Here is a 72,089-nt window from a genome sequence, read left to right as displayed (position 1 = left end):
TAAATTTCATGTTATCTAATCAATTAAATATTCAATAAAATAGAAAATGGTAAATACATAGCATTTTCTGATTTTATAATTTAATTTAAGTAAAAAATAACAAAATTTAAAAGTTTACAAAAATATCTTATTTTCCCTTTTAAAATACCATGATTATAGTAATCTTATTCTAAATAAGGTCAAAGTTACTAAAAAAATATTTTTTATAAAAAAAATTAATTTTTGACCTTATATTAAAAAATAAGATAAAATAATCAAAATTTAAAAGAAATAAGAAAAGAGGTAAAAAATTCTTGATTTTAACCTATTTCCAAATTCAAATTTCACTAATATCTAAAATTAATTTTAAAATAAAATTAATTTATTTCTGATAATTAGATTTGAAAACTGAAAAACAAAAATCAAAATACAAAACTACACAAAAAATCGGAAGTTAATTCCATGAAATAGCATGAAAAATAAAAAAAAACGAAGAAAAATTGCACACTGGACGGATGGTATGCATCGCATACTACCCGCGCGTGCCAAGGAGGTGATCTGCCGAGTTTCCTCGGCGCTGGGAGGCTGCTAGCAGCCCTTCCGCGCGCGTGGGTAGGGTGATCACCAGCCCGATTTTTCCCGATTTTTAAAAATTCATAACTAATTCAAATAAAATTGAAATTGAGTTCTGTAAAAAAAGTAAATTGCTTAGAATTTTCCAAACTATCTAATAAAGATAATTTTAGATACAGATAATTAATTATTTTTCCCAGAATTCACAAACATCAATCAAACATCAATATGACACACCATGAAACCATCCAAATCACAAACAAATCGTTTTAAGTCTAAATTTCTTTCAAGCAAATCAATTACCATGCCTCTGATACCAGTTGCTGGAATTAATTTTACCAGGATCTTAGATCTACTCACAAGTATGTTGATTTAACAACCTAAATATGAACTTCTAAAACGATAAACAAAACACATAAAACTTAAGAATAACTTACAGTGATGGCAGCGGAATAAAGTGTCTCCTTCCACTCAGATCTCTAACCCTTGATTCCTATCTGTAGTAGAGTATAATCAAGATCTGAGCTCGAATGTCCTTCAGTTGTATGTGATCCTTCACAGTCTTCCAAACTATGATTGAGGTACTGAGTGATGTGTGTGGGCACTTCCAAGCAGTTTCCTCTTTTACTGTGTAATTTATTAACTGCCTTATTTAGTGTGATCCACCACTTTCCTATTTTTGCTAGGCTTTGATTAGCAATTACATGGCAATTAAAATTGAAAATAATAATTGGGAAACAAGCAAAGATGTGGCCGGCCATGGTGTGTTATGGGCCTCACTTGGATTTTGCAGTTTCCTCAATTTTATTTCTATTTCTCCAAAAATGCCATTTTTCCAATTCTAACCATTTAAATGCCAAAACTAAATTATTTAATGGATTATTAAATAATATTGTCATTTAAAATAATTATTAATTAGACATGCAAAGTCTCTCAATTAATAATTAAACCTAGAAACCCTTTTATTTACAATTTCATCCTTAAACTATGAGAATACACAAATTAGACATAGTCTAACTTTTAGAATTATAATTGATTAATTATAAATCAATTATAGAGTCTTACAAACAGTATAGTCTCAACTAGAATGGGGACCATGGATCTATATGCTGAGCTTCCAATAAGTTGAACCGATTTACCAAGTAAATCCCTAACTTATTAATTCCTTGTTGAATCCACTCTTATAACTTGGAATTGCACTCTCAGACTTATATAGAGCATATTATATGTTTCACGATATCCATATGCTATATCATTTAACCATTGTTATAATCTTAATGTGATTAAAAGATCATCTATATAGATGATTTACATCGAGATGGGACCAATTTACTGTTGGGTTCTATGCCCTAAATAAAACTCATTTCAATATAATCAGATTTACTTATTAATATAGATCAAAAATAACATTTAATGTTGCATGGTTCACATGATTTATTTCATGATTATATGTACATAATGTATAAATTCATCTGAAACCCTTTTCACATACTTGATCCTGTTTATTGTGCCGTTAACACATTGGAAAGTAAACATGACTATGTGAATAAAGTTTCCTATATTTATCAGACATAGGGTTTTACTGATATGATAATCTACAACAGAGTTTACTTGCATTTGGAGAAGTGTTATGTTCTTTCCAGAGCATTGGTTAAAGTAAAGCTCAGGTTGGATGCATGGAGTATGCATCGGAAGGGACCGATATTGAACTTTGACTTAGATTTATTAAACTTACCGTAATATCTATTCAAGTCAATATCACCTAGTTGATCCTAGATCAAATGATCTTAATCCTGATATGATTAGGCTCAATCTTGAAAGGCTATTCGTGTTCTTTGATTTGTTAGTTAAGCCTACTTTTAGGTCAGGGTGATACGTACATTTTGGGAACACGGTAGTGCAATTGAGTGGGAGCGCTATCATAAACATGGAATATATAGCTTCTATCTGGCGAATAGTAAGCAAAGGATGATCTCCTTCGAGCTTGACCAAACGAACATAAATGGTGGAGTACTCATTTCACATAAGCTGAAATATCATTTATACGGGGTCAAGTGTTTTAAGGAATAAATACATTGTAGGGTGTAACGGTAATCTAATCCCTTTACAGTGTAGATCATTCATATAGAGGATCATTGATCACATTAGGATTATAACAATGGATAACTAATGATGTGTCTATATGGTGGAACATATAGAGCATTCTATATACTGAGAGTGCAATTCTAAGTTCTATGCGTGGATTCAACGAAGAATTAATAAGTTAGTGAATTTTAGTGCTAAATTCTTGATCTACTTATTGGAACCTCGGTTATATAGACCCATGGTCCCCCCACTAGTTGAGATAATATTTCTTGTAAGACTCTTATAATTGGTTTTGATTAATCAATTATAATTCTCAAATTAGACTATGTCTATTTGTGAATTTTTCACTAAGTAAGGGCGAAATTGTAAAGAAAGAGTTTATAGGGGCATATTTGTTAATTATAATACTTTGTATGGTTCAATAAATACGATAAATGACAATATTATTTTATAATTATTTATAGTTATTAAATAGTTAGAATTGGCATTTAAATGGTTGAATTTGAAAATTGGCGTTTTTGAGAAAATCAGATGCAGAAAAGATAAAACTGCAAAATTGCAAAAAGTGAGGCCCAAATCCACTAGTATAGGGCCCGCAACTTTTATAGGAATTTACCTCTGATATTTTCATTATTTTAATGCCAAATAATTCAAACCTAACCCTAGTGGAATGCTATAAATAGATAGTGAAGGCTTCAGGAAAATTACACTTAAATTTTCTATTTTTCCTTCAGAGAAGAATCTGAGCCTTCACTTTCTAAACCCTACCCGCCACCTATACTCTCTTCTTCTTCCTTGAAATTACGAAACCTCTTAGTGATAGAGTAGTGCCCACACACAGCAAGTGATACCTCAACCATAGTGAGGAAGATCGTGAAGAAAGACTTTCAGCAAGAAGGAGGTTTCAGCATCAAAGATTCAGAGAAAGAGATCCAGGTTCAGATATTGATAATGCTCTGCAACAGAAAGGAATCAAAGGCTAGATATCTAAACGGAAGGAGTCATTATATTCCGCTGCACCCAATGTAAGGTTTCTTAAACTTTATATGTGTTTAATTTATCGTTTTAGAAAGTTCATATTTAGGGTGTTAATAAACATACTTGTGAGTAGATCTAAGATCCTGGTAAAATAATTTCCAACAACTGGCCTCAGAGCCATGGTAATTGATTTACTTGCCAGAAATTTGGACTTTAAAACGATTGTTTGTTTGTTTTTGGATGGTATCATATTGTATTGAGTGTTATTTGATGATTGATTGATGTTTGTGAATTTTCGTTAAAAATAATTGAATATCTGTTTCTGGAATTATTTTTATTGGATAGTATGGAAAAAATTAAGCAAGTTTTTTTTTTTTACAGAACTCAATTTCGATTTAATTTGAATTAGTTATGATTTTTTGAAGAGTCGAAAAAATCGGAGCTGTGCTGAAATTTTCCTGCGATCGCGAAAACTGTCCGTACAGCTCACAATTTTTTCGTTTTTCTTCGATTTTTCATGCTTTCTCATGGAATTAACTTCCGATTTTTTGTGCAGTTCTATATTTATACTATTACTATTCCTAATTCAATTCTAATTATCATTATGAATTAATTTAATATTTTTAAATTTAATTCAAGATATTAGTGTAATTTGAATTTAAAAATAGTTAGTATCTATCTTTTTTGCTTAATAATCTATCTTATTTTTAAATTTGATTATATCTTATCTTATTTTTAAATTTAAGGTCAGATATTTATATTTTTTAAATTAATTTTTTTTTAAATAATTTGACCTTATTTAAATTTAAAATAAGATAACTATAATCATGTAATTTTAAATAGATGTAAGATATTTTGCTAACTTTTCAATTTTATTATTTTATTTATTTAAATTACATTTAAAATCTGAAAAAGATATTTATTTATCTTTTTTAATTTTTTATTTAATTTTTATTTATAAAATAACATTAAATATATAAAAGTAGTTAGCAAATTTTGAAATGATATTTAGGTTGGTTGAAACCTAATTTTTTAAAATTGTAGGTTTAATTTTAAATTTATTTTTTTTTAAATTTCAAATTATTCAAATTTCTTTTTTAAAATTTTCGAAAATTATTTTTTTTATTATTTAATATTTCGAAATTAATAATTTAATTTAAAATTAAATAAATCCTACATCCAACTATCCAGCTAACCTTGTTGCAGGAGTATGTGTTTTAGCTTGTGTGTAAGTTTTCAAAACCTATTATTACTTGATTGCAAATAGCCATGGTTATCTTTTGCCAGATCTATTGATCTGATGGCTCCCTTGGTCAAGATAATAATTTGTAACAGGTATATTTACAATCTTCTTTCATCTGTGTATGACCTAGCAACATGATAGGACCCATCCAAAGTGTGCCTGTGTGAGCCTATGTGTTTAATTTTAATATAGATGCATATAGGTTGTTGTTGCTAAAATAAATTATCATAGTTCTTGATAGAATTTATTTAGGCCCATTTAGTTTTTGGGCCTATTCAATTAATAACAGTTGTTCTTATTAAGGTTAAATTCCTCTCTTTTGGGCCTTGTGTGAGAGTTGGGAGCCATAGTAGTGGGTACGACATACTGAACCCAGCACCCCCTCACATGAACAACCCCAATTGTGAAGGCCCATTTGCCTGATTTGAACAACTGTATAAGGTTAATTAAACTAGTTTAACCTAATAAAATTGATTAGCAACATAATTAATTTCATTTATTTTGAAATTAATTTAAGAAAATTATAGTTTAAAGAATTTTTTATTCTAAGCTAAACTATATGTATTTTCTTGTATTTAATTAAATATAGAATTATAACCATCTAGATTCTTTCTGAAGCTTAATTTAAATTTTTCATTAAATATTCCTATTTAAGTTGATATTTAGTTATCTATAACTAATCAACTTAAATCTGAATATCTTTTGAATTTCAAATTTTAAAATTAAGTTGAGGAATTTTAGGTATTGGTTATTAAGATTCTTTAGATATTTTTTGAGTTAATATCTTTTCGAATATTAACTTAAAATGGAATATTTTTAAATTAAGTGGTTACAACTTAATTTCTGATATTTAATTAAATTTAAATTTGAAAATATTTAAGTTCTAGATTTTTTCTAATACAACTTAAATTAGATATTTTTTTTTTCAAATTTTGTGGAAAAGATACTTAGTCAAATAAGATATTTTCTAGATAGTTATTTCTAGACTACTTATTATTTCTAATATTAAATAGGAAAATATTATAAATTGTGAAATTAATTATTTAAATAATTAATTTTGGTACAATTTATTTTAAGTATATTTTTTTCCTAGTATTAAACTAGAGATTAATAATTAAGCCTTCTCTACACTTAATTATTTATTTCTTGAATTTAATACATTTAATTAATTTGAAAAGTAAATATCTAAGTTGATTTTCATCATGATACTTAAATATTTCTTTTTCATGACACTTAATTAAATAGAAAATTATTTTGGTTGAAATTTATTTTTTCAACTAAATTTAAATAATTTTCAAAATATATTTTTCTTTATTTTATTAAACAAATTTCGAAATTGCATTTCTTAAATGCTAGAATTTCGAATTTTATCTTGAAAAATAGATTAAGTTGTAAATTAATTATTTATTTTAATTAATTCTTGGATCAACTTAAATCAATGATTTTTTCATTTATTGATTAATTTAAAATAAATTGAATTAAAATATATTATTAGAAATTGAATTAATTAGTCAAAGGAAAATCTAGATAGGTGATATTTTTGCTTGAAGTATTTTTCTAGTGTATTTAATTAAATAGAGAATTAATATTTAAGTTGATTTTTATCATCATACTTAAATATTTGAAAATTTTCTTATATATATTTAATTAAATAGGAAAATTATATTTTTTGTTGTAAATTAATTTTGGGCCAACATTAAATTAGAATAATTTTTTCAGGATTTATTTTTTATTTTAATATGCATTTTTTCGAAAATTGTTTTCTTAAATACTTTAATTTTTCGAAATGCAATATATATTTATAGAAAATAAAATTTGAGTTGTAAACTAATTTAAATTAATTTTGTAACAACTTAAATTGAATATTTTTCTAAATATTTATTGGAAATTATTACTAAGATGGAAATAATTCATGGTATTTTCATATCCATCTAAGTAAAATTTATATTTAGAATTTTTCATTCTAAATTGGAAATTTTAATTAAATAAATATATATTTAAAATAAATAGAATAAATAAAGAGAATCAAAGAAAATGCAACTCTTTTTAAATAATGAGCTTTATTATTAAGATATTCGATCTCCATTGTTGGTCTTACAAAACTTAAATCTTTTCAATATAACCTCGAGACGCTAGAATTCGTCCCCCTATGGATGGTTATTCGTTGAACGCATTTAACACCGTAAGATTTCATTTGATAAGTGTTTTGTGAGTTTTCGTCTCTATTTAGACTCTCCCCTACGGTGACTACTTAGAGATAAACTCATAAAACATGAAACAATGGTGGAAGCTCATAAAATGAGAATAACCTTGACTCTCGCCTACCGGGACAACATTGGATTCTTATTTTGATCGAATAAAAGGTTGCTAGAATGGTTTCTATTTTAGATGAGCTGACAACTCTATTCAATAAATGATACTTTGACTCTCGCCTACCGGGACACTGTATCAGTTTGTTGAAAACCTTGGAAACTATTTAGGATTGTATGTTTTAGTATTTTCACTAGTCATTCCTACTTGCTGTATGTTCATAATTTCTGAATTGTGTATGAATTTATATTGAACCATGTTATTTTCTGTTATTAAGTTGTAGTTTAATTTCGAATCTTCATTGTTGGTCTAACATGTTTGTTTTTCTAATGAGATGAATCAGTAATGGATTTTCACCATTAGACATACATAATAGTGTAAGATCTCGAAAGATAAATATTGTATATGCAACGTCTAGCTGTTCATCAATTGATGACACCTTAGACTAGTATTTTTACAATATGAAACAAGAAGATTACATAAATAAGATTACTTTGTCTTTCGCTAATCGAAGCATTGTTGGATTCTTATTTATAAACGAAATTATCCTAATTCCTCTTAGCTTATTCATTTCGAATTAGCTCAATAATATATCATTGGATGAATGGTCTATAAATCATTTCATGTCATTATATTTTCTCTTAAGAAATTAAATGACGCATATGATTATAATCTCGAAATTCTATTCCCAATTGACATAAATCCTCAATCTTAGAAATCTCCTACTTGTATGGGCAAATCAGACTTAGAGTTAAATTAGTAGTGGTGGTCCAAGATAGAATTACTCATTATATTTGGTATAAATTTAAAGTCTTTGACTTTAATTTTAGATTCTAAACAAAAATTTTCTTATATTTCTAATTCCAAAATACAATACAGTTACACTTTCTCAAGTGTTTAATATCCATCTTCTATTAATGGATTCAAACTGTATGGAATATGAGTTAGGTATTCTGTGACCAGGATCCACTTACAGTATTCTATGAACTCGTTGATGTAACTATACCTATGTCATCAAAAGACACTACCACTTTTTTTTAATCTATGGCATTTGTATCTTGTTCATAGTGGATTTGACAAGATCAATCTCTGCAAAGAGTTAATATGCCTATATCCACTGAAAGTAGTTCATCTCATTCGCAGATGGATGTAGATTCAGGGGTGGATATGAGTTTTTCGTTGTATTCTTAAAACGATAACTCTAGATTATACCTTTTAGCAAGAAATTTGAAATGTTTGAAAAATTTCATTAATTTCTAGCAATGGTTAAAACCATTAAGGTAAGTGGTTAAAGATCTTGCAAACTGATAGGGGTGGAGAAATAGATAGTAGATATGCAGTTCAAAGATCATTAAATTGATTTTTGAATTATATCCAAACTTACCTCCCCAGAAATTTCGAGTTGCATGTTGATGATTAGTTACTAGTCGTTGCCTAATTCCTTCTATGGTAATACAATTTCAGAATGATGTAATGGTTGTATACTTAATGTAAATCATTACTAGATTCATGGATGACCTAATCAAAATCTTAAGAAAAGCTAGAACTGTTAACCATGGTTTGTTAGCTGTTCTAAGTGATTAGGGGTGGATCATCCCATTGTCAATAGATAAGAAAGTGTTTGTTCAAACAAATACTACTTTTCTAAGATAATGACTAAGTCTGAAAACAAGTAGCAAATAAAGGAGCTATTTAATTATTGATTTCAAAAGTGTTCTATCATCTTATTTGATATATGATGATCCCACTACCTCTGTTGTCTTGTCACAACCGAAGAGATCAATACCATTTAGTTTTCTTAGACATAATTCACGGTACCTCGTCGTAGTGGGAGAGTTTCTAGGAACTCACCTTCTTATGACTTGAGAGACACTAGTGATTAAAATCCATTGTGAGTTTAAACGAGTAATGGATTGTCAAGATAAGAAACTAAGAAGAAAAGCCAATAGAACTATGGTTTAATCCATTCACATGGAATAACCTAAAGTTTTCTATTACAAGGACATAAAAGGAAATTTTCGTTTATAAGTCTATTCTATGGACTTAACAAAACTTCCTGTTCCTAGTATTATAGGTTTGAGTTTATCTAAACCTATGGCTTGTGGTATACCTGGTAATTACTTACTCTAATGCAAGCAACTTACTTTAGTAAGATGCTGAAGCATTTTCTTTCTAACGGCAATCTATAGAAGCTTCACAACTTCTTAAACATAGATTTTATTTATCTAAGGAAAAGTCTTAACTATTCGAGAAAAGATAAAGCCATGAAAGAATTTCTTAAATCAACAGTGAGAGGTCTTAGATATGCTTTAGTATGCCTTAGACCAGAAACCTGATGTTGAGTGGGAGTAATGAGTAGGTATCAGATTAATCCAGGAGAAGAACATTGGAAGACAATCAAGTAAATCTTAAGATTAAGAAGAGGAACTATATGTTAGTCTATAAGGGTGTGTTTAAAACTCTTAGACTACACCATATCAAATTTCGAAATTTGCCTTTGTGCTAGTAAATCTTTCTGATAAGATGGTGGTTACTCTGGGGGTGGAATAGTGATTTTGGAGAAGTGTAAAAACCTATCTGAAGTCTCTAGGTCTACCAGGAAGGGACTGAATGTTAAAGCTGCAGGAAAGGTACTTATTCAGTCTAAGGAAAGTTCTATACATCTTTGGCACCATTCCAAATTGCCTTAAACTACTAGTGTTAATTTCCTGATTAACCAAAAGTAGTTGCCAAAGGTATAGAATCCAGTATCCCAAGAGAGTAGACATATAGAGAGGAATTTCACATTATCAATGATTTTGTGATTAAAGGAAGAGTAATGGTGTTGAAAAGGTTGTGGTTAATACAACCTTTCAGATCCTATTACGAGGAGTTTACTACTACTACACTTGATTTGTATATCAAGGTGTTGAGATTATTTGAAACGCACTTTTTTGTTTTATATTAGTGCAAGTGGTACTTTGTTGGGTTTTATGCCCTAAATAAAACTCATTTCAATATAATCAGATTTACTTATTAATATAGATCAGAAATAACATTTAATGTTGCATGGTTCACATGATTTATTTCATGATTATATGTACATAATGAATAAATTCATCTGAAACCCTTTTCACATACTTGATCCTGTTTATTGTGCCGTCAACACATTGGAAAGTAAACATGACTATGTGAATAAAGTTTCCTAGATTTATCAGACATAGGGTTTTACTGATATGATAATCTACAACAGAGTTTACTTGCATTTGGAGAAGTGCTATGTTCTTTCCAGAGCATTGGTTAAAGTAAAGCTCAGGTTGGATGCATGGAGTATGCATCGGAAGGGACCGATATTAAACTTTGACTTAGATTTATTAAACTTACCGTAATATCTATTCAAGTCAATATCACCTAGTTGATCCTAGATCAAATGATCTTAATCCTGATATGATTAGGCTCAATCTTGAAAGGCTATTCGTGTTCTTTGATTTGTTAGTTAAGCCTACTTTTAGGTCAGGGTGATACGTACATTTTGGGAACACGGTAGTGCAATTGAGTGGGAGCGCTATCATAAACATGGAATATATAGCTTCTATCTGGCGAATAGTAAGCAAAGGATGATCTCCTTCGAGCTTGACCAAACAAACATAAATGGTGGAGTACTCATTTCACATAAGCTGAAATATCATTTATACGGGGTCAAGTGTTTTAAGGAATAAATACATTGTAGGGTGTAACGGTAATCTAATCCCTTTACAGTGTAGATCATTCATATAGAGGATCATTGATCACATTAGGATTATAACAATGGATAACTAATGATGTGTCTATATGGTGGAACATATAGAGCATTCTATATACTGAGAGTGCAATTCTAAGTTCTATGCGTGGATTCAACGAAGAATTAATAAGTTAGTGAATTTTAGTGCTAAATTCTTGATCTACTTATTGGAACCTCGGTTATATAGACCCATGGTCCCCCCACTAGTTGAGATAATATTGCTTGTGAGACTCTTATAATTGGTTTTGATTAATCAATTATAATTCTCAAATTAGACTATGTCTATTTGTGAATTTTTCACTAAGTAAGGGGGAAATTGTAAAGAAAGAGTTTATAGGGGCATATTTGTTAATTATGATACTTTGTATGGTTCAATAAATATGATAAATGACAATATTATTTTATAATTATTTATAGTTATTAAATAGTTAGAATTGGCATTTAAATGGTTGAATTTGAAAATTGGCGTTTTTGAGAAAATCAGATGCAGAAAAGATAAAACTGCAAAATTGCAAAAAGTGAGGCCCAAATCCACTAGTATAGGGCCCGCAACTTTTATAGGAATTTACCTCTGATATTTTCATTATTTTAATGCCAAATAATTCAAACCTAACCCTAGTGGAATGCTATAAATAGATAGTGAAGGCTTCAGGAAAATTACACTTAAATTTTCTATTTTTCCTTCAGAGAAAAACCTGAGCCTTCTCTCTCCCTATCTTTGGCTGAACCCACTCTCTCTCTCTCTCTTCCTCAGTGAGATTTCGAAATACTTAGTGTATGAGTAGTGCCCAGACACAGCAAGTGATACCTCAATCATAGTGAGGAAGATCGTGAAGAAAGACTTTCAGCAAGAAGGAGGTTTCAGCATCAAAGATTCAGAGAAAGAGATCCAGGTTCAGATATTGATAATGCTCTGCAACAGAAAGGAATCAAGGGCTAGATATCTGAACGAAAGGAGTCATTATATTCCGCTGCACCCAATGTAAGGTTTCTTAAACTTTATATGTGTTTAATTTATCGTTTTAGAAAGTTCATATTTAGGGTGTTAATAAACATACTTGTGAGTAGATCTAAGATCCTGGTAAAATAATTTCCAACATTTACCGGTTACACCCCTCAATTTATTTTGCTCCTTAAAACACTTAGTTACCTGTGAATGATGTTTTAGTGATCTAATAGGTAGTCACTGAAATTAGAGCTCATCCATTTACTTCTATTTAACTAAGCTCAAAGGGAATCATTACTTTACTTCTATACACCGGTAGAAGCTATAGATTCAATATTTATGTTCAGCCCTCCCACTCAGTTATGCTATCATGTTCCCAAAATATACGTATCACCCTGACCCAAAAGTAGGCTTAACTAATTGTTGCCCCTGAATTCGCCCAAAATACGTGGACCAGTCGAAATGGGACACGTGGATCAGATAACTTGTAAATATTTGATAAGTCTTTGTACGCCACAAGGAAGCGCCATGGGCTTGGGTCCCGGAGGAGGCACCCGGAATATAAGGTACTCCCGGAAGCTCGCATAGCATGAAGCCTCTCCGGGATGTGTCAGGCCTCTCCTGAGCAATCAAGTCGCATTTAATGCCGCATGGGAGGAAGCGTGTTGGGACTGTAACACGCAATAAAGTCTGACGGCACAACCCCCAAACAGCAGCGCTACAGTAATGATCATTTAAGTCTAGCGACGGCTACTCTGCGAAGAGTCACGTCAATCACAAGGCAAAAAGGACATTCCTCATAAAAACCCTACAGCACCTAGGGATTTGACCATGCATCACCCATGGTATATTCATTGGAAATACCCAACTTTATGGATACTTACAGATACATGTGTAAGAACAATTCTAGGGATTACCCCACCAAAACACTATAAATACCCCCTCAAAGCTCATTTAATGGGGTCGAGAATCTTGGGTTGCATAAGAGCAAGAAGAGAAAATACTCACCAAGAACATTCTCTGTATTTATGAGAAAAACATTCTCTCAAGTGTGGAATCTGTATTAAATACATCCATTAATAACAAAGACTCGTGGACTAAGGCTCATTAACGCCCCAACCACGTAAAAATCTTCATCTCACTTTCTTACAACTCTTTAATATAATCATATTCTAATAGTTGCCGAAAATCTCGGTCAACATTTTGGTGCTTTCATTGAGAGCTGAGGAAAGCTGCTACATAACAAGCATTTGACTTCACAAGAATGGTGGAGACAAGAAGTACACGTCATCCTCGCCCTCTGGAAGACGCTCAAGATCCAAATGAGGAAGATGTGGCCTCAAGAGCGGCAGAGGAATCCGAGGAAGAAGAAGAAGAAATAGTTCCCAACGAGAACTACGAGGAAAACCTCGACGAGTATGCCTACGACGGAGGAAGTTACTCTGAGTTGGTGCTCCTCAGACAAAAAGCTATCGATCATGAAGCTGAGATCGAAGCTCAGAAAGCGCAAAATCAAAAAATGCAGGAAGTGATGCTAGCCATGCAGAAAGCCATGGAGGCAGCTGGCATTCACGTGCACCCCAAGGCAATGGCCGCTGGGCTCGACGGAGAGCCAGCGACGTCTTCGCCTAATTCCCAGCAGCAAAAACCTAGGGAGCCTAGCCCTATAAAGCACCCTGCTGAGGAAAATCAAACAAAAAACGCTACTTCTACCCCTGGGCGAAAGAAAAAGGTACAGGATCCGCGAAAGGTCCGCTCAGATTTCCCTAAAGGGAAAGGTCCGCAGAGGGGCAAACCCCAAAGAGTGAGTCTTGGCCCTCAGGATCGAGGGGACCGGAAAAGCGTTTCCGTGCACCAGGAACCGGGGGGTAGAGGAAGAAGAGGACAGAGATGTCCTCCCATTGATCTGAGAAATCAAATCAATGGGAATCAAGGTGACCTCCGGGATCACCTTGACCAGAAAAGATACAGGCCCGTGGTTTCCTCGGGTACGTTAAACGAAGGAATTATGGCGGAACTTGCCATACTTCGAAAAGACATTGCTCGAGTCTCCCGGAGGCAGAAGGGAGACGACTCCGACTCGAACAGCGAGGATCGGGAGCCATGTGCCAAGCATATCCTGGAGGCGGAGCTCCCTAAAAATTTTAAGATGCCCGAAATGGCGGCATATACCGGGAACTCCGACCCCAGTGACCACCTGTCACGGTTCAACCGTGTCATGACAGTCATGCGGGTCAGCAATGACGCCAAATGCCTGTGCTTCCCCCTCACTGCGAGCGGATCAGCGGAGGAATGGTTCAAAAAGCTGGAACCAGGATCCGTGGGTTTTTGGAACAAACTCCAAACCAACTTCTGGAGACAGTTTGTCGCCGCCAGAAAGGTTAACTTGGAGGTTAGTGCCTTGACCAACATCAAGCAACTGCCTACCGAGACCTTGAAGAATTACATCAAGAGGTTCCGGGAAGAGGCCTCGAAGACCAAGAAGGTTGATGACGGACAACAGCTTGCACTTCTCCAAGCAGGAATCCGTACTGGAACTCCCTTCTGGAACGAGTTGCAGAAAGAAGGTGCTGCTAGCCTCCAGGACTTCCAGAAGAGGGTCCAAAAATATATTAACCTTGAAGAAGCCCAGATCGTGGCTTACGGAGGCTACTATCCCACCGGGATAGCAGGGTACATGCCAGGAGTGTCGCCCTCGGGCACTGCCCCGACCGCGACTCCACAAGTGAGTGGCATACAATTCTCTGCTACTCCCGGATACAGCCAGGGCCAAGCTTTGGCACCAGCATCTTCCCATTACGGCAACCCGTCCGGGGTGAATGGACGAGCTCCTTCACAGGCGGCCCCGACTGTTAGCTTAACCGGCCCTACCCAAGGGTCGAGGAGCAAAAGGTCCTCCAAGGGCAGCACCCGAATGGGAGAGAAGCGCCAAAAGAAGGGGTACACACCCCAATATACTCAGTACACAGAGCTCACGGACTCCCAGGAACGTGTGTACTTTGCCACTAGGCAAAATACGCACTATCGGAGACCACAGCCATTGTACAAAGACAGCTCCCGGAGAGATCCGAGTAAAAGATGCGAGTACCACAACGACATTGGTCATAGCACTAATGAGTGTAAGAATCTCAAAGACGAGATTGAAAATCTAATCTGCTTGGGCCACCTCTATGAGTGGATCAAAAATAGGTTGCCCCACCTTAATCCGGGGCAGGTGGCCGGGAGTATGCCTCCGGGAACACCAGGGGGTACAGCAGGAGTATTGCCTCCAGCTGCTCCCGCAGGTGACACCCAGCATATTCCCGGGCTACCGCCCCGGCCTAATGGACGGGTAGCCATGATCTCCGGAGGTCCCCATATCGGAGGAAACACTCGCAAGGAGCGAAAACGATATGCCGAGGCCGCGAAACACAGTGAGGTGTGGGAGGTTACTCAACTCCCAGCTCAAAGGCCTCGGCTAATGGACCAACCCATAACGTTCACGGAAGAAGACGCCAAGACGGTGCGTTTTCCTCATCACGACCCGCTGGTCATAGAGACCCCCATCGCAAATAAAATGGTGGCTAGGGTCTTGATTGACAATGGGAGTTCCGTGAACTTGCTCTTCAAAGAAGCCTTCACTGCGATAGGGTTGACCGACCGGGACCTCTCGCCTAGTGGGTCACAGCTCACGGGGTTTAACGGGACGACGCTAATCCCGATGGGAAAAGTAAGGCTCCCGGTTACCCTATGCCCAGATACCCCCCAGAGCACATTTAAGTATTGCACCTTCGTGGTGGTAGACTGTCCAACAGCCTACAACGCGATCCTAGGCCGACCGGCCCTAGTGGACTTTGGTGCGATTACTTCAATTCGACACCTGTGCCTAAAATTCCCTACCCAGGAAGCCGGAGTCGGAACTGTGAGGGGAAATCAAGGAGAAGCTAGGCAGTGTTACAATGTTGCCACCCACTTACTAGTACTCATGGTCCGAGGGTCCCTTGAGATAGAGAAGGCTGAAGAGGACGAGTTGGATCCTCGCATAGGATCCGAAAGGGTCGTGGAACCAATTGAGGACGTCGAAGAAATACCAGTGTGCGACGACGACTCCACCAAAGTACTCCGAATAGGGAAGAGCCTGGATCCGGAGGAAAAGGATAAAATAATAAAAACACTGAAGGGCGCCATCGACATCTTTGCATGGCGCCAAGAAGACATGACCGGCATAAGCCCTCATGTCATCACCCATGTACTCAATGTCAACCCGGACATGCCCCCTGTACAGCAAAAGAGACGCCCGCTCGACTCGGTGAAAGCCGAGGCCTTAGAGAAAGAGGTAGACAAACTTTTGTCCAGTGCCATGATCCGCGACGTGTACTATCCGGAATGGCTGGCCAATCCGGTCCTGGTGCCCAAGCCGAACGGGACTTGGCGAGTTTGTATAGATTTCACAGATCTAAACAAAGCCTGCCCAAAGGACTGCTTCCCGCTACCCAGGATCGACCAAATGGTAGACGCCACGTCTGGATTTAAACTGTTGTCCTTCATGGATGCCTATGCTGGGTACAACCAAATAAAAATGCATACGGCAGACCAGGAGTGCACTAGCTTCAGGACCGATAAGGGGGTATACTGCTACCTAGTCATGCCTTTCGGACTGAAAAATGCCGGAGCAACCTACCAAAGAATGGTTAACCGGATGTTTAAAAGCCTCCTGGGACAGAACATGGAGGTATATGTGGACGACATGCTTGTCAAATCCAAAGCATGCAACAGCCATGCAAGCGACTTAGAAGAATGTTTCGAAGTCGTCCGGAGATACGGTATGAAGCTCAACCCGAAAAAGTGCACCTTCGGGGTCAAGTCGGGAAAATTCCTGGGCTTCATAGTCAGCCAAAGGGGGATCGAAGCAAACCCGGAGAAAATCCAAGCTCTCCTGGACATGCCATCCCCCAAGAAACATAAAGACGTGCAGAGCTTGACCGGAAAGGTAGCCGCACTGAGCCGCTTTATCTCACGATCCACGGACAAGTGCATACCCTTCTTCAACGTATTGAAGAAATGCCAAAAGTTCGAATGGTCGGATGAATGCGAGGAGGCATTCAAGAGGTTAAAAGACCACATGACCAAACCTCCTATCCTATCGAAACCCGTCCTTGGAGAAGACTTGTTCCTTTACTTGGCCGTCTCCGAGCACGCGGCCGCCGCCGCCCGGTCCGGAGGAAGAAAAAATTCAGCACCCCGTGTACTATGTCAGTAAGCGCATGATAGGGGCCGAGACAAGGTACCCGGTCATTGAAAAATTAGTATTCTGCCTCCTGATGGCATCAAGGAAGCTGAGGCCATACTTCCAAGCCCATCCGATCAAAATCTTGACCAATCATCCGCTCCGGCAAGTTCTCCAGAAGCCTGAAGCATCCAGAAGACTCCTCAAGTGGGCGATGGAGCTGAGTCAATTCGACTTACATTACGTACCCCGGATTTCCATAAATGGCCAAGCCTTGGCAGACTTCATCACCGAATGTAATGAAGCCGAGGCAACAGCTAATGCGCCGGTACCACCAATCCCCACTTGGAAGGTGTTTGTAGACGGAGCTTCTAATGAGAACGGTTCGGGAGCCGGAGTGGCTATGATATCACCTACTGGATTGCGGCTCCAGGCAGCACTCCGATTCAACTTCACAGCTTCAAACAATGAAGCCGAATATGAAGCCTTGATAGCAGGGCTGAAATTGGCCAAAGCTGTAGGAGCCAAAAGAGTGGAAGTCTACAGTGACTCTCAACTGGTCGTAAACCAGGTATCCGGAGAGTACCAAACTCGCGGCGAGCGGATGGCCGCGTACGTAACAATAGTCCGAGAACTGCTCCACGAGTTCACGGACTATAAAATAGAAAGAATTCCCCGAGAGAAGAACGCTCATGCGGACTGTCTGGCTAAGTTAGCCTCGGACAGTGAAATCGAAGAGCTGGGGGTAGTACCAGTGGAACGCTTGGCAGAGCCAAGCATCAAAATAAAAGAGACCACACTAACGGTTGGGCAAGAACCCAGCTGGATGGTCCCCATCATAAAATACATAACCACAGGTGACTTGCCCCAAGAGAGGGCACTGTGTCGAAAGATCTCGCATCGTCAGGCTCATCGTTATGTAATGATGGACCAAATTCTCTACCGGAGAGGACTCAGCATGCCTTATTTAAGGTGTGTATCGGACCCTGAAGCTAGACAAATCATGCTAGAGGTCCATGAAGGGTTCTGTGGAGATCATACGGGAGGACCCAGCCTCTCAAATAAAATATTGAGGCAAGGGTACTTCTGGCCAACAATGAAAAAAGATTGTATAGACTATGTCCAAAAGTGTGACTCGTGCCAAAGGTACGCAAACATACCGAGAGCTCCTCCAAACGAGATCACCCTGATGACCAGCCCCTGGCCCTTCGCGGTCTGGGGAATAGATCTCATCGGGTCTCTACCTACGGGAAAAGGAGGAGTAAAGTATGCAATAGTAGCAGTAGACTACTTCACCAAATGGACAGAGGCAGAGCCTATGAAGACAATAACTGCTAAGAAGGCATTGGACTTTGTTATCAAAAACATAGTGTGTCGATACGGCTTGCCTCATAAAATAGTCTCAGACAATGGAAAACAATTTGATTGCGAGGAATTTACCGACTTCTGCAACCAATACGGAGTAGTGAAAAGCTTCTCCGCGGTAGCCAGGCCTCAAACAAACGGCCAGGCGGAAGCGGTCAATAAAATCCTAAAGGTCACCTTGAAAAAGAAGCTGCTGGCCTGTAAAAATAACTGGCCTGAAGAATTGCCAAGGGTATTATGGGCCTACCGGACGACCCCCAGAACCACAACCGGCCACTCGCCATTCTCAATGGCGTACGGTTGTGAAGCAATGGTCCCGGTGGAAACATTATTCCCATCCCACAGGAGGACGACTTACGATCCTGCCACTAATCAGGCACTGCTCCAAGAAGCTTTGGATCAAGTCGAAGAACTCCGGGATGAGTCTCAAATACGGATGGCTGCTTATCAAAAGAAGGTGACCAAGTATTTTAACTCCAAGGTTAAAAACAGAAAATTCGCTATTGGGGATATGGTCCTAAGAAGGGTTTTTCCAGCCACCCAAGAACCCGGAGTGGGGGTGCTTGGACCAAATTGGGAAGGACCATATGAGATCGAGGACGAGATCTGTTCTGGCACTTACATACTAAAAAGAATGGACGGAACCACCGTCCCAAGAGCCTGGAATGCCGATCACCTCAGAAAATATTACCAGTAGCGAATTAAAACTTAGATTTTGTTCAAAGGGTTTGTACCGTCCAAATGTATACCTCCTCTATATTAAATAAAACTGAGTGCCTTAAAAACAAAGTTTCTATGCCACTCAGGGGGGTACTAGGGTATGCCGCACGGACAAACAGAAAAACAAACTAAGTAAAATATCCTGACCCAAAGGGCAGGTCAGAAAGTATGCACAGAAATAAAAAGCATAAGTATAAAAATCCTGATCCAAAGGACAGGTTAAAAAACATAAGTGTGACAAAAGAAAGATCGCATAAAAAATATCCTAGCCCAAAGGGCAGGTCATATACATATAAATGGCCCGGGGACAGGCCTTAAAAAAATAATTGTCTCCCCTTCGAATAAAAGCTGCTACCTATATGTATATTGTTCTAAGGCAGCAGCAAATATGTACAAACAAAAAAAAAGAGTTATAAAAGAAATGGGTGGAATCTGGGTCAATAGTACGGCAGCTCAGTCGGCCCGCGGAGGAAGGCGAGGTCCGGTCCGTGCCTCAAGCGCGACATCAAGCTTCTTCTTCTTTTCCCGAAATTTGGCAATCATCTCCTCGGGTTTGGGATAAAAAGTAAGCTTGATATTTTGATCGTTGTTGGACCAAGCCATGTAGACTCCATCGTCGAAGCGCTTCGGACACCGGGTGCAGGAAACGGGAGAGAGGAGCTCGGCCCTCTTGGCCTTCCTGATGGATTGTTCTTTGAAGTCCCTCAGCTCCTTCAGCTCCGCAGCTAGAGCGACCTTGGACTCTATGTCCGCCTGGTGAGTTTCCTCTAAAGATCTCACCTTGGCGACCATTTCATCCAAAGCCTCCCTGGCCTCCCGGAGGTCTCGCCTGGCCTTCTCAGCAGCCTCGGTTTGAGCCCTTAGTTCCTCCTGGTGATGGGCCTCCATCCTGTCTCTCCGCTGAGCCTCGTCCCGGATCATGGCCTCCGCCTGAGCCTCCCTCCGTTTGGCCTCCTCTTCCTTGGCCTTGGCCGCTGCCTCCTGGCGCTCGGCAGCCTCCTGGTAGATCTGCCTTTCCGCTGTGAGGTCCTGGAGGACCTTCCTGACATCGTTCATGTCCCCAAAGTCGGACAAAACGAAGCCATGGTTTATGATGTTCTTGGAGAGGCGGCCAGCCTCAGCAGCAAGCTGAACCGTAATGAAAGGATAAGAAGGAGGAATTTCTCAAAGGAAAAAATAAAATACAAACAATAAAAGAAAAGCAAAAATTGCAAAGTACTTACCACCGTGAGAGAATGGCTGAGGTCCTGGACCTGGAAGATGAAGTTCAAGGAAGCGCAAGTGGCAAACCGCTTAGGCGCGCAACGGGTGAGCTGAGAAGCGAACTCGCCGGTCATCTCCGCGGCAAAAGGAGCCAAGGTAGGCCCTAGGAAGCGACAGAACCAGTCCGATAAGGGGTCCAGATTAAGGTTCCACGGATCTTGGTATTCTGGGTGGTTGATGCTCGCCTCAACCTCAGCTCGCAGAATCCTCCTAAGGGCTTCCACTTCGGCATACCCCCGGGAGTACTCATCCATAGCATAGTTATGTTTGGCTATGCGAAGCTCCTGCCTCACCTCGTCCCCCGGAATTGGGGTAAGCACGATGTTGGGAGGAGCAGGATTTTCCTCCATCGGGGAGACCCCACCGTCCAGACCATGAGCAGGAGTGTCAGCTCTCCGAGGCCTCTTCGGCTCATCCTGGGCAATCATCTTGCCCTTGCGCTTACGAATCAGAGCCACCTCAGGCTCCTCCTCGCCCTCCTCTGCTTCCTCCGGAAGGGCTCGAGGCTCTCCCGCACCCTCAGCGGCTTCCTCCGAGAAGTCCCATCCCTTCCCTTGGCCTTCTCCCGGAAGCACCTCCTCGTCATCCACTAAGTCAATAGTGTCGGGGGGAGCGCTGGAAGAAACCTTCAATGAAGGGGCCGGGGGAGAGGAGGTGAAGGCCGGAGGAGCCACGGGAGTATGAACTCCGGCAAGCTGTTCCAGAATGGCATCCATGGAGATACCTGTTTCACAAAATAAGCAAGTGTTAGAAGTCCGTGAGGAACCACTTATACAAGATACAACAAATAAGCTACTCCTACCCGAACTTCCTAATTCGGCCCTAGCAAAGTCCTGAACTTTAATGCTGGCAGTGTCATCTCCGAGATAATTGTCCGAGGGTCGGAACCAGCTGGATGTTATGTAAGCTGAAGGACTTAAGGGAATAGGTTCCGGAGGGCCGGAGCCCATCCGGGACCGACCTAGGTAATGTCCTAAGTTCGAAAAATAAAATTCCTTTAAACGATCCCCCCACCGGGTCGATGGCATCCTAAATCTACGAAGACGCTCGTCGAACCCTACGGGCCTACGACTGGTGTATTCATCAACGGAAGGAACATAACGAATTATTAAGGGAGACTTACCGCCGGCACCGGAGGTGCTAGCAACGGGAGCCCCCGAGTTTGGTTCGGGGACCGAAGGCTGTGGCCGGGAAGTTTGCTTCTCGAAAGAATCTTCAATACGAAGGGGCCTCCTGGCAGGATGATCCCCAATCTCTTCTTGAAGAATCTTGTCAAAAAATTTAGCCTCGGACTTCCCGGTAATGGCTTGACTCCTCCGCACCACCGGACTCCCCACGCGGAGTCCTCTCCCAGAGGCAGCCTGGGCCTGAGAGTATGCTTTCTCCTGGGCCTTCCGGTAGAGATAATCTTGGTACTTCTTCTCTGCCGTGGCAATGAGCTCATCCCGGAAGGCCTTCTCCGCAACCGGCGCCCTCACGTTGGGGCAGATGACCCGTGAGAGGTTGGAGTCCTCCACGGATTGGTGAGGAATGATAAGTTTGGCCTTCCTACAATTCTCCGTGGTGACTAGGCCCCCAACATCAAGATCGGCGCGGTCGTAGGAGGCAAAGGCTTGGGCCCTTCGGAGGAAAGTCTGAGTAGGAGGCGTCCGCTGGTAAGGTGGGATCCGCACCCACTCCGTGAGAAGCTCCAGGTGGTCCACGGCCCTAAACCCGGAGGAGAAGAAAAAGCGGTGGCGGTACTCCTTAACGTGAGTCTGCCTATTATACGGAACCACCCCCTCGTTAGCAGGGTGGATCTGGAACCCATAAAAACCATCCTTAAGTTTGTCCCCTTTCTTGGGGACGGATACAAGTTCATAAAAATATAAAATTTCCGCCGGGCTGGGAGACCCCCAGCCGCGGGCGGTATAAAAAATAAATAAGCCTGAGAGCAGGCGGTAAGCTTGAGGAATGAGTTGGTATGGCGCAAGGCCGACAAATACAAGGAAATTAACGAAATAATCTTGAAGCGGGAGCATGGCACCGGCCATCAAATGAGTCTGACTCCAAGTCCCGAAGCCGTCATAATTGTGATTAGGCGTCTCCGAGTCGCGAGGAGGCCGGTGATAGGTCCCTGAAGTGGAAGGTTTGATCCCAGCAACCTCTATGATGTTCTCCAGCTGGTGAGGGCAAGTTAGGGTAGAACGAAGCTCAGCCGCTTCCCACCCGGTCGCTCGGGATTTGTACCCCTCCTGGGCAACAGGCCCCAGGGAAACCTCCTCCAACGTGGCCATGCTTTTCCCACTCTTCTTCGAAGATTTCGAGCCAGAAGCAGACATTTTGTGTTCTGTGAAAAACAAAAAGGGAAAAAGAAAATTCCAGCAGTTAGGTCCCATACCAAACCCTAAGTCAAGAAAAAGGGAGTGGGGGTCCCCTAACCGCTGGAAAGAGGCCCCCTCTGGACACGTGTCACATGGGAAACCCTAGAAAGATTCCCTGAACAAGTGTCGGGTGCAGTGAAATCGCAGAAAGTGGTTTTACAGAGTAAAAAAAAAAAAAACCCATTCTATGCCCTAAGCGGTTGTTGAACGAAGAACACATGGCTCTCTTCAACAAAGGTGCCCGATTATAACAGAGGCATGATAATGGCGATCCTACAACTAAAGCAGTAGACATAAAGCAGAACACTCGAAGAACTTAAACACTCACACACCCAGAAGTCTCAAAGTACGAACCCAGATAACGAACGAAGTAAATGAAAGCATGTTATTATCTAAGGATGCAAGAAACTTACAGTAAATCGTTGAACTGGGGGTACTGAATGTGGTCGAGTGAAAGTTGAGAAGAACTGTCGAAAGCAAACACTGGAAAACTGAAAGAAATGTCTAAGTGCTAAGTCAGTTCGTGCTACTTTGAAGAATTTTCTCTCTGGGAAATTCGAGCAAAAATGGCAAGGAATGGAAAGTAACCGAAATGAAGGAAAGGTGGTCGCTTTTATAGGCAAAAACGCATGAGGAACATGCGTCATCACCTACCAATCGCACGGTGGGGGAGATGAACGATTCGAATTCCCGAAAATCAACGGATCAGATCAATCTGCCATAAAGGCGGTGGAAGCGTTTGAGTATCCGTCTGACACCATTAATGCGCCGCATCAATCAAAGGGCGTGAAACGAAACGACCTCTGCAAAAGCGAATCGCTGCATTCAATGCCATCATTAGATGCACCTTCACGCGCCCCAAGCTCGTGTCAAGAGACCGAGGAGGGGGCCGGAGACATTCCTGTAAAAAGCAAATCGCTGAATTAAATGTCATCACTAAATGTGCCCCCACGCGCTCTAGGCTTGAGCCAGGGAAACGAGGAGTCGACCGGAGGCACCTAAGCAAGCCTTGGTTTATTTTTTCCAAGTAAACAAGGCTTGGGGGGTAAATGTTGCCCCTGAATTTGCCCAAAATACGTGGACCAGTCGAAATGGGACACGTGGATCAGATAACTTGTAAATATTTGATAAGTCTTTGTACGCCACAAGGAAGCGCCATGGGCTTGGGTCCCGGAGGAGGCACCCGGAATATAAGGTACTCCCGGAAGCTCGCATAGCATGAAGCCTCTCCGGGATGTGTCAGGCCTCTCCTGAGCAATCAAGTCGCATTTAATGCCGCATGGGAGGAAGCGTGTTGGGACTGTAACACGCAATAAAGTCTGACGGCACAACCCCCAAACAGCAGCGCTACAGTAATGATCATTTAAGTCTAGCGACGGCTACTCTGCGAAGAGTCACGTCAATCACAAGGCAAAAAGGACATTCCTCATAAAAACCCTACAGCACCTAGGGATTTGACCATGCATCACCCATGGTATATTCATTGGAAATACCCAACTTTATGGATACTTACAGATACATGTGTAAGAACAATTCTAGGGATTACCCCACCAAAACACTATAAATACCCCCTCAAAGCTCATTTAATGGGGTCGAGAATCTTGGGTTGCATAAGAGCAAGAAGAGAAAATACTCACCAAGAACATTCTCTGTATTTATGAGAAAAACATTCTCTCAAGTGTGGAATCTGTATTAAATACATCCATTAATAACAAAGACTCGTGGACTAAGGCTCATTAACGCCCCAACCACGTAAAAATCTTCATCTCACTTTCTTACAGCTTTTTAATATAATCATATTCTAATAGTTGCCGAAAATCTCGGTCAACACTAATAAATCAAAGAATATGATTAGCACTCCTGAGATTGAGCCTAAGCATATCAAGACTTAGATTCTCTTAATCTAAGATCAACTTCTGATATTGACTTGGAAAGATACAACGGTAAGTTTACAATATTTTTGACCAAGTTCAATATCGGTCCAGTCCAATAAATACGCCATACATTCGAAACTAGTATACTTTACCAATGTCCTGGAAAGAACATAACACTTACTCCAAGTGTAAGTATACTTCACCGCTGATTATCACATCAATGTAAATCCAAAACACTGATGAACAGGGACTAAGTCTTTTGAATCATATAATCACAATCACATTCCACTGTATTGACAATACTGTAATTGTGAATCACTATATGTTCTGGATTTAACTGATTTTGTGCATATATCAACTATATATTAAACCATAAACATGTAACATACATATAATCATAAATCACTTCAAAATTCTGAATTGATAACTAATCAGATTGTAATGGGTTTTATTTAGGGCACAAAACCCAACATGCATAGGCACCATTTTATTTTTTCATTATTTTAATGCCATACAATTCTAACCTAAACCTAGAGGGCATTCTATAAATAGAAAGTATTGGCTTCAGGAAACTTATGACTTTGCACATTGTTTACTTCAAAAAAGCCTAGCCGCCCCCTCTCTCTTTTCTTCTCTCAAATTTCGAAATTCCCTTGAGTGATAGAGTAGTGCCCACACACATCAAGTGGCACCTCAATCATAGTATGTAAGACTATGGAAAAATAGCATCAAAGAAGGAGAGAAAGAGATCCAGATTCACATCTTGATTATGCTCTGCTACAGAAAGGAATCAAGGGCTAGAGATCTGAATGGAAGGAGTCATAATATTACGCTGCACCCAACGTAAGGTTTTCTTAAACTTTTATGTGTTTACTTCATTGTTTTAGAATTCATATTAGGATGTTAATCAAACATACTTGGTAGTAAATCTAGATCGTGGTAAAATAATTCCAACACAATCTGGATCCTCAGCTTTGGCCTTGCCCTTACCTACACATAAACATAGCACTGTGAGTCGAAAGACTCAGTAAGAAAAGCATAAATCATAAAACATACATAAATCCCGGGATATGATCAGACGCCCATACCCCGGACCACAACCCTAATCCCCGTGTCCCACACGGTACTGAGTCTCGAACGTTCGTACGACGGTACTTTTGACAGAGTAACAGCCTATACTTGGTACGCAAGTCATACTCTAGCCGCTAGTCATACTCTAGCCTTACCGATGTGTTACAGTATCAGCCTATACTCGGTACGCTAGTCATACTCTAGCCTTACCGATGTGTTACAGTATCAGCCTATACTCGGTACGCTAGTCATACTCTAGCCATACCGATGTGATAATGTTGAATAGTACAAGGCCAACATACATATCTAATGTAATCTAACAGGCTTCCTAACATGCACGCTAAACATTTAAATACATATGCATACTGTTATACTAATCTTACTTTGATTTCGAATTCAGGTGTGCCGGTCAACCTGAGTTGAACGAACTGCTCGGCGAATTACAGGCTCCTAAACCATAATAATCACAACACTGATAAGCCACACGCTAAATCACTTCCCGGGGACTTAAACTAGAAACTAAAAGTTTCCCTATCGATAAAAAGCATAGCAATACCCTAAACAACTCAAAAATGGGAAGAACTAGGGTTCCCAAATTTTTCCCAACCGGTAGACCGGTTCTACAACCGGAATTCCGGTTTTGGGAGGAACCCAGAACACCAACCGGAATTCCGGTTCCTACAGGCCATCCTGAACCGGAATTCCAGTTCAGTGCAGGAATTTTTGAAAATTCCATAACTCGACCAAATCAACCCCAAACTAATTCAAACTTTCCAGACCTGCTCTAAATACCCCAAATAACAGTTCGAAAGCAATAAAACAACCCAGTAAGCACAGATACAAAAATTGCCATTAATGCTCCAAGCTTTGAGTTCAAAACTCAAACTTGGTTAAACCCCACTAACATGCATCAAAACCAGCTTGAATCTACTCAAATATGCATAAATAAGCCTCAGAAAATAACAGCAATCAACTACAACAAGCACAGCAATAATTTTATCATTTCTCCATAAAAAAAAATCCTAAGTTTTGAGTTAAACTTCCAAACTTGAATAAAAACAACTAGCATGCATCAAAACCTATCCTATTTAACTCAATTAAACATTTTAAGCTATAGAAAACAACAACAACAACTAACACAAGCTATTACTATCAAAATCATCAAGCATGCAAATATGTACTTTCTTAAAATTGAAGAACACAACAAGAAAAGTTTCAAGAACCATACCTTAGCTTGAGAACACTACCAACAAGTTGAAATAACAAGAATTACAGAGAAAAATCCCAGCCCTAGCAGCCCCAAGCAAAACCGAAAGAGAGAGAGAGAGAGAGCTCTTGAGAGAGAAACTTTCTTATTTTTCCAAATTTCAAATTTTTGAATAAATGATGAAAATGCATAATCTATTCTTTATTTCAGCCAAAATAGCATTACATAAATCACATTATCACCAAATATTAAGTCCACAAAAGGACAAAGGCTTACGGGGCAAAATGACTATTTTGGCCCTCCCACACTAAAAGGGTTAAAAAGCACTTAAGGGTATTTTGGGAAAACTCTAAATTCCCGACTAATCCTGACATTCCCAATGTCTAAATAATCCGTCCCACTATGCTAAAATATTAGATTGTGATCCTACTGAGCCATACACCGCGTTCCATGTTGTCGGGCACCGAAAATGCAAAATTATGAAATCTCACTATATGACATAAAAATGCATTCAGAATTCAAATATAACAACATAAATAATTATTTAAATATCTATAAGTAATTTTCATAATTAAATCTTAATTATCTGCTAATTTCCAAATTAAACTAAGCGATCTTTACAACTATCTCCTCCTTAAAAGGATTTCGTCCCCAAAATCTAACCTGAACAACTCTAAATATTGAGCTCTCATGTCTGATTCTAGCTCCCAGGTGGCTTCCTCCACCTTGTTGTTTCTCCAGAGTACCTTGACCAACGCTATGGCCTTATTCCGAAGGACTTTATCCTTCCTATCAAGGATCTGAATTGGCTGCTCCTCATATGACATGTCTGGCTGCAGTTCAAGGTCCTCATAACTAAGTATATGAGTAGGGTCTGAAACGTATTTTCTCAACATAGAGACATGGAATACGTTGCGAACCGTTGAAAGAGCTGGAGGCAACGCTAACCGATATGCCACTTGACCAACCTTCTCGAGAATCTCGAAAGGTCCTGTAAACCTAGGCATAACTTGCCTCTTTTTGCGAAACGTTTGATCCCCTTCATTGGAGATACTCGTAAAAACACATGGTCCCCTACTTGGAACTCAACATCTCTGCATTTCGGATCTGCGTAACTCTTTTGTCTACTCTGAGAGGTAAGCATACTAGCTTTAATTTTCTCAATTGCCTCATTGGTCCGCTGCACTGATTCTGCACGTAGGTATTTCCTCTCTCCTGTCTCATCCCCATGAATGGGAGACCTACACTTCCTACCGTATAACAACTCATAGGGAGCCATCCCTATCGTACTCTGATAATTGTTGTTGTATGAAAATTCTATCAACGGTAGATATTTACTCCAAGAGCCCTCAAAATCCATAACACATGCTCGTAACATGTCCTCCAATATCTGAATCGTCCTTTCGGACTGCCCATCTATCTAAGGAAGGAATGCTATACTGAACTTTAGTTTTGTACCCATGGCTCGTTGCAAACTTTGCCAAAACTTGGAGGTGAACTTCGGATCTCTATCCGAAACCATCGACTTTGGTACCCATGAAGCCTTACTATTTCTTTAACATACAATTCTGCTAACTGGTCCACTGAATAGGTTGTTTTAACAGGCAGAAAATGAGCAGACTTCATGAATCAATCCACCACAACCCAGATGGAATCGAACAAACCTGTGGTTCTAGGTAATCCAACCACGAAATCCATCGTGATGTCCTCCCACTTCCATTCAGGTAGGGTTAAAGGCTGGAACAACCCTGCTGGTCTCTGATGTTCTGTCTTAATCTGCTGGTAGGTTAGGCATCTCGATACGAATTCTACCAAATTCTTCTTCATACTGCTCCACCAAAAGTAAGGTTTAAGATCCTGATACATCTTGGTGGTGCCGGGATGCAAGGAATATGGGGTAGTATGAGCCTCTTCAAAGATTTCATTCCTGAGCTCCACACTATCTGGAACACAAACTCTAGATTTAAACAATAGCATCGCGTTGTCTGACACTGAAAAATCCCTGGCTTGACCAGCTGAAACCTCTTCTTCTGATTTTTACTAACTCTGGATCAGTCATCTGAGCGACTTTAATTCTTTTTAACAAATCAGATTGCAGCGTCAAGTTGTGAAGCTTTCCTACCACAAACTCAATGCTAGATCTGACCATGTCCTCTGCTAACTGAGGTGAGATCTGAATCATGCTAGCTATCTGCCCGGGACCTTTTCTGCTCAAGGCATCGACCACTACATTGGCCTTCCCGGGGTGATAAAGAATCTCACAATCATAATCCTTTACTAACTCCAACCAATGCCTCTGTCGCATATTCAAATCTTTCCGAGTAAAGAAGCATTTGAGACTTTTGTTCTCGATATAAATTTCACACCTTTCTCCATAATGCCGCCAGATCTTTAAAACAAAAACTATCGCGGCCAATTCTAGGTCATGAGTTGGGTATCGCTATTCATAATCCTTTAACTGGCAGGAGACATAAGTGATGACTCGGTCGGCTTGCATCAGTACACACTCCAGACCCTGTCTGGATGCATCACAATAAACCACAAACTTTTCTTTATCAGAAGGCAAAGCTAGTACTGGAGCTGTAATCAATCTCTGTTTCAGCTCATGAAAACTAGCCTCACATTTGTCTGACCATACAAACCGCTGATTCTTAGAAAACCCTTCCATAAACTGACGATAATAACCGGCTAGACCCAAGAAGCTTCTAATTTCTGTCACTGTTTTTGGTCTCGGCCAATCCCTGACGGATTCTATTTTCCCTGGATCCACTTTGATCCCATCTTTGATAACAATGTGCCCTAAGAACGACACCTGAGATAGCCAAAATTCACATTTCTTGAATTTGGCATAAAGCTTCTATTCCCGAAGCCGTTGCAGAACCGTTCGAAGATGTACCTCATGCTCATCTTCTAATTGAGAGTACACAAGGATGTCGTCGATAAATACAATTACACAGATATCGAGGAAATCCTTGAATACTCTATTCATCAAATCCATAAATGTTGTAGGAGCATTGGTTAGTCCAAACGACATAACCAAGAATTCATAATGTCCATACCTACTACGGAAGGCTGTCTTCGGAATGTCCTCCTCTCAGATTTTCAACTCATGATAGCCCAATCAGAGATCAATCTTGGAGAAGACCGTCTTCCCTTGGAGTTGATCGAAAAGATCATCGATCCTAGGTAATGGATATTTATTTTTAACTGTTAGCTTGTTTAACTCCCGATAGTCGATGCACATTCTCATAGACCCATCCTTCTTCTTGACGAATAATACTCGAGCTCCCCAGGGTGATACACTGGGCCGAATAAACCCTATGTCAAGTAACCCTTGAAACTGAATTTCAATTCTTTAAGCTCAGTTGGAGCCATTCTGTAAGGAGCCTTGGAAACCGGTTCCACTTCGGGTGCTAAATCTATCACAAAGTCAATCTCCCCTGAGGTGGTCAACCCAGAAGTTCTTCGGGAAAAATATCTAGAAATTCCCGAACCACCTTGATATCCTCTGGCCGAATAGTGTCTGGCCGAGTGGTGTCCACTACCACGGCCAGAAACCCTAGACAACCGTCACATAATAATTATCTAGCTGACAGGGCCGAAATCACCAAGATCCGAGATCCCTGAGCCGAACCGACAAAAACAAACGGTTCCTCACCTTCTGGTTGGAAGATTACCATATTCTTCTTACAGTCAATACTGGCTGAGTACTTGGATAGGAAATCCATTCCCAGTATGATATCAAAATCTACTAAACTCATCGCTATTAGGTCAGCACTTAACTCCCTATCATCAATTCTGATCGGCATAGACCTAATCCACCTTTTGGAGATAACTAACTCTCCGCCAGGTAATAGGGTTCCAAACCCTGATTCATATCTATCATGCGGTCTATCCAATTTACTAAAGATTGTGGCTGCCACAAAAGAATGTGTGGCCCCAGAATCAAACAATACAGAGTAAAAAGAGTTGTTAATTGAGGGCAATCCCTCTTGTAGTGTCCTGACATGCCACACTCGAAGCACCCCTGCCCTCTACACTCACCCAGATGGTGCCTTTTATAACTGGGGCACTCTGGATAGGTATATCGGGTCTCAAAACTACCCTGACGACTGCCTCGACTCTGGTTCCCTCGGAACCTCTTGTTCTGACCCGAGCCACCGGTTGTAGTGGATGCGCTCCTTTTCTGATATATGGCCAAGCCACTACCTCCCCTGCTAAAGTCAGATGCAGGAGGGGTAGGAGCCCCGCCACCCACCGAAGTCCTAGCTGACTCAGTCATGCACCCAACTGCGCCCTCAACTCACAGTGCTTTTTCCACCATATCAACATAGGTTGTTTTGTCGTCCGTAGTAATCATCAGGTCATGACGAATCTTTGCATTAAGTCCATCCAGATACTTTTCCTTTTTACTAAAATCGGTTGGCACAATTCCCGAGGCTAACCTCGCCAACCGATCAAGCTGCATTGTGTACTCAGTAACGCTCATGTTCTATTTCTGGGTCAGGTGAGTAAACTCATTTCTCTTGGCACTTCTGACGGCCTCATTATAGTACTTCGCATTGAAAAGTTCCTGGAACTTTTCCCAGGTCATCGTTGTGACATCGTGTATCATGGACACCATGTCCCACCAGACCAATGCATCTTCTTGAAACTGAAAAGTGGCACAGACCACTCTATCATTCCCCGTGACGCCCATGAAGTTAAAAATTCTTATAATCACAGTTAGCCACTGCTCGGCTTTCATGACGTTCGGACCTCCAAGAAAAATTGGAGGTGCCAGCTTGCGGAACCTATCATACAGAGGTTCCATTCTATTTACCGCTAACACTGGTGCGGCCTGGACAACAGGGGCAGGTGCCACTGGAACTTCTGGAACAGGCACTGCCGGAGCACCCTGCTGTCTCAATCGCTGGATCTCATTATCTTGTTCTTTAATTCTGGCTTGCATTTCTGCAAACCTATTTTCCCAATTCTGGGCTTCTTGAGTAGCTTAGGCAGCCTGTGGCGGGTTAGCATTGTTGGAATTTATTTTACCAGGATCTTAGATCTACTCATAAGTATGTTTATTAACACCCTAAATATGAACTTTCTAAAACGATGAAATAAACACATATAAAGTTTAGGAAACCTTACATTGGTTGCAGCGGAATATAATGACTCCTTCCGCTCAGATATCTAGCCCTTGATTCCTTTCTGTAGCAGAGCATTATCAATATCTGAACCTGGATCTCTTTCTCTGAATCTTTGATGCTGAAACCTCCTTCTTGCTGAAAGTCTTTCTTCACGATCTTCCTCACTATGATTGAGGTATCACTTGCTGTGTGTGGGCACTACTCTTACACTAAGAATTTCGAAATCTCAATGAGGAAGAGAGAGAGAGTGGGTTCAGCCAAAGATAGGGAGAGAGAAGGCTCAGTTTTTTCTGAATGAAAAAGTAGAAAATTTAAGTGTAATTTTCCTGAAGCCTTCACTATCTATTTATAGCATTCCACTAGGGTTAGGTTTGAATTATTTGGCATTAAAATAATGAAAATATCAGTTTAAATTTCCTACAAAAGTGGCTGGCCCTATACTAGTGGATTTGGGCCTCACTTTTTGCAATTTTGCAGTTTTATCTTTTCTGCATCTGATTTTCTCAAAAACGCCAATTTTCTAATTCAACCATTTAAATGCCAATTCTAACTATTTAATAACTATAAATAATTATTAAATAATATTGTCATTTATCATATTTATTAATTGAACCATACAAAGTATCATAATTAACAAATATGCCCCTATAAACTCTTTCTTTACAATTTCGCCCTTACTTAGTGAAAAATTCACAAATAGACATAGTCTAATTTGAGAATTATAATTGATTAATCAAAACCAAGTACATGAGTCTTACAAGCAATATTATCTCAACTAGTGCGGGGACCATGGGTCTATATAACCGAGCTTCCAATAAGTAGATCAAGAATTTAGCACTAAAATTCACTAACTTATTAATTCTTCGTTGAATCCACGCATAGAACTTAGAATTGCACTTTCAGTATATAGAATGCTCTATATGTTCCACCATATAGACACATCATTAGTTATCCATTGTTATAATCCTAATTTGATCAATGATCCTCTATATGAATGATATACACTGTAAAGGGATTAAATTACCGTTACACCCTACAATGTATTTATTCCTTAAAACACTTGACCCCGTATAAATGATATTTCAGCTTATGTGAAATGAGTACTCCACCATTTATGTTCGTTTGGTCAAGCTCGAAGGAGATCATCCTTTGCTTACTATTCGCCAGATAGAAGCTATAGATTCCATGTTTATGCTAGCGCTCCCACTCAATTGCACTACCGTGTTCCCAAAATGTACGTATCCCCCTGACCTAAAAGTAGGCTTAACTAACAAATCAAAGAACACGAATAGCCTTTCAAGATTGAGCCTAATCATAACAGGATTAAGAACATTTGATCTAGGATCAACTAGGCGTTATTGACTTGAATAGATATTACGGTTCAATATCGGTCCCTTCCGATGCATACTCCATGCATCCAACCTAAGCTTTACTTTAACCAATGCTCTGGAAAGAACATAACACTTCTCCAAATGCAAGTAAACTCTGTTGTAGATTATCATATCAGTAAAACCCTATGTCTGATAAATCTAGGAAACTTTATTCACATAGTCATGTTTACTTTCCAATGTGTTGACGGCACAATAAACAGGATCAAGTATGTGAAAAGGGTTTCAGATGAATTTATACATTATGTACATATAATCATGAAATAAATCATGTGAACCATGCAACATTAAATGTTATTTCTGATCTATATTAATAAGTAAATCTGATTATATTGAAATTAGTTTTATTTAGGGCATAAAACCCAACAAACTCCCACTTGCACTAATATAAAACAAAAAGTGCGTTTCAAATAATCTCAACACCTTGATATACAAATCAAGTGTAGTAGTAGTAAACTCCTCGTAATAGGATCTAAAAGGTTGAATTAAACACAACCTTTTCTCCACCATTACTCTTCCTTAATCACAAAATCATTGATAATGTGAAATTCCTCTCTATATGTCTACTCTCTTGGGATACTGGATTCTATAGCTTTGGCAACTACTTTTGGTTAATCAGGAAATAACACTAGTAGTTTAAGGCAATTTGGAATGGTGCCAAAGATGTATAGAACTTTCCTTAGACTGAATAAGTACCTTTCCTGTAGCTTTAACATCCAGTCTTTCTCTGGTAGACCTAGAGACTTCAGATAGGTTTTTACACTTCTCCAAAATCACTATTCCACCCCCAGAGTAACCACCATCTTATCAGAAAGATTTACTAGCACAAAGGCAAATTTTGAAATCTGATATGGTGTAGTCTAAGAGTTTTAAACACACCCTTATAGACTAACATATAGTTCCTCTTCTTAATCTTAGGATTTACTTGATTGTCTTCCAATGTTCTTCTCCTGGATTAATTTGATACCTACTGAAGCATATCTGAGACCTCTCACTGTTCATATAAGAAATTCTTTCATGGCTTTATCTTTTCTGGAATAGTTGAGACTTTTCTTTAGATAAATAAAATCTATGTCTAAGAAGTTGTGAAGCTTCTATAGATTGTCATTAGAAAGAAAATGCTTCAGCATCTTACTAAAGTAAGTTGCTTGCATTAGAGTAAGTAATTACCAGGTATACCACAAGCCATAGGTTTAGATAAACTCAAACCTATAATACTAGGAACAGGAAGTTTTGTTAAGTCCATTGAATAGACTAATTAACTAAAATTTCCTTTTATGTCCTTGTAATAGAAAACTTTAGGTTATTCCATGTGAATGGATTAAACCATAGTTCTATTGGCTTTTCTTCTTAGTTTCTTATCTTGACAATCCATTACTTGTTTAAACTCACAATGGATTTTCATCACTAGTGTCTCCCAAGTCATAAGAAGGTGAGTTCCTAGAAACTCTCCCACTACGACGAGGTACCGTGAATTATGTCTAAGAAAACTAAATGGTATTGATCTCTTCGGTTGTGACAAGACAACAGAGGCAGTGGGATCATCATATGTCAAATAAGATGATAGAACACTTTTGGAATCAAGAATTAAATATCTCCTTTATTTGCTACTTTATTTTCAGACTTAGTCATTATCTTAGAAAAGTAGTATTTGTTTGAACAAATACTTTCTTATCTATTGACTATGGGATGGTCCACCCCTAATCACTTAGAATAGCTAACAAACCATGGTTAATAGTTCTAGCTTTTCTTAAGATTTTGATTAGGTCATCCATGAATCTAGTAATGATTTACATTAAGTATACAACCATTACATCATTCTGAAATTGTATTACCATAGAAGGAATTAGGCAACGACTAGTAATTAATCATCAATATGCAACTCGAAATTTCTGGGGAGGTAAGGTTGGATATAATTCAAAAATCAATTTAATGATCTTTGAACTGCATATCTACTAACTATTTTTCCACCCCTATCAGTTCGCAAGATCTTTAACCACTTACCTTAATGGTTTTAACCATTGCTAGAAATTAATGAAATTTTTCAAACATTTCAAATTTCTTTGCTAAAAGGTATAATCTAGAGTTATCGTTTTAAGAATACAACGAAAAACTCATATCCACCCCTGAATGTACATCCATCTGCGAATGAGATGAACTACTTTCAGTGGATATAGGCATATTAACTCTTTGTAGAGATTGATCTTGTCAAATCCACTATGAACAAGATACAAATGCCATAGATTAAAAAAAAGTGGTAGTGTCTTTTGATGACATAGGTTTAGTTACATCAAAGAGTTCTTAGAATACTGCAAGTGGCACCTGGTCATAGCATACCTAACTCATATTCCATACAGTTTTAATCCATTAATAGAAGATGGATATTAAACACTTGAGAAAGTGTAATTGTATTGTATTCTGGAATTAGAAATATAAGAAAATTTGTGTTTGGATTCTAAAATTAAAGTCAAAGACTTAAATTCAACCAAATATAATGAGTAATTCTTTCTTGGACCACCACTACTATTTTTACTCTAAGTCAGATTTGCCCATACAAGTAGGAGATTTCTAAGCTTGAGGATTTATATCAATTGGGAATAGAATTTCGGGATTATAATCATATGCGTCATTTAATTTCTTAAGAGAAAATATAGAATGACATGAAATGATTTATAGACCATTCATCCAATGATATATTATTGAGCTAATTCGAAATGAATAAGCTAAGAGGAATTAGGATAATTTCGTTTATAAATAAGAATCCAACGATGCTTCGATTAGCGAAAGACAAAGTAATCTTATTTATGTAATCTTCTTGTTTCATATTGTAAAGATACTAGTCTAAGGTGTCATTAATTGATGAACAGCTAGATGTTGCATATACAATATTTATCTTTCGAGATCTTACACTATTATGTATGTCTAATGGTGAAAATCCATTAGGGATTTATCTCATTAGATAAACAAACATGTTAGACCAACAATGAAGATTCGAAATTAAACTACAATTTAATAACAGAAAATAACATGGTTCAATATAAATTCATACACAATTCAGAAATTATTAAACATATAGCAAGTAGGAATGACCAGTGAAAATACTAAAACTTACAATCCTAAATAATTTCCAAGGTTTTTCAACAAACTGATACAGTGTCCCGTTTAGGCGAGAGTCAAAGCATCATCCAATGAATAGAGTTGTCAGCTCATCTAAAATGATAACCATTCTAGCAACCTTTTATTCGATCAAGATTGGAATTCAGCGTTGTCCCGTTTAGGCGAGAGTCAAGGCAATTCTATCTTATGAGCTTCCACCATTGTTTCATAACTTGCAAGTCAAGTATGGTCACCACCATTAGGGTGATCCATACCATACAAAACACTTACAAACTACTTATCATGCGAGGTTAAACGGTGCGAAATTGCTAATGAACGTTCCTCCATTAGGGAGGATTACTCACTAAAACAAACGCGGTGTAAAACCCACAATGGAGATCGAATATCTTAATAATAAAGCTCATTATTTAAAGAGAGTTGTATTTTCTTTGATTCTCTTTATTTATTCTATTAATTTTAAATATATATTTATTTAATTAAAATTTCCAATTTAGAATGAAAAATTCTAAATATAAATTTTAATTTAATATTTATAAATTTTACTTAGATGGATATGAAAATAACATGAATTATTTCCATCTTAGTAATAATTTCCAATAAATATTTAGAAAAATGTTCAATTTAAGTTGTTACAAAATTAATTTAAATTAACTTACAACTCAAATTTGATTTTCTATAAATATATATTGCATTTCGAAAAATTAAAGTATTTAAGAATACAATTTTCGAAAAATGTATGTTAAAATAAAAAATAAATCCTGGAAAAATTATTCTAATTTAATGTTGGCCCAAAATTAATTAATAAAATTAATTTACAACAAAAAATATAATTTTCCTATTTAATTAAATATATAAGAAAAATTTCAAATATTTAAGTATGATGATGAAAATCAACTTAAATATTAATTTTCTATTTAATTAAATACATTAGAAAAATACTTCAAGCAAATCTATCACCTATCTAGATTTTCTTTTGACTAATTAATTCAATTTCTAATAATATATTTTAATTCATTTATTTTAAATTAATCAATTAATGAAAAAATCATTGATTTAAGTTGGTCCAAAATTAAAATAAATAATTTACAACTTTAATCTATTTTTCAAATAAAATTCAAAATTTCAGCATTTAAGAAATGCAATTTCAAAATTTGATTAATAAAATAAAGAAAAAATATATTTTGAAAATTATTTAAACTTAGTTGAAAAAATAAATTTCAACTAAAAATAATTTTCTATTCAATTAAGTGTCATGAAAAAGAAATATTTAAGTATCATGATGAAAATCAACTTAGATATTTAATTTCAAATTAATTAAATGTATTAAATTCAAGAAATAAATAATTAAGTGTAGAGAAGACTTAATTATTAATTTCTAGTTTAATACTAGGAAAAATATACTTAAAATAAATTGTACCAAAATTAATTATATAAATAATTAATTTCACAATGTATAATATTTTCCTATTTAATATTAGAAATAATAAGTAGTCTAGAAATAACTATCTAGAAAATATCTTATTTCACTAAGTATCTTTTCCACAAAATTTGAAAAAATATCTAATTTAGGTTGTATTAGAAAAAATCTAGAACCTAAATATTTTTCAAATTTAAATTTAATTAAATATCAAAAATTAAGTTGTAACCACTTAATTTGAAAATATTCCATTTTAAGTTAATATTCGAAAAGATATTAACTTAAAAAATATCTAAAGAATCTTAATAACCAATGCCTAAAATTCCTCAACTTAATTTTGAAATTTTAAATCCAAAAGATATTCAGATTTAAGTTGGTTAGTTGTAGATAACTAAATATCAACTTAAATAGGAATATTTAATGAAAATTTAAATTAAGCTCCAGAAAGAATCTAGATGGTTATAATTATATATTTAATTAAATACAAGAAAATACATATAGTTTAGCTTAGAATAAAAAAATCTTTAAACTATAATTTTCTTAAATTAATTTCAAAATAAATGAAATTAATTATGTTGCTAATCAATTTTATTAGGTTAAACTAGTTTAATTAACCTAGTACAGTTATTTAAATCAGGCAAATGGGCCTTCACAATTGGGGTGGTTCATGTGAGGGGGTGCTGGGTTCAGTATGTCGTCCCCACTACTATGGCTCCCAACTCTCACACAAGGCCCAAAAGAGAGGAATTTAACCTTAATAAGAACAACTATTATTAATTGAATAGGCCCAAAAACTAAATGGGCCTAAATAAATTCTATCAAGAACTATGATAATTTATTTTAGTAACAGCAACCTATATGCATCTATAATAAAATTAAACACATAGGCTCACACAGGCACACTTTGGATGGGTCCTATCATGTTGCTAGGTCATACACAGATGAAAGAAGATTGTAAATATACCTGTTACAAATTATTAACTTGACCAAGGGAGCCATCAGATCATTAGATCTGGAAAAAAGTAACCATGGCTATTTGCAATCAAGTAATAATAGGTTTTGAAAACTTACAAAAAAGCTAAAACACATACTCCTGCAACAAGGTTAGTTGGATAGTTGGATGTAGGATTTATTTAATTTTAAATTAAATAATTAATTAAATAAATAAAATATTTATTTTCGAAAAATTAAAATAAAATAAAAAAAATTTCGAAAATTTTAAAAAAAATTTAAATTTAAAATTAAACCTACAATTTTGAAAAATTAGGTTTCAACCAACCTAAATATCATTTCAAAATTTGCTAACTACTTTTAAAATTTAAATGTTATTTTATAAATAAAAATTAAATAAAAAATTAGAAAAGATAAATGAATATCTTTTTCAGATTTTAAATGTAATTTAAATAAATAAAATAAAAAAATTTAAAAGTTAGCAAAATATCTTATATCTATTTAAAATTACATGATTATAGTTATCTTATTTTAAATTTAAATAAGGTCAAATTATTTAAAAAAAAAATTAATTTGAAAAATTTAAAATCTGACCTTAAATTTAAAAATAAGATAAGATATAATCAAATTTAAAAATAAGATAGATAATTAAGCAAAAAGATAGATACTAACTATTTTCAAATTCAAATTACTCTAATATCTTGAATTAAATTTAAAAAATATTAAATTAATTCAAAATGATAATTAGAATTGAATTAGGAATAGTAATAGTATAAATATAGAACTGCACAAAAAATCGGAAGTTAATTCCCTGAAAAAGCATGAAAAAACGAAGAAAAACGAAAAAAATTGTGAGCTGTACGGACAGTTTTCGCGATCGCAGGAAAATTTAAGCACAGCTCCGATTTTTTCGAATCTTCAAAAAATCATAACTAATTCAAATTAAATCAAAATTGAGTTCTGTAAAAAAGTAACTTGCTTAATTTTTTCCATACTATCCAATAAAAATAATTTCTGAAACAGAATCGCAATTATTTTTCACGAAAATTTACAAACATCAATCAATCATCAAATAACACTCAATACAACACGATACCATCCAAAAACAAACAAACAATCGTTTTAAAGTCCAAATTTCTTGCAAGTAAATCAATTACCGTGGCTCTGAGGCCAGTTGTTGGAATTTATTTTACCAGGATCTTAGATCTACTCACAAGTATGTTTATTAACACCCTAAATATGAACTTTCTAAAACGATGAAATAAACACATATAAAGTTTAGGAAACCTTACATTGGTTGCAGCGGAATATAATGACTCCTTCCATTCAGATATCTAGCCCTTGATTCCTTTCTATAGCAGAGCATTATCAATATCTGAACCTGGATCTCTTTCTCTGAATCTTTGATGCTGAAACCTCCTTCTTGCTGAAAGTCTTTCTTCACGATCTTCCTCACTATGATTGAGGTATCACTTGCTGTGTGTGGGCACTACTCTTACACTAAGAATTTCGAAATCTCAATGAGGAAGAGAGAGAGAGTGGGTTCAGCCAAAGATAGGGAGAGAGAAGGCTCAGTTTTTTCTGAATGAAAAAGTAAAAAATTTAAGTGTAATTTTCCTGAAGCCTTCACTATCTATTTATAGCATTCCACTAGGGTTAGGTTTGAATTATTTGGCATTAAAATAATGAAAATATCAGTTTAAATTTCCTACAAAAGTGGCTGGCCCTATACTAGTGGATTTGGGCCTCACTTTTTGCAATTTTGCAGTTTTATCTTTTCTGCATCTAATTTTCTCAAAAACGCCAATTTTCTAATTCAACCATTTAAATGCCAATTCTAACTATTTAATAACTATAAATAATTATTAAATAATATTGTCATTTATCATATTTATTAACTGAACCATACAAAGTATCATAATTAACAAATATGCCCCTATAAACTCTTTCTTTACAATTTCGCCCTTACTTAGTGAAAAATTCACAAATAGACATAGTCTAATTTGAGAATTATAATTGATTAATCAAAACCAAGTATATGAGTCTTACAAGCAATATTATCTCAACTAGTGCGGGGACCATGGGTCTATATAACCGAGCTTCCAATAAGTAGATCAAGAATTTAGCACTAAAATTCACTGACTTATTAATTCTTCGTTGAATCCACGCATAGAACTTAGAATTGCACTCTCAGTATATAGAATGCTCTATATGTTCCACCATATAGACACATCATTAGTTATCCATTGTTATAATCCTAATTTGATCAATGATCCTCTATATGAATGATCTACACTGTAAAGGGATTAAATTACCGTTACACCCTACAATGTATTTATTCCTTAAAACACTTGACCCCGTATAAATGATATTTCAGCTTATGTGAAATGAGTACTCCACCATTTATGTTCGTTTGGTCAAGCTCGAAGGAGATCATCCTTTGCTTACTATTCGCCAGATAGAAGCTATAGATTCCATGTTTATGCTAGCGCTCCCACTCAATTGCACTACCGTGTTCCCAAAATGTACGTATCCCCCTGACCTAAAAGTAGGCTTAACTAACAAATCAAAGAACACGAATAGCCTTTCAAGATTGAGCCTAATCATAACAGGATTAAGAACATTTGATCTAGGATCAACTAGGCGATATTGACTTGAATAGATATTACGGTAAGTTTAATAAATCTAAGTCAAAGTTCAATATCGGTCCCTTTCGATGCATACTCCATGCATCCAATCTAAGCTTTACTTTAACCAATGCTCTGGAAAGAACATAGCACTTCTCCAAATGCAAGTAAACTCTGTTGTAGATTATCGTATCAGTAGAACCCTATGTTTGATAAATCTAGGAAACTTAATTCACATAGTCATGTTTACTTTCCAATGTGTTGACGGCACAATAAACATGATCAAGTATGTGAAAAGGGTTTCAGATGAATTTATACATTATGTACATATAATCATGAAATAAATCATGTGAACCATGCAACATTAAATGTTATTTCTAATCTATATTAATAAGTAAATTTGAATATATTGAAATGAGTTTTATTTAGGGCATAAAACCCAACAAGCATAACCCCGACCACGAGCTCTACCCCTGCGACATCTACCTCGAACCCTAGCATTTGGGGGAAACTGAGCTACCTGACCTTCATTTGACCCGACTGAATTGCCCTGACTCCTGGTATTTCGCATGGCGTCCATCTAGTCTGAACAGCCTGCGTAACCAAGAGTTGGAATATCAGATCATGATCAACGAGAGCTTACTAATGCCGCTTAATTTGGAAATTAAAAACATGCGCCTATTCTACTATCAGGCTACTAACATGCTTCCTAACAGGCTTTTCTTAATTCATAATAATTAAAATAAGCTACTAAAGCAATAAAAGCTTACTGAACCATAGAACGAGCTAACTGTTGATGATGATTGTACATGTCGTGACGATCTTCGGAAGATAACCTAGCGGCTCTGATACCAAATTATAACACCCTAACTAGCATAGGCGTATTTACGTGATTTTTAAACGTATTGTGCAGCTCGTTGCTAATCAACCAGGTTTATGGAAATCGTGATTAATTCAAATTTTGCTTATTTAATTAAATACTTATAACATTTCATACAAAATACTTTGGGATATCATTTACAAAATACTTTACAAAAAGTTCATTGTTCATTACAAAATACTTGTCGCTCAACGACTAACTACAGAAACCCTGATGTCCTGAGGATCGTATGCTCCAGGCCCAACCGCCCCCACATGTACAATCTTCATCGGCTCATCCTCACGGTTCCTCAGCTTTTGCCTTGCCCTTACCTACACATAAACATAGCACTGTGAGTCGACAGACTCAGTAAGAAAAGCATAAATCATAAAACTTACATAAATCCCGGGTTATGATCAGACGCCCATACCCCTGACCACAACCCTAATCCCCGTGTCCCACACGGTACTGAGTCTCAAACGGTCGTATGACGGTACTTTTGACAGAGTAACAACCTATATTTGGTACGCTAGTCATACTCTAGCCTTACCGATGTGTTACAGTATCAGCCTATACTCGGTATGTCAGTCATACTCTAAGCATACCGATTTAATACGGTCAAACAGTACGGTACCATCAACCATAATATCAGCCTATACTCGGTACGCTAGTCATACTCTAGCCGTACCGATGTGATACTTTCGAATGGTACAAAGCCAACATACATATCTAATGTAATCTAACAGGCTTCCTAACATGCACGCTAAACATGTAAATACATATGCATACTGTTATACTAATCTTACTTTGATTTCGAATTCAGGTGTGCCGGTCAACATGAGTGGAACAAACTGCTCGGCGAATTACATGCTCCTAAACCATAATAATCACAACACTGCTAAGTGACACGCTAAAACACTTCCCGGGGACTTAAACTAGAAACTAAAAGTTTCCATATCGATAAAAAGCATAGCAATACCCTAAACAACTCAAAAATGGGAAGAACTAGGGTTCCCAATTTTTCTCCAACCGGCAGACCGGTTCTACAACCGGAATTCTAGTTCTGGAAGGAACCTAGAACACCAACCGGAATTTCGGTTCCTACAGGCCATCCTGAACTGGAATTCCGGTTCAGTGCAGGAATTTTTCAATATTCCATAACTCGACCAAATCCACCCCAAACTAATTCAAACTTTCCAAACCTGCTCTAAATACCCCAAATAACAGTTCCAAAGCAATAAAACAACCCAATAAGCACAGATACAAAAATTTCTATTAAAGCTCCAAGCTTTGAGTTCAAAACTCAAGCTTGGTTAAACCCCACTAACATGCATCAAAACCTGCTTGAATCTACTCAAAAATGCATAAATAAGCCTCTGAAAACAACAGCAATCAACTACAACAAGCACAGCAATAATTTTATCATTTCTCCATAAAAAAAATCCTAAGTTTTGAGTTAAACTTCCAAACTTGAATAAAAACAACTAGCATGCATCAAAACCTATTCTATTTCACTCAATTAAACATTTTTAAGCTATAGAAAACAACAACAACAACTAACAGCAGCTATTACTATCAAAATCATCAAGCATACAAATATTTTCTTTCTTAAAATTGAAGAACACAACAAGAAAAGTTTCAAGAACCATACCTTAGCTTGAGATCACTACCAACTAGTAGAAATAACAAGAATTACAGAGAAAAATCCAAGCCCTAGCAGCCCCAAGCAAAACCGAAAGAGAGAGAGAGAGCTCTTGATAGAGAAACTTTCTTATTTTTCCAAATTTCCAATTTTTGAATAAATGATGAAAATGCATAATCTATTCTTTATTTCAGCCAAAATAACATTATATAAATCAAATTATCACCAAATATTAAGTCCACAAAAGGACAAAGGCTTATGGGGCAAAATAACTATTTTGCCCCTCCCACACTAAAAGGGTTAAAAAGCACTTAAGGGTATTTTGGGAAAACTCTAAATTCCCGACTAATCCTGACATTCCCAATGTCTAAATAAGCCATCCCACTATGCTAAAATATTAGATTGTGATCCTATTGAACCATACACCGCGTTCCATGTTGTCGGGCACCGAAAATGCAAAATTATGAAATCTCACTATATGACATAAAAATACATTCAGAATTCAAATATAACAACATAAATAATTATTTAAATATCCATAAATGATTTTCATAATTAAATCTTAATTATCTGCTAATTTCCAAATTAAACTAAGCGGTCTTTACAGTTTTGGAGTCCAATTTATTTTCATGTGGCCTATAAAGCCTTGCCTCAGCTGGACAACCAAAAATGTGGAAATGCTTTAGACTAGGCTTTTGACCTGTCCGAAGCTCATAAGGTGCCTTTGTAACTGCTTTAGTTGGCACTCTATTCACAATGTAAGTTGATGTCTTTAATGCTTCTCGCCAGAGGGTCATGTAAGGTAGAATGAGTGATCATGCTCCTTACCATATCCTTAAGAATCCTAATTCGTCTCTCAGCAACACCATTCATGCTAGGTGACCCTGACATGGTGTACTGTGGGACAATACCACATTCCTCTAGGAATTGAACAAGTGATCCTGGACGTTGTTCACCTGAGCTATCATATCTACCGTAGTACTCACCACCGCGATCAAATCTGACGTTCTTAATCATTTTATTGAGTTGATTCTCAACTTCAGCTTTGTAAGCTTTGAACACGTCCATAGACTGAGATTTTTCATGAATGAGATATAGGTACCCATAACGCGAGTAATTGTCTATGAATGATATAAAATATTATTGACCATTCCAAGATGTCGTAGGGAATGGCCCACAAATATCTATGTGAATAAATTCTAAGACTTCTGAAGCTCTATTGGCACCTAATCTCTTAGTTTTGGTTTGTTTTCCCTTGATACAATCTACACAGACATTGAAATTTTTGAAGTCAAGAGACTCTAAAATATCATCAGACACAAGACGCTCAATTCTACCTCTTGAGATATGACCTAAGCATTTATGCCATAATGACGATGAATTTTCTTTATTTAATTTGCGTTTAGTACCTCGTGATTCCACATGCAAAGTTTCATTATAGGATGCAATTGCTTCTAGCAAATAAAGATTGTCGTAACAATTTAAATCAGTTCCAATAACATTTGTATTTAAAGACAAAGTAAACTGATTATTTAACCAAATGAACAATAATATCGAAATTTGTCCAACAAAGAAACAGAAACTAATTCCGTGTAAAAGACGGCACAACAAAAGTGTATTACAAATCCAAATAATAATCAATTCCCAATAACAATCTAAAATGCCCAATTGCTTTCACTTCCACCGATTGTCCATCGCCCACAAAGATGTATCTTTCACCATCACATGGCTTTCGCGGTAGCTCAGGCAACCCTACATAGAAACACTTATGTGAGTAGTAGCACCAGAATCTATCCGCCAAGTGTTTCTAGGTACTGAAACTAAATTAACCTCAGTACAGACCAAAGCAAGATTAATACCTTTCTTTACACGCCATGTGTGATATTTGGCACAATCTTTCTTCACATGTCCAGGTTGATTACAAAAGAAACAGCCCTTAGAATCCTGTTGTTGTTTCTTTTGAATTATACCCTTAGCAGCTTCATTCTCAAATTTCCTTTCCTTGCCCTTATCCTTAGGGGTAGTGGCCAAGCGAGCACTTTCAGTTTTGTCCTTTTTCAACCTTTCTTCCTCTTGCACACAATGGGAAATGAGCTCATTGAGAGTCTATTTCTCCTTTTGACAGTTGTAACTAATTTTGAATTTGCTAAACTATGGAGGAAGCGTTAACGAAACCATGAGTATAAGTACATCATCCGAAAACTCAATCTTAAATGTCCTTAATCTTGAGACAATATGATGCATTTTCATAATGTACTCCCTTACATTTTCTTGACCTTTATACTTTATGTTCATTAAAGAACCAAGAAGTGTTGTCATTTCAACCTTATCATTTTTAGCAAAACGTTCCTCAATTTGTTCAATGAAATTTTTGGTCGTAGTAACCCCTTCGAATTCTGTGCCCCAAAAGGCTTTTGGAATGCCGTGTTTCATAATCATTAGACTCATGCGATTTGAACAATCCCACCTCTCAAATTCCCTTTTATCATCATGGGAACTTTTCTTAGTGAGAGGTGCAGGTTCTTCATTCCTTAGTGCATGGTCTAAATCCATACATCCCAGAACTATAAGTAAGTTTCTTTTCCAATCCTTAAAATTGGTTCCATTAAGCATAGGAATATATTTAATATTAGCAGATATTGAAGCAGTAGAAGATGAACTAGCTGAATGTAGAACAAATAAAACAAGCTCACATCAATATGCATAATAAAACAGTAAATTCAACAATTGGTTAATCCCATCTCAAGATACCATACACACATTAATATCAAGTCTTTGGACAATAATATATACTGTAAGCGGTACTCTTGGTGTAGCAATCAAACATTGACAATAAAACTGTGTCAAACAATAGATTAATCTTTGGACTAATGTATTGTCCAAAATACCTTATAATTATCACACATATATTGCCACAAGTATGCTTGACATTTAGCAAAATATTATTTACCTTTAGGTTAGTCAATATATGCATCAATTACAAACACACAACCATCCTAATATTTGAAGTAAATTAATCTACACAAAAGAGGTCACTTTGGCGACATATTGTTTCAATTAATTTACTCAAAATATTAGACATAAACCAACACCAAAATTTGAATTAAATTGTTTGCACTACCAAAATTATACTGTAACATATATATATATGACACAGTAATGAAACATATTATATATAAATATGTCTAAAATTTTAATAAAATATGTATATACAGTAACATAAATATATATACTGTAACATATATATGCAAAAATAATATTTAATTCAAAGACATATATATACAACAGTACACATAATTGAAGCTAATTACAAGTAATCAATAGATATAATTTTTTTAAAAAAATTAATAAATCACCGATCGAAGAGGTAAAAAAAAAAAAAAGTAATCAATACATATATGTATAGCCGATCGAAGAGGTAGGCACTGAAGCCATTATATCATATTCAATCGCAAGAGGAAGAATTGAATTCTTACGGTATGTAAGACAAAATTATATATATCTACATGAATTTGCCATTACGTATATGATCGAAAAAAAATGATGGTATAATTTTTAAAAACCCTAAATTTCATAAATAAAATCATTAAATCTTTAATTAATTCAACAAAGGTGGCTCCGATACCACTTCTTAGGATTTATAAAACACTCCAGAAATATATATATATATTACTAATCTAAACATATTCCTAAAAGTGCTTTAATATAGAAAACCCTAAATCATAAATCTATAGAACTTTTGCTAAATTAAAGAAGAAGAAAATGATAAAAGATGAGCGGAAGAACTAACCTGAAGCCATTGTGGGAGATTGCAGAGAAGGTTTTGATCTTCCAAGAATACACTATTTTCTAAAGTATTTTCTTTGATGGGCAAGGAGAGAATACAGAAACCCTAGTGTTTCTTGGGGACCACTACCTATTTATAGACTCATTATATAATGACTTTTGGGTATTTATTATTTAACGCCACAACAAATTATAAATTAACTTATGGTATCTACATATTATTTCCATGACAATTTACTACCCTTTTGATACCCATAACATAACTGGTCACTTAATTTTATATCACACTTTATAATAGCATATACATTATACTTATGTGCCCACAATAGGAGTTTTTAATCCAACATCATGTTCTTTCAAAAGCTAACCTCGCAGACATCCTCACAAAGCAACTTTTCCCTACTCAATTCAAAGAAATTTTATCTAAGATGGGTGTCACAAACTTCTACATTCCACCTTGAAGTGGCCTATTAGAATTAATTAGGGAATTAGTTAGGTTTTTTCTCTTCTTCCATTTTCTATTATTTTTTCTACTCATGGCTTTTGTCCTATAAATACGTATTATTCTCCTCTGTAAAGTACACACATAACAATTCAGTAAAACATTCTTTTTCTCTCATTGCTATGTTCCTAATAGGTAATAAATTAAAATATGTGAAACTCTTTTATAAATTCGGTAACTATTAAAATTTTCTAAAATTTCGCATGTTTGATATTTTAATTATAGGGAACATCATTATGAGAAAAAAAAAAATATTCGGGTATATATGTTTCCAGGCAAAAATTAAAATAGAAGGTGAAACTGGAGATTAAGAGAAGCAGTCATTAGTTTTAAGGTCGACATTTTATTTGTTTATTTATTAAAAAGAACTCGTAATTAATAAAGATATGGTACGCGTATCTATGATAATATCGGTATTCATAACTCTTTTGTTGTGTACTATGTTTTGGGCATTTTAAAACATATAATAATAATTTCATCGTAGAGAATCATGATTAATATACGACTCCGGCGTTCATGTTTATTTTCCATTTTAGCTATATACGTACATAATAAAAGTCACAATTGTGACTCACAAGTGTGACATCCTTCCATGTTCACCTATATACAATATAAAAAGTAGGCCGTATATGATATAATTTTTTATTAATTGCTCTTGTTTCACTATAGTCTATAGTAGTACAACATATATATATATATACATAATAATAATAATACACAGCACATGATACTAGTACAGTTATACCCCCAAGTAGGGACATATAGAGACCAAAGGAAAGTCGTGGATATTGATAATTGATCTACATATTCTCACTCTCCGAGTCAGGATGACTTTTGAGTAAATAGCTACTGTCAATATAAAGTTCAACTGAGAAACAACACCACATATATTAATAGTACTATATATCGACCTCTCGTTTCACCAGACAAACCATCTATATTTTCTTCTTCTTCATCTTCTTCTTCCATCTGATTTCTCCCTAACAATATCCTTATAAAACCCAACAAAGAATATAAAGTCATAATAGCTAGTAATTCAATACAACAAAAATGAGTCAGTGTGTTCCCAGTTGGGATCTCGACGACAGTACAAGTGTCCCTGCTGCCAGCAGATTATCTCTTCGCTCCCGCTCTAATTCCACCGCTACTGATGTCCCCCTGTACTCCACTCTCTCTCTAAAGAAATATATACATATAAATAAAAATAGCTAACAGTTTTTTTTTTTTTTCCTTTTCTGTTGGTTTGGGTTTGTCTATAGATATAATATTATTTTTGTTAACATTATAATGGCTTTGTGATGCAGGTTAGATTACGAGGTGGCCGAGCTGACATGGGAAAACGGCCAAATAACCATGCACGGGTTGGGGCCACCGCGAGTGCCGAACAAGAACATAGGTACGAATTGGCCAGAGAAGCCACGCGCCGGCGGCACACTCGAGTCCATAGTCAATCAAGCCACACGACCCTCAACCCTATCACTACCTTACAAGCCCCATGGTATGCCTACAGCCGCTGCCAGAGAGGAGTTGGTTCCCTGGATGAAGGGCCATCAAGGGTCGGCGCCACCTGCAGCCGCCCAGGACAATACCGCGACCATGGACGCACAAGTCCCTTGCTCTGACCCAGTCAAATCTCGTAACAACGATCGGATTAAAGATAGCGTAGTGGTACCGGGGTTCGGAACTTGCCATGGCCAGCGAGGTATTGTATCGTATACTCAGGTAGCATCGTGCAGTGGCGCCGTTAGTACTCAAGAGGAGATTAATAATAAGACCACCGGAGGCTTTGTAGTTCCTGATCAGAAACGAGGAAGCAGGACGGTCGTGCAGACGACGGCGCGTGAGTGCCCAGGAGACCAAAGTATGAGTGGAACCAGCGCAACGTTTGGGACTGGGAACCAGCCACTTAGACTTGACTCCTGTGATAGGGATGTGGGTTTGGGTTACCCTTCTACGTCGATGGGGTCGCCGGAGCATGTCAGCTCTGACAAACGTTCTAGAAAGAGAACCACTGCAGATGATCACAACTCGTTCTGTCATAGCAGATCACAGGCAAGTCCCTTACTCAATTTTGTTACTATTATTATCAACTGTATATATCTATTTACTCATCATTACTTTTTGGGTCTGTAACTGCGACCATGATGATGGTTACATTTTTGTAATTATATTATGTTTAAAATATTTCAAAATTATATTTTAAATTTAAATTAATTATAATTAGCGGTTTTCTGTTTTTATATTTTAAATTGTATTTATTTTTTACATTTTTACTGAATTTCATATACAATTTTTTTTTAAAGAATTAATAGAGTAATTTAAATTGTAATTAAAATTTGTATATCAACTTAAATAAAAATTATTGGAACAACCCAAACCATAAATTTTTAAAAAAGATAATTCTCTTATAATTAACTATAAATTTAAAATAAGCTAATTTTTTAATTAGTACACTCAAGTATTTTTAGTAATTGATATTTATAAATATTTTTATTTTTTATTCGTAAAAAATTAAAATAAAAATATATTATTATCATGTTATAAATAATTTATTAATTATTTTTAATTAATTTTTAAATTAATAATAAAATAATCCAATAATTAAATAAATGTAAATATAATTATTATCCAACCAGTAAAATCTTATTATATATATTATAAACTATGTTTATATATAATTATAATTATTTATTAAAGTTTAAAAATAATTTATAGATATATGATAATTATAATTTTATTTACGTTATCTGAATGTGTCACAAATTTTAGTTATTATGATTGTTTTATTAATTAACTAATATGCTCTTGTTGAATATAACAGAGGGAGTCAGGCGATGATGAAGACAAAAAGAAAGGAACCGGAAAATCATCGGCTTCCACTAAAAGGAGTAGAGCTGCTGCTATTCATAATCAATCTGAACGGGTAAGCTCTTTTTCCTTATATATTTATTAGAACAATTAGAAGGTAAATAAATATTGCAATATTTGGAAGAGAGAAGACACTGACAGTTTTCAGTTAGATATAGATTATATTTGAGTCAAACATATATATTAGAATTTAATGTATAACATATATGAGGTATTTGTAATGAGTACGATTAAGAAAATTTGAGTCTTAGAAAAATTTCTTATATATTTATAAGAGTTGTTCCAAGGATTGAAATGAAAATTAAAAAAAAATATTTTTCAACAAAAATAAAAATAAAGAAAAAGAATTGAGTTTAATTTGAATATTTTTATTATGTAAATATATTTTTGAAATGGTGTAAAATAATGTATTTTTTGTTTATTTTTTTTAGTTAAATAGTTAAATTAAGTATAAAAATTTAAAACTTTCTTTCATTATTATCAAAATTTAATAATTTAATATTTTTAAAATTAATATTTATAATTAAATATTTTTAATAACTATCAATAATAAATAACTCATCAAAAAAATATTTTATTTGTATATATATATATAATTAGTGGATTTTTATTTGCATCAAAAAATATATACATTTTAATAATTTTTATTTCATATAAAATTTAAATTTTAACTTATACTTTTATTTTTATTTTTTCTTTCTTTTTATATTCAACAAAAATATACTATCAAAATAAAATAAATTTTATTTTAAATATTTAGATCAAAAAATATTAATATAATATTTTAAGGAAAAAAATACTAATATAATAAATCATATAAAATTTTATTTAAAAATTATACCTTACTTAAAAATGTTATAAAAATAAAATGAAAATCATTATTTAAATGAAAAGAAAATAATAAATTAAAAAAAAAATTAAACACATATTAAAGTTATTTTTTTATATTATGTTATGTTTTTTTTTAATATTATAATATAAAACAAATATTTTGTCGGCACAAATAAAACTTACCTTAAGTGGGCTATCTTGCTTCCCACAAAAGTATTTTCTTTCCATTATAAAACAAATACTTTTCTCATTATCTGTTTTATTCTATTATAACAAAAATATTTTTAAAGTTGTTAAAGATATTTTTTGATGTAAATATGTTTTATTATTGTATAAATGGTGTGGCTATGGTAGCCATTGTTTTTGCGTGATGATAAATGAGGACTTTTAGATTTTAATATATAATTTGCATATTATGCATTTATGTTGACATTTTCGTAATTATAAATGAAATTTGTTTCTGTTTGTGCTGCTGGTTGTATCAGAAAAGGAGAGATAAGATCAACCAAAGGATGACGACACTCCAGAAGCTGGTCCCGAATTCCAGCAAGGTATGACTACGATGGATATTCTATTCCTATTTCTGTGGGCTTAATTTATTTATACATGTATATATATTATCATTTCTTTCTACTTTCTTTATATTTGAACCATTGAAACTTTCCTCCGTACAGATATATATATATTTCTATATAAGTATATAGTTACCACCACAAGCTTCCTAATATAACAAGTTACAAAATTTATTTTTTATTTATGAAAAAATTGTAATAATAACAATAATAAGAAGCACAACATGTTGCCTGAAAATAAATGCCTACATATAGCTATAGATGTGTATAGTAGAAGTAGTAGTACTTTTGCTTCAATAATTTGTTTATATTAAGAAACAAGTGGGTATAACCAGTTTAAACTAGCATATCCAAGGGTGAGATTGACACATGGATCATGTAAGATTCCACATATTTATGAGAGCTCGGAATATGTTAAAAAAGGTCACAAACTTAAGAGACAATGATTGACATATACATATAAATATAGATATATAACTTATAAGCGGGGGTGGTCCAAAGCCTTTAAATGCATTCAAATTGTTAAGGGTCTTGGGGCAATGGCACAAAGACCCAACGATTCTAGGCCACACAAACCCTTATTTGCTAAGAGTTGAAAGTTGATAGGAGAAGGCTACTAGTGTTTGTGTTAGGTGTGGAGACAGCTACCTGCAGCTCCACATAAACATATTAAATCCCTAACATGTGGTAGACCCTATTGGGCCCTCATTATCAAGTCTGTCTAAGCTCAACAGTACCCTTCTACTATACAATCCTAGCTACCTATGGCTATATGTCTTAATTATTTCGCAAGTTGTAAAAATAGGACTTTAGTTTGATGCTTTAGAAGATGGAATAAGCTACATCCACGGAAATACATACATATGTGTAACTGTGTAAGTCCAATTCTTAAAATAAGATTGAAGAATAATACAAAAAATGCATATTGCTCTAATTATCGATGTAAGTGATGTCTAAAAATTTATTATTGTGTTGGCTACTTGATAATATATCGTGCATTTGTTAAAAATATATAAACGGAAACGAATAGAGTACTTGGTGTCTATGTAGGAGTAAAACAATATAGCTCGTGTTTAACTACAACTAAAGAATTAGTGCTTTTTGTATTTGGGATTGTGCAAGGCTTTTGTGTATGTTAGCTTCTTCATGTCAAAGAAAAATTAAAGTTGCAATAATAAGTCTTTTATTTGGTGTAAATTAATTTGATTTTAAGAGCCTAGTTTTACTAATATTGGTCAACTTTTTTACTTTTAGTATTAACAATATTGTATAAAAAAATAAAATTATTTGACGAAAATTAGCGGGGGTTCTATAAAGTAATACATGACATTCTGATATGTAAAATAGTAGTTCGAAAAGTATGATTTTGATTGATGTTTAGTATATAGATTGAATTATTTATTTGTTGAAATATTAACATTTTTAATTAATTAATTTTATTATGATTACTGCAGACTGATAAAGCTTCGATGCTGGATGAAGTGATCGATTATTTGAAGCAATTACAAGCTCAAGTTCAAATGATGAACAGAATGAACATGCCCGCGGCTATGATGTTGCCAATGGCTATGCAACAACAACTTCAAATGTCGATGATGAATAGCTTGGCAGGGATGGGAATGGGAATAGGGATGACCATGGACACAATGGGTCGTCCTAATCTTCCCGGAATCAATCCAATACTTCATCCCAATCCATTCATGCCCATGAACGCCTGGGATCATGGCTCTGCTTCTGCCGCTGCTGCTGATCAAAGCAGATTGCAGCCTCAATTGCCTCCAGTCATTCCTGATCACCTGGCCTCATTCTTTGCATGCCAACCACAGGTACATTAATTTGTGAAAACTAATTACACCTCCTCCATAAACCAAAGTAAATTTTTTTATATCTCACATATATATAACTGTCCATGCAATTGTTGCAGTCTATGACACCTGAGGCTTATAGTAGGATGGCTGCAATGTACCAGCAGCTTCATCAACCTCCGACTTCAACTTCTAAGAATTAATCATGTGACGAGAATAGTGTTATTAACTTTCTATATAAATGGCAAAAGGACAAAATTGCTCAAATTCTTATCCATAGCTATTGTTTGGAAAATGCAAAATTTGGTGCAAACCATAATATTTTCTATTTAGGTTTATAGGCCGGTTAAATATGAATGGGTATTGTAATTGAAATTAATTTATAGTAGAAGTTTTCAAGTGATGGTGTATAGACTCATAAAATTTGTCCACAAAGGGCAAATAGTAGAAAGAAAATAAATAATTTGAAGAACATAAATGTTGAAATATACCTTAACAAATATTACACAATAAACTATAAATATATATATGTATAAGATTAGGTTGATGTTACATGCAATGCACGTATAATTAATTTTCTTTTTAATTAAATTCAATTAAGTGATGTTAAGTGCAATACATGTATATAATTTTTTTTAGTTAGGTAGTGTATTTTTTTTTTAATTTTTGAAACAGATTGATATTTTAATCCTTAAGAATTTTTTATAACTATTGCTACATTGGATATCATTTGAATGGAATTATATATATGCTTAATTATATGGTGTAAAGCACGTTTAACAATGTCAACCTAGCTAGGGCATGAAAAAAGTTTGTCATATGGTGACCACAAGACAGACAATCCTATTGTATAGAAGATAGAGAATTACATTTTCTAGCAAGTACTTTTATTGTATAGAAGATAACTTTTTTTATTTTAATTTAAATTTAAACCAATAACTTTAAAAAATATAATTAAAAATATCGATAATATCTTAAGTATTTTATATAAAATATTTGTATAATTTTTATTTTTAAATATATATAATAATATTATAAAATTGATAAAGAATATTCTGTTAAGTAATTGGATATTCTGTTAAGTTAACGTAGAAACCCAAAAATTATCGTTAAACCAAGAATTCTGTTACATAGCCACAAATTTCATAGAATAGATATTACATTATTACGGTGATACACTTATCTTTACATTTATACTATCTATGATTATTTCTTCTTTTACTTTTACATATATGTAAATATAAGTGCACTTTTAATGAATATTACCTATTGATCTCAGATTTGGAAAATCGACAACGGAATTGTATTTATTACTGATGCTTACTACTTTACACAATAAGAATAGAAAAGTAAAAGAGATTATACAACTTAGATCACAAGGGTTGTTGAATCTGAAGCAGGTCTCTTAAGATTACAATATATGAACCAAGTAATCAAATCTCAAGTAAGAGAGTGAGAGATCCTACGGTGTGTATGAGAGAAGAGAAGAGAGAATTAGAGTTCCAGACTTAGAGTTAAGAGCTTTAGGGAGCTAGAGCCTTTTTAGACTTAGAGAAATTAGGATTAGGCTAATGCTCTTTATATAAAAGAGCTTACATCAAGATAATAACCTAACATCCCTAAAAAATAGGAACTGTAAATATTATTTACATAATAAAATAATAAATAATAAATAGGTTAATTACCCACAATAATATGAGAATATATAATATTTTCGCCCTATTTTGTGGGTTTTTGAAGCCTGTTATCCTATTTTTTACACATTGACGTGGCAAGAGGATCGAGCGACACATGTCTCACATTTCTGATACCTGGGCGGAGGTGAATGTCCCTAACATCCTGCGCATAATTCATCAGCATCTATAATTGTCGATTACCCGATCATAATGGTAGATAGAACATCCGACCAGGTAGAAGTCTATTGTGTCGAGCTACTTACAAGAGATAATTACTTCAGAATGATATTGTAATGTCAAGACACGAAAACAATCTCTATAATCGTGGGATTGAGTCAAAGAAATATGGCAACCTGTTTCAGTTTCTTATTTCGTGTATTGTAATTCTATAATCCTTGTAATTTCCTATTTTACGCATTGTAAGCAAATAGGAAACAATCTCTCATGCATTAAGCCCCTATAAATAGTGATCTAGCCTCACTATGAGGGGGATGGAAAGAATTTCTTCAAAGAGAAAGATTCTAGAGAGAAAATAGTGATCTAAGAGAGTTACTCAGAGATCAATTGTAAGAGCTTCCAAAGAGGAAGAACACTTTGTACCTTCTCTTAAGTTAATACAATACAAGGGGAATAGGCTATTACCACGCTCACGGGGCTGAACCTCTTTAAATTTTGTGTTCTTTTTACTTTATCATTTTTGTTCTCTTTTAATTATATTATTAATCACTTATTAATTGACTCATTGTCGGTAGCTAAAAAGCGAGGTCAATATTTTGGTTATTTCACTGAGAGTAAAAACACAAGTTTTTTATCTTAAGTTTTGATAGGCATACAGGATGGTGGTACAAAATCGTAGAGGCCTTGCTGATAAGGGCGACTAGATGGTGGCAGATTCCAACGTGCAGACTCCTGGAAACACGAGAGGACCACCAAGGACAAACCCCGAGTAGGTCAATAAACAACCATCTACTATGGGCCATGGAGTGACTTCCCCTCTAGCTGGGTGTTGGGCTTTGTGCCCTAAATAAAACTCTATTTCCATGTAATTTTTTCTATTCAATTATCAATAAAGAAACAAATTTAATTTCATTCCTTGTTTAATGTGTTATTTGGTTCATGTGATCATTTATTTACTTATTTAATTAATAAATTCATCCAAACCCTTATCACACTGATATTCTTGTTTATTGTGTTGTCAACAAAGTGGAAAGTAAACAAGATTTTGTGATTAAATGTATTCCTAGATTTATCAGTACACAGGGTTTAACTAATATGATAATCTACAACGTAATTTACTTGCACCTTGGATAAGTGTTATGTCCTTTCCAGGGCATTGGTTAAAGTAAGCTTGGGTTGGATGTATGGAGTATGCATCGGAAGAGACCAATATTGAACTTGAACAAGATATGATAATTTTACCGTAATATCTATTCAATTCAATATTACCTAGTTGATCCTAGATCAAATGATCTCAAACCTTAGATGGTGAGGTTCGATCTCGAGAGTGTTATTTGTGTTCTTTGATTTGTTAGTTAAGCCTACCTTTCGGTCCGCGTGATATGTATATTTTGGGAACATGGTAGTACAATTGAGTGGGAGTGCTAATCATAGATATGGAATCTATAGCTTCTATCCAGACATAGAAGTGAAACGATGATTTCCTTCGAGCTTGGCTAAATAGAGATAAATGATAGAGCGCTCATTTTAGTGATTATATTATTTCACTAAAATATCATTTATAGGTGGCTAAGTGTTTTAAGGATAAAATACATTGAAAGGGTGTAACAGTAATTTTGTCCCTATATAATGTAAATCATCTATAGAGGATCATTGATTATTGGGATTATAACAATGGATAATTAATAGCGTATCTATATCGTGGAACATATAGAGCGTTCTATGTAACTGAGAGTGCAATTCCAAGTTAGTGGTTCAACGAGGAATTGATAAGTTAGTGAATTTACTTGGTAAATTCTAGATCTGCTTATTGGAAGCTTGGTTATATAGGCCCATGGTCCCCATACTAGTTGAGACAAACTGCTTGAAAGACTTAATTAATTGATTTTAATTCTAAAATTAGACTATGTCTAGTTTATGAATTTTCACTATGTTATGGCTTTATTGTGAAGAAATGGAAATTTAGGGTTAATTTATTAATTAAGAGACTTTGTGGAGTCTAATTAATAAATATTATAAATGCAATTTTATTTGATGATTATTTTAATTATTAAATAAATAGTTTTGGCATTTATAGGGTTGAAAGTGCAAAAAATAGTATTTGTGAAAAGTAGATAAAATAGTTGAGAAAAATGGCAAAAATCTAACTTGTGTGGGGCCCATTAAGTGGTCGGCCACCATGTGCCCTTTTTGCTCTAATTTTATCAATTTTTTTTATTCCTAATAATTCATCCCTAACCCTATTGGAATTTAGTATAAAAGGAAGGCTATGGTCTCATTATCCAACGAATGCCTCCAAAGCTAAACACGTAGTTTTCTCTCTAGGTTTATGGGACCTCTTTCTTTTCTTCTTCTTCAATTCGAAATCCATTGTCTTCTTCACAAACTAAAATTAACCCATTAGTGATTGAGAACATGCCCACACATAACAAGTTGGTCCTCAATCATAGTATGTAAGACTATGAAGAATCCAAACAACAAGAAGGAGAATCGGGCTCAGATCTTGGTGATACTCTGCTACAGAAAGAACACAAGGGTTAGAGATTTGAGCGGGAGGACTCATTTAATTCCTCTGCAACCACTGTAAGGTTTCTCATACCTTTTATGTGTTTATTTTCATCGTTTTAGAAATTCATATTGGGATGTTAAAAACATACTTGTTAGTAAATCTAGATCCTAGTAAAATATATTCCAACAATTGGCCTCAGAGCCATGTTAATTGATTTACTTTCAAGTAATATGAATTTAAAACGATGTATGTGTGATTTGGATGTGATTCATCTTGATCTATGTGTTTATTGGTGATTGATTAATGTTTGCAAAATTTTACATAAAATAATTGGATTTTTGTTCTGGAATCATTTTTATTGGATAGTATGGAAAAAATTAAACAATTCACTTTTTTATAGAACTCAATTTAGATTTTATTTGAATTAGTTATGATTTTTTAAAAATTTAAAAAAAAAATCTAAAATCGGCTGCACATCACACACGCGCACGGACACCGAGTTTCACTCGGTCAGGTCCGTGTTCAGATACTGAATGTCCGAAGAAACACGCACGGAGTTGTCTGATTTCCCCATTCCACGTGCGGAAAGGCTGCGTGAAGCCTCCAGTGCCGAGTTTCCTCGACCAGCTCTTTCTTAGTGCGCGCGCGCAGATGGTATGCAAATGCATACCATTTGCACCAAATCCATTTTTTATTTCAATTTTTTCATTTTTTCATGCTTTTTCATGGAATTAATTTCAATTTTTTTGTGTAGTTTTGTATTTAGATTTTTTATTTTTCATATTTCAAACCTAATTATGAGAATTAAATTAATTAATATTTTTATTAATTAATTTAAGATATTAGTGATATTTGAACCTTGAAAATAGGTAAAAATCTATCTTCTTGCTTAGTTTGTTATCTTATTTTTAAAATTTAATTATTTTATCTTATTTCAAATTTAAGGTGAGATATTTATTTTTTTTAAAATTATTTAATTAATTTTTTATAAAATAACCTTATTTGAAATTAAAATTAAATTATTTTAATCAAGAAATTTTATATTGTTACAAGATTTTTTTGCTAACTTTCAAAATTTTGTTATTTTATTTATATTAAATTATAAAATTAGATAAATGATATTTATTTGTCATTTTAATTTATTGGATATTTAATTTTATTTTTTTAAAACAACTTTAAATTTGAAAAGTTGTTAACATTTTTGAATAGATATTTAGGTTTGTTGAAAACCTAATTTTTCAAATTTATAAGTTTAATTTTTTGAAATTAATTATTTAATTTAATTTGAATTTTCGAAAAAAAATATTTTATTATTTAATATTTTCAAAATTAATTAATTATTTAATTAATTTAAATTAAATTAATCCTATATCCAACTATCCAATTTGTTGCATGTGTGTATTCTATATTGTTTATTATTAAAACAAGTTTTATAAAACCTATTATTGTTTGATCTAATTTGCCATGGTTAACTTGTTGACAGATCCAATGATCTGATTTTAACCAATGGTTCAATTGTCAATAGGTCAAATAAGTAATTTGTAACAGGTAAATTTTGCAATCTTCTTTCATCTGTATATAAACCTAGTAACATGATAGGATCCATCCAAATCAGTGTGCCTGTGTGAGCCTATGTTTGCTTTGGGCTTAGATGCATATAGGGAGCCCATTTAATTTTTGTAATTAAAATGGACTAGGTTGCTAAATAAAATTATCACACTTGATAGATTTTGTTTAGGCCCAATTAAAATTTACGCCTATTCAATTAATAATAGTTGTTTAAATTAAGGTTAAATTCCTCTCTTTTGGGCCTTGTGTGAGAGTTAGGGGGCCATAGCAGTGGGTACGACATACTGAACCCAGCCCTCCCTCACATGAACAACCCCAACTGTGAAGGCCCATTTGCTTGAATTGAATAACTATACTAGGTTAATTAAACTAGTTTAACCTAATAAAATTGATTAGCAACATAATTAATATCGAAATATATGAAATTAACTTTTCATTTGATTATTTTGAAATTAATTTAGAAAAACACATTTAGTTTAATGAAATTCAAATTCAAGATAAACTAGATGTATTTTTCTGTATTTAATTAAATAAAGAATTAATAACTAATTAGATTTTTCTAGATACTTAATTATTTAATATTTCATGAAATATATTTAAGTTGAAAATTAGTTATTTATAACTAATTTTGGATCAACTTGAATTTGAATATTGTTGAAATTCATAATTAAGTTGAGATATTGTAGGAAATTAGTTATTGAAATATTCTTTAAATATTGTTTTAAGTCGAAAATTTATTATTTTTGGATCAACTTAAAATAGAATATTTTTCAAATTAATGTTGATTAGTTCAAGATACTTAATTTGTTATTTAATTAAATTTTTTCAAAAATAATTTAAGTTGAAAATTTTATTATTTTTGAACAACATAATTTAAATATTTTTCAAATACTTATTTTATTATATTTTAATATTTTCAAATTCTATATATTATTATATAATGATTTTAAAAAATTAAATTTGAAAATGAAATTAAAGTTGAAATTAATTCTTAATTAATTTTGGATCAACTTAAATTAAGTAATTTTCATTATTAAAATATATGGATTAAAATAAATGATTAAATTAAAAAAAATTATTTTAAATAATGAGTTAGAGGAAAAGCCAAACTCAAGTTTCAGAACAGAATTTTGGAATTAGACAATGTCTTATTTATTCCAAATTTCAGTAGAAACTTGATTTCTGTTTCATGCTTACAGTTGCAACAATACAAATTAGACTTTTCAAGTTCTGGTTCTACCATTTCTCGAAATGACATTCAAATTTTTGTTGCATCAATGGAACGGGGGCTTTATGTTCTAGGACCAGAAGAACCATTTGCGCTTCATAAGGAACTGTTTAAGGTACCTAAACCTAAAAACCACAAAACGCAAAAGATCGATAGTGAAGATGAAACATATTTATGGCACTTACGTCTTGGTTATATAGGCTATGATAGACTTCACAGGTTAACCAAAGGTGGTCCATTGAAAAATGTCACCTTAGGTGAATTACCAGTTTGTGAATTTTGCCTAGAAGGAAAAATGACAAAATGTTCTTTCTCTGCAAAGGGAGAGCATGCCAAGGAACCACTAGGTATAGTACATTCAGATCTTTGTGGACCACTGAATGTCAAAGCTAGAGGTGGTTATGAGTACTTTGTCACTTTCATTGACGATTACTCTAGATATAGTCATATTTACCTTATGCATAAGAAATCTGAAACGTTTGAAAAGTTTCAGTAATTTCTACAATTGGCTAAAAACTAATTGGGTAAAATTTTAAAGATCTTGCGAACTGATAGGGGTGGAGAATATATGGATATGATGTTCAAAGATCATTTAATTGAACTTGGAATTGAATCCCAATTGACTGCTCCTAGCACTCCACAATAAAATGGAGTTGCAGAAAGAATAAATTGCACGCTTTTTGAAATGGTTAGGTCCATGCTTAGCTACTCAACTCTACCTACGTCCTTCTGGGGATATGCTATTCAGATGGCAACTGACATTTTAAATGTTGTTCCATCTAAATCAGTCCCTAAGACACCTTTAGAATTGTGGAATGGTCGTATAGTTTACACCATTACAGAATCTTGGGGGTTCCCTGCTCATGTCTTAAGAAAAAAAGATGGCAAATTAGAAAAGCGAACTGAGGTTTGCATGTTTGTCGGAAATTCTAAGGAGACTAGGGGTGGACTATTTTATAGTCGCAAGGATGATAAAGTGTTCCTTTCCACAAATGCCACTTTCCTTGAAGATGACTATATGAAGAATTTCAAGCCACAAAGCAAAGGAGTATTGGAGGAAATGCTTTCACATATAACTCCTTCTAATGTTCCATCCTCTTCTACTCAAGTAGAGGATAATCCCACTTCCTCGGTTGAACCTTTGCAAGTTGATACAACCGAGAAATCTACCACTAATGTTCATGTTTAGAAGATCACGGTTCCTCGACGTAGTGGGAGGGTTTCCACAAAACCATCTCGTTATGGCTTGGATGGTGAAATCAATATGGTCGTTGGTGACAGTATTGATGACGATCCATTAACCTATAAACAGGCAATGACAAGTCCAGAACAGAAACAATGGTCAGCCGGCATGGATTCCATGAAAAAAAAACAAAGTCTGGGAATATGTAGACGCACCTGATGATTATCGTCCAATTGGATGTAAATGGGTTTACAAGAAGAAAAGAGGTGCTGGAGGCGAAGTCGAAACTTTCAAAGCTACATTTGTCGCTAAGGGTTATAGCTAAACAGAAGGTGTGGACTATGAGGAATCTTTTAGTCCGGTCGTGTAAAGACCGCTTAGTTTAATTTGGAAATTAGCAGTTAATCACGTTTAATTATGAAATTATTTATAGCTATTTAAATAATTATTTATACTGTTATTATTGAATTCTGAGATGCATTTTATGTCATTCAGTAGTTTTCATAATTTTGCATTTCCGGTGCCCGGTATTTTGGAACTCGGTGTTTGGATCAGTAAAAATCACAACTTAGTATGTTAGTAGTTTGGGACGGTTTATTAGACATTGGGAATTTTGGGAATGGCCGGGAATTTAGAATTTCCCAAAAATACCCCTTTAGTGTTATTTATGTGATTTTAGTGTGAAGGGGCAAAATGGTCATTTTGCCCCATTGTTAGTTTATCTTTTGTGACTTTATAAATTGAAAAATAAATGTTATTTGATTTTAATTGTTGGCTGAAGTAAAATGAATTAAGTGGCTTTTATTTCATTTAGTCAAATTTTAGAAAGTTAGAAAAAAAAAATTAAATTAGAAAGAAAAGCAAAATTTTTCTCTCAAGCTCTCTCTATTTTCGGCCCTCCTTGAGCAGCAAGGAAGTGGAGTTTTTCTTGGTGATTCAAGCTCATTTTGACCAGATTTAGTGATCTCTAATTGTTGGTAAAGTTTCTTCATCTTTCTCTTATGTTTCTTGAAAGTTTTTAAAGAGAAATGGTAGGTTGCATGCTAGTTTTGGGGTGGCTGTTGTTGCTGTGTTTATATGTTGTTTTCAGGGTTTTAAGCATGTTAAATTAAGGAGATTTGAGCTGTTTGTGAAGCATGATAGTTAGGTTGAGTAAAGCTAAAGTTTTTCTATGCAAAAGTTTGGTTTTCAACATGAAATTGTGTGTTTTGTTGCTGTGTTTGTTGAGGATGAATTCTTGTGTTTTCAGAAGCTTTTATATGCATGATTAAGTAGGTTTAATCTGATCTGGATGCATGTTTGTTGATTTTAACCAAGTTTGAGTTTTGGAACTCAAAGCTTGGGCTTTAATGGCACTTTTCATTTCTGTACATTCTGGGTGGATTTAATGCTTTAGAAATGTTATTTGGGTTATATAAAATAGGTCTGGAAAGTTTGAGGTGATTGGGTTGGATTTGTATGAGTTATGAAATTTTGAAGTTCTGCCTGCGAGGAACCGAAATTCCGGTTGTGCATCCGGAATTCCGGATGGGGTTCTGAAATTTCCCAGAACCGGAATTCCGGTTGGGCAACCGGTCTACCGGTTGGGGAAAATTCAGGAACCCTAGTTTTCCTCGATTTTATGTTTTTGGGGGTATTGCCATGCTTTTTATCGGTAGGGAAACTTTTAGTTCCTAGTTTAAGTCCCCGGGAAGTGATTTAGCGTATCACTTATAGTGTTGTGATTTTTATGGTTTAGGAGCCTGTAATCCGCCGTGCAGATAGTTCCAGTCAGGTTGACCGGCACACCTGAATTCGGAATCCAGGTAAGATTAGTATAACAGTATGCATATGTAGATTACATGTTTAGCGTGCATGTAGGAAGCCTGTTAGATTACATTAGTTATGTATGTTGGCTTCGAACCATCCAACTGTGTCACGTCGGTATAGGCTGGAGTATGACCAGCAGCCGAAGTATGACGGGTTCGACCGATCAGGCTGACACTTAGGTTGGTGGTTCCGTACTATTTGACGTATCACGTCGGTACAGGCTGGAGTATGACCAGCAGCCGGAGTATGACCGGTTCGACCGATCAGGCTGATACTGTAACACGTCGGTACAGGCTGGAGTATGACCAGCAGCCGGAGTATGACCGGTTCGACCGATCAGGCTGTTACTTGTCAATAGTACCGTCCCTATGAACGTTCAGAACTCAGTACCGTGTTGGACACGGCAGTTAGGGGGACTCAGTATCGTGTTGGACACGGCAGTTAGGGTTATGATCAAGGGTATGGGCGTCTGATCATGACCGGGATTTATGTATGAGTACTTTTTATGCTTTTCTTACTGAGTCTGTCGACTCACAGTATAAATATTTTATAAGTTTAATTAAAAAGCAAAAATTTTAATTAATCACATTTTCCATAAACCTCGTTGATTAGCAACGAGCTGCACAGCATGTTTAAAAATCACGTAATACGCATATGTTAGTTAGGGTGTTACAATTTGGTATCAGAGCCGCCAGGTTGTCTTCCGAAGATCGTCACGACATCTACAATCATCATCAGCAGTTAGCTCGTTCCACGGTTCAGTAAGCCTTTATTGCTTTAGTAGTTTATTTATTTATTTATGAATAAGAAAAGGCTGATAGGAAGCATGTTAGTAGCCTGATAGTAGAATAGGCGCATGTTTCGTTTTTAATTTCCAAATTAAGCGGCATTAGTAAGCTCTCTTTGAATACGACCTGATATGCCAACTCTTGGTTTCGCAGGCGGTTCTGACTAGATGGACGCCAGGCATACTACTAGGAGCCAGGGCAATTCAGTGTGGTCGAATCAAGGACAGGGAGCTCAGTTTCCCCCGCTAGCTAGGGGCCGAGGTAGAGGTCCCCGGGGCAAGGCTCGTGGTCGGGGTGATGAGAACCAGCCACAGGCTGCCCAGGCTCCCCGGCCGATCGGGGAGCCCGGGCGGGACGTTAGGTTTTCTAAAATGCAAGCCAGAATAGAAGAGCAAGACCTCGAGATGCAGAGGTTGAGACAGCAGGGTGCTCCTGCAGTTCCGGTGCCAGTAGTTCCAGTGGCACCTGCCCCTGCTGCTCAGGCCGAATTAGTTGTGGCGGCCAACAGATTGGAACCTTTGTATGAACGGTTCTGGAAGCAAGCACCTCTGGTCCTTCTGGGAGGTCCAGACGTGATGAAGGCCGAACAGTGGCTGACGGTGATTACCAAAATCCTGAACTTCATGGGTGTCACCGGTAATGACAGAGTGGTGTGTGCCACTTTCCAGTTCCAGGAGGACGCTCTGGTCTGGTGGGACATGGTGTCTCAGATTCATGACGTCACCACCATGACTGGGAAAGGTTTCAGGAACTCTTCAACGCCAAGTATTATAACGAGGCGGTCAGAAGCGCCAAGAGGAAAGAGTTCGCCCACCTGACCCAGCGAGAGAATATGACCGTGACCGAGTATACTACTCAGTTCGACCGGTTGGTGAGGTTAGCCTCGGGAATTGTGCCAAACGACTTCAGCAAGAAAGAGAAGTACCTAGATGGGTTAAATGCGAAGATTAAACATGATTTGGTGATCACCACCGACGACAAGACCACCTATGCTGAGATGGTGGAGAAGGCACTGCGAGCTGAGGGCGCAGTTGGGTGTATGTTGGAGTCAGCTAGTGCTCCGGCGAGTGGCGGGGCTCCTACCCCTCCTGCATCAGGCTTTAGCAGGGGGAGTAGTGGTTCGGCCATGGATCAGAGGAAGAGAGCATCCACTGCATCTGGTGGCTCGAGTCAGAACAAGAGGTTTCGGGGGAACCAGAATAGAGGTAGTCGTTCCAGTGGTACTGAGACCCGATTCTCCTATCCCGAGTGCCCTAGCTGCAAAAGGCACCATCGGGGCGAGTGCAAAGGTCAGGGATGCTTTCACTGTGGCATGCCCAGACACTTCAAGAGGGACTGTCCCCAGCTCCGCTCAGAGGCACCGAGAGCTCCGGCGATACCCACTCCAGCCAGGGTGTTCGCCATCACTCAGGCTGATGCAGATGCCAGCCCATCAGTTGTGACAGGTCAGCTTTCTGTTAATAACTCGCTTTACTCAGTGCTGTTTGATTTTGGGGCTACACATTCTTATGTGGCAGCCAGAGTCTTTAGTAAATTGGATAGACCGTACGATAGTTATGAATCAGGGTTTGGAACCCTATTACCTGGCGGAGAATTGGTTATCTCCAACAGATGGATTAGGTCTATGCCGATCAGGATAGATGGTAGAGAGTTAAGCGCTGACTTGATAGAGATGATTTTAGTAGAGTTCGATATTATTTTAGGAATGGATGTCCTATCTAAATATTCGGCGAGTATTGATTGCAAAAGGAAGATGGTAATCTTCCAACCGGAAAGTGAAGAACCATTTGTGTTTGTTGGTTCAGTTCAGGGATCTCGCATCCCGGTGATTTCGGCTATGTTAGCTAGAGAATTATTACATGGCGGATGCTTAGGGTTTCTGGCCGTGGTGGTGGACACCACTCGGCCAGATACCATTCGGCCAGAGGACATCAAGGTGGTTCGGGAATTTTTAGATGTTTTTCCCGAAGAACTTCCAGGGTTACCACCTCAGCGGGAGATTGACTTCGTGATAGATTTGGCACCAGGGGTGGAACCGGTTTCCAAAGCCCCATATAGAATGGCTCCAGCTGAACTTAAGGAGTTAAAGATTCAGCTCCAAGGGTTGCTTGACATAGGGTTTATTCGGCCTAGTGTGTCACCCTGGGGAGCCCTGATTTTATTCGTCAAGAAGAAAGATGGAACTATGAGGATGTGCATCGACTACAGGGAATTGAACAAGCTGATGGTGAAGAATAAATATCCATTACCTAGGATCGATGATTTGTTCGATCAACTTCAGGGGAAGACGGTCTTTTCTAAGATTGATCTCCGCTCGGGTTATCATCAGTTGAGAATCCGAGAGGAGGACATTCCGAAGACGGCTTTCCGCACTAGGTATGGACATTATGAATTCCTGGTTATGTCGTTCGGACTAACCAATGCTCCTGCAGCATTTATGGACTTGATGAATAGAGTATTCAAGGATTTCCTCGATATATGTGTGATTGTGTTTATCGACGACATCCTCGTGTACTCTCAATCAGAAGAGGAGCATGAATTACATCTTCAGATGGTACTGCAACGGCTTCGGGAACACAAGCTTTATGCCAAGTTCAAGAAATGCGAATTTTGGCTATCTCAGGTATCTTTCTTAGGGCACATTGTGAGCAAAGATGGGATCAAGGTGGATCCCGGGAAGATCGAATCCGTCAGGGATTGGCCGAGACCGAAGACAGTGACAGAGATCAGAAGCTTCTTGGGTTTAGCTGGGTACTACCATAGGTTCGTGGAAGGGTTCTCTAAAATTTCAATGCCCATAACCGAACTTACAAAGAAGAATCAGCGGTTTAACTGGTCAGACAAGTGCGAAGCTAGTTTTCAGGAGCTGAAGCAGAGGTTGATTACCGCTCCAGTGCTAGCTTTGCCTTCAGACAATGAGAAGTTCGTAGTTTATTGCGATGCATCCAGACAGGGTCTGGGGTGTGTGCTGATGCAAGCCGATCGGGTCATCACTTATGCTTCCCGACAGTTAAAAGATTATGAACAGCGATACCCGACTCATGATCTAGAGTTGGCCGCGGTGGTTTTTGTTGGGAATTATTTTACCAGGATCTTAGATCTACTCACAAGTATGTTGTTTAAACATCCTAAATATGAACTTTCTAAAACGATAAATTAAACACATATAAAGTTAAGAAAACCTTACATTGATGCAGCGGAATTAATGTCTCCTTCCACTCAGATCTCTAACCCTTGATTCCTTTCTGTAGCAGAGTATAATCAAGATCTGAGCCCGAATGTCCTTCTTCTTCAAGTTTGATCCTTCATAGTCTTCCAATCTATGATTGAGTTACTGCTTGCTGTGTGTGGGCACTTACTCTTTCACTAGGGTCACGAAAAAGATGAAGGGAAAAGAGAGAGAGAGGTATTTTGGCCAAGGTATAGAAAGTGGGGAAGGCTCAGTTTTCTAAAGAGAGAAATTTTTGTCCAAAAAGCTAATGAAAGCATTGTGTTTGACTGAGCCATCACTTTCTATTTATAGGCAACTACTAGGTTTAGGTTAGGATTTATTTGGCATTAAAATAATGAAAATATTAATTTGAAAAACTCATCTAAGTGGCCGGCCATATGGTGTTTAATGGGCCTCACTTGATTTTGGAGTTTTATCAAATTTTATCTCTATTTTCTCAAAAACGCCAATTTTCAAATTCTAACCTTTTAAATGCCAAAACTAATTATTTAATAACTAAAATAGATTATTAAATAATATTGCCATTTAATTTAATTATTAATTAGACATATAAAGTCCATTAATAAATAAATAAACCTAGAATCTCTTTTCTTTACAATTTCACCCCTGCTTAGTGAAAATTCATAAAATTAGACATAGTCTAACTTTAGTATTATAATTGACCAATCACGAATGAATTAATGAGTCTTACAAGCAGAAGGTTCTCAACTAGAATGGGGACCATGGATCTATATGCTGAGCTTCCAATAAGTGAACCAAATTTACCAAGTAAATTCCTACTTATTAATTCTTCGTTGAATCCACTCTTAGAACTTAGAATTGCACTCTCAGACTTATATAGAGCATATTGTATGTTCCACGATATCAATATACTATCTCATTTAACCATTGTTATAATCTTATTGTGATTTAAAGATCCTCTATATAGATGATCTACATCGAGATGGGATTTCTTTACCGTTCTCACCCCTCAATGTATTTTGCCCCTTAAAACACTTAGCTACCTGTAAATGGTGTTTAGTGATCTAATAATTAGTCAGTTAAACAAGAGCTCATCCATTTACTTCTATTTGCTAAGCTCGAAGGGAATCATCACTTGACTTCTATACACCAGTAGAAGCTATAGATTCCATATTTATGTTCAGCACTCCCACTCAATCATACTATCATGTTCTCGAAATATACGTATCACCCTGACCCGAAAGTAGGCTTAACTAATAAATCTAAGAACATGAATAGCACTCCTGAGTTGAGCCTAAACATATCAGGATTTAGATTCTTTTAATCTTAAGATCAACTACTGATATTGACTTGGAAAGATATGTATAGCGGTAAGTTTGTAATATCTTAACTTAGTTGCAATATCGGTCCAGTCCAATGTATACTCCATACATTCGAAACTAGTATACTTTACTGATGTCCTGGAAAGAACATAACACTTACTCCAAGTGTAAGTACACATCATCGCTGATTATCACATTAGTGTAAATCCAATAACACTGATGAAACAGGGACCAAAACTTTTGATTCATATGATCACAATCACATTCCACTGTGTTGACGATACTGTAATTGTGAATAAACATATGATCTGGATTTAACTGATTTTGTGTGTATGAATGTAATAAACATATTAAACATATTAAACCATTAACATGTAGAATTCATGCAAACATCAATCACTTCAAATTTCTTATGTTGATTACTAATCAGATTGTAAAGAGTTTTATTTAGGGCATAAAACCTAACAAACTCCCACTTGCACTAATATAAAACAAACTGTGCAAATAGGTTAATCTGATGTCTTGATCTTCAGATCAAGTGTAGTATATTTGAATCCACCCAAACTTCTGGAAACTAGTTCATAAATACTTTTATGAAACATCCTTTACTATATGCTTTACTCATCAAGGGATACTGAAATCTTTACTGTTTTAAAAGTACATCTGAATTAACAGAAGACATATCTCTCATATTTTAAAATATGTAATTGAGATAATACAGTGTAGACTTTTCTTCAGTGATATAACTTTCTGGTATTTTCGAATAGACCAAGTTATAGTTCTTCTCTGGTAGAGCTTGAATTATTATACAATAATTCCTCCACCCCCAAAGTAAGCATCATCTCATAGAAATCGAAATTAGATGGTGAGATACAAGGATAACTGATACACAGTTCCTTAATATCTAACATATAGATCACTTTCATAAATCTTTCTTGAATATCTTCTAATGTTCCCTATTTGATTACATGTCAGATAGCTCCCACTCAATAGCAGATGTCTAGTTAAATAACCTCTGATTGTTTGGTGAGTTACCTAGTTGTGACTTTTGTATTAGTCTTAAAACTTTAAGTTAAGACTAAGTCATCAACATAGCAGACTAGTATTTGAAGTGAAAAATACATGCCAGAGATTAAAGTAATCAAAATTAAGATACCATCAAATTTTATGAGGATTAAGAATTCTTGGTTCAAGTCATTCGAATGGACTGAACTAGAGTTCTTTATCTTATTCTCATAATTCTGATAAGCTATACCTATCCATGTGAATGGTTAGATTTGCTTTTCAGTAGTGTTCTTAAGTACCTATAGCAATTATCAACCTAATGAAGATGGGTATAGAACTTTAAAATTCTCCCACTCAATTAAGGTAGTGTGAAACTTTAACAAAGAACTTTCAAAGGTATGAAACTTTTACTTGCTACAGTAAAATCGAAATGGAACATACAATCAAGAACAAGAATTTATATTGACAATAGCTGACTCATTATATTACTTCCATGTTTAAACAAGATATGTGTTTCATAGGGAATTGTGGAATGGATTCCACCCCTAAGAATATACATATAGGGTACTATGGATAACCTCCACCCCTAAGTATATAGAGATTATGATCCACCGCTAAAGGTTGTAAAGATCATGATTCTCTTAGTGTGATAGAGTTTATGTGGAGTTGAATACTATCCAGAGTTCATTAGATATAAAAGATCGTTGAACTGCATAGTTTTCTTAACTTTTCTCCACCCCTATCAGATCATAAGATCCTTTTATTAAACAAATTCTTAATATTTGTTGAGAATTAACAACTATTGATAAACATAGAAATAATTTCTAGTGTTTATATAATATAACTCTATGAAGAGTTGTAAATATTATAGAATTTGCATCAATAATAAAAACACTTACACATACAAACATACAAATATAATGTGGTAATAATTGATGAAGATAAAATAAATGAAGCTCAATCTCATAAATTGCAATGGTGATTTCGAAAATAAAACTTTATTAATATTAAAAAAAATGTATTGGAACAATATGAGAGAAACAGGGATAAATATCCCTGACTAAAATTTGAAATCCAAATTGTCTTTAAACTAAAACAATTAATTCAAAAAAAATTGAAGAGCTTCATCTTCATCTGGACGATTTCACCCTTGATCCAGCTTTCTGATCCAACTCAATTGAGTTCAA

At 35.8% G+C, this 72,089-nt stretch overlaps 2 protein-coding genes across 2 annotated transcripts; one reads left to right on the top strand and one right to left on the bottom strand.

Moving 5' to 3' along the window:
• Positions 1–46,230: 46,230 nt before the first annotated feature.
• LOC133033439 (uncharacterized) lies at positions 46,231–49,336 on the bottom strand. The gene is made up of 2 exons (XM_061108163.1): positions 49,279–49,336; positions 46,231–46,742 (listed from the first exon to the last, which is right to left on the bottom strand). Exons 1-2 carry the CDS (start codon positions 49,334–49,336, stop codon positions 46,231–46,233), a joined length of 570 nt encoding a protein of 189 aa, XP_060964146.1.
• LOC133033450 (transcription factor UNE10-like) lies at positions 49,090–54,921 on the top strand. The gene is made up of 6 exons (XM_061108178.1): positions 49,090–49,527; positions 49,672–50,419; positions 51,189–51,290; positions 52,552–52,617; positions 54,093–54,464; positions 54,563–54,921. Exons 1-6 carry the CDS (start codon positions 49,418–49,420, stop codon positions 54,644–54,646), a joined length of 1,482 nt encoding a protein of 493 aa, XP_060964161.1. The 5' UTR covers positions 49,090–49,417; the 3' UTR covers positions 54,647–54,921.
• Positions 54,922–72,089: the final 17,168 nt, after the last annotated feature.

Source organism: Cannabis sativa, unplaced genomic scaffold, assembly GCF_029168945.1.
Source record: "Cannabis sativa cultivar Pink pepper isolate KNU-18-1 unplaced genomic scaffold, ASM2916894v1 Contig7, whole genome shotgun sequence".
Taxonomy (NCBI): domain Eukaryota; kingdom Viridiplantae; phylum Streptophyta; class Magnoliopsida; order Rosales; family Cannabaceae; genus Cannabis; species Cannabis sativa.
Note: the sequence above shows the minus strand (reverse complement) of the source record. Positions and strands in the feature narration are given on the sequence as shown.

Bases quoted from the DNA above. Each gene is read 5' to 3' on its own strand.
- LOC133033450 (XM_061108178.1), top strand. From the start codon at position 49,418: ATGAGTCAGTGTGTTCCCAGTTGGGATCTCGACGACAGTACAAGTGTC. The intron at 51,291-52,551 runs GTAAGCTCTTTT...TGGTTGTATCAG, and splicing joins TTCATAATCAATCTGAACGG to AAAAGGAGAGATAAGATCAA. The intron at 54,465-54,562 runs GTACATTAATTT...CAATTGTTGCAG, and splicing joins TCTTTGCATGCCAACCACAG to TCTATGACACCTGAGGCTTA.
- LOC133033439 (XM_061108163.1), bottom strand. From the start codon at position 49,336: ATGGAAGAAGAAGATGAAGAAGAAGAAAATATAGATGGTTTGTCTGGT. The intron at 46,743-49,278 runs GTCGATATATAG...TTCTACATTCAG, and splicing joins TTTGTCTGGTGAAACGAGAG to CTAGTTCATCTTCTACTGCT.